Source organism: Podarcis gaigeae (assembly GCF_964106915.1).
Source record: "Podarcis gaigeae genome assembly, chromosome: 4".
Taxonomy (NCBI): Eukaryota; Metazoa; Chordata; class Lepidosauria; order Squamata; family Lacertidae; genus Podarcis; species Podarcis gaigeae.
In genome coordinates, this window is record NC_139677.1 from 54,283,270 (window position 1) to 54,341,898 (window position 58,629).

Genomic DNA, 58,629 nt, shown 5'->3' on the forward strand with positions numbered 1-58,629 from the left:
TGCAATCCTATGGATGGGTAATCAAAAGTAATCTCAATTGTCTTCCATGGAGCTTCCTCCTTGGTAAATCTATGTAGGGTTGCAGCCTATAATTAAGTACTTTGGTAATGATAATAAAGGTAAAAGGTAGGTAGAGGACCGCTGGATGGTTAAGTCCAGTCAAATAAAGCTGCTCAATGGACTTGTTTTGAGGTTAAAATAGATATAGATTAACTACTATCCCAAACCTTTAAAAAAAAAAAGCCCTGGGACAATCAGGATATTTTGATTCATCTATGTGTTTAGTCCTATACAGTCATGAGCTGTAGGAAAACAGAAAGGGGAGTAGGCAGAGATAAGATCGCTCTGTGCCCCTTGCCTTTGCCCTATCTGAAGGCAACTACCTGAAGCAGGGAGCCTTTTGTATAGTCAGAGCTTCCTGTGTGTTGTAGAACCACAGTTCTAAAATGTGTTGGGAGCCTCCACAGATACAGAAGGCTTCCTCTTCAAATAGCTGCCTACTATGTGTTGGAAAGTGATGATGGGATGGAGCTATTGCGCTCATTCCTTACTCCCTGTGTTTACATTTCCCTATTGCTAACAGCTGCATGGGGCTCTGGTAATCAATGACTGTAAATATTTATTATTAGGATCATTGCATTTGGTAGGCAAAAGGTAATATTCACCATGTAATGTATGACTGTAAATATACATTGTTTGATTTAAGGAGCGTTGCCTTTCTGTACCAGAAAGGTTATTTCTCCAGAAGGGGAGCTAAATTATCTGGGTTTTGTTTCTAATCAAATCAATTTATTCCAAGTAGCTGTGAACATTAACAGTAGGTTAATCACCGATTAACCAGTAGGTTAATTGCAGAATCTCACAGAAGTGCAGCTGATCGCTCCTGCCCTATTTCAGCACAGCAGGCAGACAATCTGAATGGAGTATTAACTACCTGCTGTGCTTGGCTGGCCTCTTTTTCTTAAAATAAATAACCCTATGAAAAAGTCATTAACAGAATATTTGGGCTTGCTGTAGAAAGAAAATTAAAAGTATCAAAGTAACGTCAAAATTTTAACAGCCTTCCTTATTGCAGAGGACCAGGCATCCCACAGCTGTTCATATTGCCTGATGTGCTTTAGCCAACTATAATTGCAGCCCAACATTTCCTCCTTAAAAGTGTTCCTTGCCCAGGAGCCGAGCCAAGTACATTTTGGACAAGCCTAGGGTGTTAAAAATATGAATGTGCTCTTATTGGAGCAAACCTGCATGTTTCATATTAAATGTGCTCATTGAGAAAATAATCCTGCAGAGTTTGTCAAGATGATAATTACTTTGGCAAAAAAAGAGAAGGCCACCTTGCCTGGCCTTCATCAAAAATGGACTCCATTTACCAGAGTTTAATGGAGAGGCCTTGCTTGAAATGGACTGTGATGCATAAACGTTGCTGGTTCCTATTTTTAATATTTATGGTTCAACTGCCTGGCAAATTATCTGGTTCCCTCAAGGGGCCCCCTTTGCACAGGGCCTACTTCAGTCTACAAAGGAATAATGGTTCCACTCCTCTGTGCCTGCCATTGTAGGAGGCCTGAAAGATCAGGTTTGATTTCTATTTTTATTTCACAGTTGTGGTTTTTTTAGACGTAGGGACCTCCAAATATGTACAGAATCATAGAACTGTATTGTTGGAAAGGACTCTGAGGGTCATCTGGTCCAATTCCCTGCAATGTAGGAAATTCAGCTAAAACATCCAAGACAGACAGCTATCCAGTCTCTGCTTAAAAGCCTCCAAGGAAGGAGAACCCCCAACCTCCTAAGGGATGTTCTTTCCAAAACACTTCAGAAAAATTTTGTTGGAAGGGATGGGGGGGGAGTGGGGTTTATTGATTTGTTTGTTTTGTTCTTATTATGTACTTTGTGTTTTTATCATGTATTTTGATGTTGTGAAGAGATCTGTGGACAAAACGTATACAAATTTAATACAAATAATAATAATACAGTGGTACCTCGGGTTACAGACGCTTCAGGTTACATACACTTCAGGTTACAGACTCCGCTAACTCAGAAGTAGTACCTCAGGTTAAGAACAGTTTCAGGCTAAGAACAGACCTCCAGAACGAATTAAGTTCTTAACCCAAGGTACCACTGTAATAATATAGCATTACCAAAATGTGGATCATGGATTGATCACCATAACCACCTCCTTCTCTAAGCTTAAGTATAGCAGATCTGTTCACACGCTAAAGGCAAAGAGGGACTGCAGAATATAGTTGGTTCTTAGATGTAGACATCTGAGGAAAAAGATATCATGTGAATTAGCAATACACATGTTACACTGACATGTGTGAAATCCATCAAAGGGGAAAATGCCTTTGAGTATAACATGCAATGGCTCAAGTCACATGTATTCCCAAATTTCCCTGGCCATGCCTACATAAAATAAACCATTGCTTCATTGTTTTCTGAAAGTTTCCAACACGCATTTGGTTTGCCAGCAACCTTGTGGAAGACAACCCTAAAGTAAAAGCCCAGCCTTTCAGGTACTGAGGAAACAAACACTATAAATCTAACTACGGCGCAATTGTGTATAAAAAACTTTTTTAAGCACAGTGAGACAAAGCAATTGTGAAATGTTTGAACAACTGTGAATTGGACATTTCTGACTTTAAGGCCTCTTTTAAGAAGTAAAACAGTGCAAAGATAAAAAAAATAAAATGTCCATTTTGCTGGCTCACTTGAAATGGCAGACATGTATATATATAAAGTCACCCCCAAAGTAGCATGTAGTCATAGACTTGCATTAGATAAGCTTTCTAGTTTGGTGCACCTAGGATGCAACTTAGAACTACAGTAGTTGGTGGCAACCTTCAGCTCCCATACAAACTGCATAAAACCGTATTCCTGTTAAACAGTGACACCCAGTGGCCAGATGCTATTTACACACCCACTTTTCTCTGCATTCTGCAAACATGTTGTCTGCTTTTGATTAAGGAATGCCATAAGTTATTTTTTAAATGCACATTGTACAAAGAGACCTGCTTGTACATTTTATTGTACGTGGACAAACTGAAATAGCTAATGCCATAATGGGGAAAAATTCATAACAGCAGCTTTGTCCATCTGTTGTGGTTCAGTAAAGTCAAAGGAAAAGGAAGAGAGCATTGGCAGATTGGCCTGCAGCTGAACCAGCCCTGACTTGAGGGGGACTGATGTTACCTTTTGCAATGTTATACTGATCTATTAAGTACTCCATATTCTAGCCGTTTGCATGCTTTAGGACAGGAATGTGCAAGCCTGGAACTAAAGGAAATAAATGATGTCAAGATAAAGAAATCAGCAAGGCACAATGTTCTCTTGGGAACGGTAAATTAATAAATAAATTCTGTTTCTATACAACATTGGGTTTTTAATTGTAAGCTTCATGTTTTATTTAATGCTTACTATAAGATCATTTGAGAACTAACCATTCAGCTTTACAGTACCTTTTACATGTGGGTGCAGTAACCCATCAGTAGAGCAGCTGCCGAAGACAGGAGTGCCACATTAATTGCCCTGCCTGTTCATTGCAATTGGGGTGAGAACATATTAACATAATAGTTTATTATTTATATGTCACCCATCTGACCGGGTTCCCCCAGCCACTCTGGGCGGCTTCCAGAAAGGGCAACTCCCCCCCCCCATTTGATTTGAGTTTATTATTGAGATATATTACCCAGTCACCCAAAAGTCTCAGAGCAGTTTACATAAAATAAATATACAAATGAAACTACAGTAAGACATAGTAATAGTAGGAAACCAATATGGTACAATGGGTGGGAAGAACAAACTGCACCAGGGCCAGTGCTGGTCTTTGCAGGGAACTGAATGAAGGAGCTTTGGATCTGATTAAAGGTAAAGGGACCCCTGACCATTAGGTCCAGTCGTGACCGACTCTGGGGTTGCGGCGCTCATCTCGCTTTATTGGCCGACGGAGCCAGCATACGACTTCCGGGTCATGTGGCCAGCATGACTAAGCCGCTTCTGGCAAACCAGAGCAGCGCATGGAAACACCGTTCACCTTCCCGCCGGAGCGGTCCCTATTTATCTACTTGCACGTTGACGTGCTTTTGAACTGCTAGGTTGGCAGGAGCAGGGACCGAGCAACGGGAGCTCACCCCGTCGCAGGGATCTGAACAGCCGACCTTCTGATCGGCAAGCCCTAGGCTCTGTGGACACGCCACCCGCGTCCCTTGGATCTGATAGATCCATGCATATCCTGAACAGGCCCAGGTTTCACCTGTATAATTGGTGAAACCCCACTGGCAGAACAGGCATGGTAGTTGAGATGTCCACAGGTGTAGCAGGGAGTCCTTCATCCCCATGCGCTCCCTCCTCACAAGTGGCTTGCATGCCACATCCTAGGACTCTCCAGGTAGCAACAGGATCACACTAAGTTAAATATTTTTTTAAAAAATGTCTTAATCACCACAGGACCATATATTTGAGACCTTGTTCACCTTCCCATTTTGCACTATCGTATCCCACTCACATGCCAACCATATCCTTCACTCATATGGGACAATTAGGGCACTCCCTGTTAATATAATCGATAGAGAGGACACTGAATACTGCCCCATTAGTAATTTTCAAACTCCCTAGGTATTATCTGTTGGACAGCTATGGTCAGTATATTTAAGCAAAAAGGAGAGGGACTCATAAATCCGTACCTTATTCTCAAGCTTTGAACTACAAGAAATCATTATTCCATATTGATATTAGAGTTTACTATCTGTGCCATAAGTGTATATATGTTAACTAGATATATGATTTTAATTGCATTCCTGCATGTTTTCATTAAGCCTAACTTGATTGATTCTGGATGTACTCTAAATAATCTCTCTTCATCATGTTCTCAGTTTACCTCATGCATTTAATACTGTAAATGAAAACTTAATATTACAGCCAATCAAGCGTAGTGGAAGTTGTTGGAAACTGAATATATGTAGCAGCAACAGCAGCTGCATAAGAGACTCTTTGTATGTCATGGGTCATCATACATCCATGTAGTTTTATTTTATGCCTCTTGAGATTGTAGTGGAATGGGGGGGGGGGGGGAGTTGTGATGCCTTGTAGAAAGGAACTGCCATATCACAATATCTGCCACTGAGATTCAACTGCAGTGTACCTTGGAAGTCAAATGGAATCCATTCTGGAGTCCATTCCAAAATATTCTGAAACCAAGGTACAGCTTCCAATTGACTGCAGGAAGCTCCTGCAGCCAATCAGAAGCCATGCCGGATGTTCGGGTTCCAAAGAACGTTTGAAAACCGGAACAATCGCTTCCGGGTTTGCAGCGTTTGGGAGGCAAAATGTTCAACTCGCAAGGCGTTCGACTTTCGAGGTATGACTGTACATGTAGCTTGAGTGAACCTTAGTGTTCATGTGAAACAGGACTCAGGCTGAAGCCATATACAGATCTACATGAAAACAAGTTGTTTTAAGCTTGCATGATTTCCTTTCACATAAACATGTACAGCATTTCACCACAGCAGTTTTAGAATTTGCTCAGTTTGCAAGAACAAAAATAGTCTATCACCCTTACTTTTAAAGTTAGTCTAACCATCTACTTCAGACTGCTGCAGACGCCGTTTGCATCTATTGCAAACATTTCCATTAAGATACTTAAATGAAACTAAATAAGTCCTGTCCCCCCATGTATGATTTCTCACTCTGACTAGGAATGAATGAAACCAAATTCCAGAGAAAACACGGACAGGAAAGTTAATATGAATGTTCAACTTTTTATTCCAATCACTGCATCATATTGCTATTCTTAGCAAGCATAAAAGCACTCCAAATGACAAAAACCTTTCACGTATTTTTATTATTGGAACCTCTTTCAAGTTTTTTTAAGGACTCTTAAGTAGAAAGGAAGTGTAACCATCTGTAATGTTTGCATGACATATTAAAACCCCATAAGACTTTTAAATTAACTTTGCCTGTGTTTTATGTAGAGAAAAGTAGCCGTTTTGTTTTCAAACCAGTTTATATAACTGCCCATTGAAGACTTGCCTTAAAACTCTGACACCTTGTCATCTGCACATAGCTTAAAAAGCTTGGATTTTCTAATTTTGCATTTAATTGGTACAGGAAGATAATGTAACATGAATGAAGGAATGGATGGATGAAGGCAGAATGCATTAGTTTCACAACATTCTGAGGGACTGCATGGAGCAAGTTAGTTTGTGAAGCAGACACCCTTTATTTCAAGCAGCCTTTGTCTGCCAGATACAGACTCCCAGGACAACTTAGTGCGTAAAGGACTACTGAAATAATACACATTTGCAACCAGGTGAGATTTCCACACCCGCAGGCTCTAAAGAGCCTACTGCACAGTCAACTTTTTGCTTAGAATGCTTGGCGTCCATTTCACATGATGTGGCTTTTGCAAGTATTCTTTGGACAACTCTTGCATTCTGCAGGCAAGGCATTCATTGAAGTTCAGCACATTAGTAGTGGCTTTACATTTTATTTTCATTTTCAGTTAATTCAGAGTTGGAAGTTTCATCAGATTTAAGACGCTTAGGAGGTGGTGGATTTTGCAAGGGGTCTTCAGGTGGTGATGGCCTCTCTGAAATAATTAAGAAAATCATTATTTTTAGGTTTCAGGTTTTCAGAATGTTAAAACTACTGGGACAAGACAGTGGGTAAGATTCAACATAGTGTATGTTTGGTGCCCACTTGTACTATGCTGCTTCTCCTTCCTATCCGGAGTGTTTGGGGGGCACTTGGTGCAGGTTTGGGGGGGGTGAAGCGGGGAGAAGAGAAACATGAAGTCCCATTGTGCACATGGATTTCTGCTGCGCAAGCAGGCAAACATTGCTCTTTCACAGTAATATCACACATTCCCCCCAATTTATGAAAATGGGAGGGGTACATTTACCGTGCCGCCCATGCCAACCCCCAGTGCAATCATGAATTGTGGAGGCAAATACAGTTAGAGCATCACTCATTTGACACTTTTTGAAAAGCTATCAGCAGTAAGATATTTTACCATGTTGAACCGTTTCCGTGGAAGCAGCTGTAGAGATGGGATCGGAAGGCGATGAGTCTTGAGTGTCTGCATTTAGAGGGATTAAGGCAACTCTCCTAAAAGCAATTAAATATTTAAAAACTGAGAATGCTTGACATCTTGACACTTTTACACACATGCAGTTTTCTCCAGACTCCCACTTTCCTAATGCTATGTCTCTGTCTTTCTCTGGCTCCTTCCAACCCTCCCTTCCCTTGACTCCATGGCTAGAACTCCATCCTGTTAGTCTACACTTAAATCTGCTTACCCATCTCTGCATTTCTTCCTTTGATGTTTCCCTGTGTCTGTTTAAGAGTGTAAGACTCCTGGGATAGGGACTTCTCATACCTGTCCTTTATAAAGCACCATGTACCTAGATGGTACTACAAGTATAATGAAGTCTGGGCAGAAGCTTCATTGAGGATCTGCAATGCTTCCAGGCACTACATCTGCCAGAATTTCCTTTGTAAGGCTGTTTCATACCTACCAGAAGAGGCTGGTTGCATTACGCTCACCTTGGTGTCTTGCTCCATGCTTGTAAAGTATTAAGGGTAACCCTCCTGGGTTGGTTTGCTTTTGAGCTTGATGGCTGCATAGGTTTCTTCTCTTCCAAAGAGGGCACTGGGGCTTTTCTAACAGCAATAGGTGTTGAGGGCAAGTCTTTGCTGTTTATCGGAGTCTTGCATTGCATAGCTGGGCTGCTTGGATCCATGGTCTTATTAGGAGGAGTGCCATCCACTGGTTTTGGAACTGGGGAGATAACACTGGAAGACTGGCCCTTTTTCGTTTTTTTCTCAGCTGTGCTGGGGGTTCCGGCACTTATAGCTGGCTTCTCTTTCAGTGGTATTCCAAGCTCATCTTCTTCAAAAGTCACAAAAGAACAATATCCATCCGTAGAAGAAATAGCAAGAAAGGATCCATCACTAGACCTGGTGTTTGTTTATGGAATTAAAAAGAAGTTTAAGTACCTCAGTTGCATTTCAGTAAATGTGAACATAAAGCATGTTTGGAGTGTAAATGACTTACATTTGACTTTGTGGAAATAACTTCTTCAGAGGCCCTGCTCTGGCTGCCCCCACCAACATGGAATGGGCAGCTAACAGAGCCTTTTGGGAAGTGGTACCCCTGTTATGGAACAGCTTTACAGTGGGTTTGCTCAGCACCCTCTTTGAGGCCTTTTCAGGGACAGATGAAGACTTTCAAATTGAGAACCACTGTCCTAAGTCTTATGGTCCACTCCTTAGTTTTGACACCTGCATTTTAATTGTTTTTTGTTTTCAGTTGTTTTATTTTTATCTTGAATATTTTGCATGGTATTTTAAATGCTGTATTTGTTTTATGAACTGCCTAGAGAACTTATGTTATGCATTAGCCATATAAATCTGGCATATAAAAGAAAAACAAATATGTGAATATAAATGGATTGTGTGAGCTGCAGCCAGAGTTCGCTGATCTCAGCCATAGCAATTTTGGTTATGGCAACGAGACATTTTGGAGCTTCGGGTAATCACAGAGGTTATTGTCGCCAAGGCCCATGCCATAAATGACAAATCCCCAAATGCTACAAGCAGTCTGAAGTCCTGGGTTTGTATGAAAGGAAACAATTACCTATACGGAAAGGAATCAATTTCCTGTTGTTAAAGTTTAGATGGGCCATGCTACTGCTGAACAAAGGAACGGTTTTTGGAACAGTGCTGAAAGTTATTTTAGTGACCAGGCCCAGAATGATGAGAAATAGAAGGCTTGCAGTAACATTTAAAATCAAGTTCACCATAGTTCCATAACGACATAACTTACTATACACAGGAAAGTTCAGATGTGTGAAAAAGTAATATTTTCTGTTTTACAGTAACATTCTGCCTTACTAAAGTTAAATCAATGCTCTGACAAGAATTCATATTTGTTGCTCCTCTGGAAGAAAAATATTTACAAGGTGCTTGGTGGTGCTGAGAATGGAAGCTAAGATTAAAGAATCTTTACTATGTGGTCTTGGTCAGTATATCAAAAATATTCAAGTCAGTTGTGACAAGCAATCACAAGGGTCCTACATACTCTGAAGGAAGGCAGAAGGCCAGGGACTGCAGGCCAGGAAGCACATATGCCATCAACTCCCAGTTGGCATTAATGGACTCTTCAGTCTTCATTTTTTGTGTGTTTTAGTTTTTAAATTGTATATTGCCTTGGGAGTCTTGGCAGAAAGGCATCATATAAATCCAATAAACAAACAAATTACCTACCACGAAATGTCACTAATAGTATGGTAATGTATATTAGATACATAACCAAAAGGAAAGGATTGCTCTGTGTCATAGAAGAGCACAGAATCTTCTGAAGCAACAGCAAAAACCATCCGGTAGGGTAGATTTATCAGACCAGACTTCTTGGAAGCTTCTTCTGAAATGTGAAGAGAGTTTCAAAATAAATACCATTTGCCATTTCAGACCTTCAGCCTTCCACCATATCCTCCCCTGCAATTCAGGATAATGAAAGACATGGGTAGGCAAACTAAGGCCCGGGGGCCGGATCCAGCCCAATCGCCTTCTAAATCCAGCCCGCAGACAGTCTGGGAATCAGTGTGTTTTTACATGAGTAGAATGTGTCCTTTTATTTAAAATGCATCTCTAGGTTATTTGTGGGGCATAGGAATTAGTTCATACTCCCTATATAGTCCAGCCCCCCACAAGGTCTGAGGGACAGTGGACTGGCTCCCTCCTGAAAAAGTTTGCTGACCCCCTGATGAAAGACATCAAGGACCTCTCTCTTGAATTCTACTGTAGAAATGGAAAATAAGAATGTTGCTTTTTAACAATGCGTTCCGCACATATGTAAGAATATGTACAACACATTCACAAATGACTGCTACACAGCACTGATAAAATACACATTTAAAGGATGCATGCAGTTAATGTTCCTTGCACTTTCAGAATGGAGTACATGGGTTGGGAGAAAAGCTCTGGCCCCTAGCTGCTCTTATGCATACTTTTGGAAAAGTAATTGTTCAACATTTTCCCTCTCATTTTATGACAGTTGCTAGAAGTGAATAACTTTTCTAACTCTTAAGGTTTTATTTGCAACCAAGGCACTGTTAAGAAAACATTATGTTGCAGTGATATGGACAAGGTGCAAAGGTTCTATCCTCGTGCAATTCAGTTTGAGGAACCTGAAGAAGAAGAGGAGGAGTTTGGATTTGATATCCCGCCTTTCACTCCCTTTAAGGAGTCTCAAAGCGGCTAACATTTTCCTTTCCCTTCCTCCCCCACAACAAACACTCTCTGAGGTGAGTGGGGCTGAGAGACTTCAAAGAAGCATGACTGGCCCAAGGTCACCCAGCAGCTGCATGTGGAGGAGCGGAGACGCGAACCCGGTTCCCCAGATTATGAGACTACCGCTCTTAACCACTACACCACCTGGTATCTTTTATTAGGGCATTCACCTGTTAACAAATACTAAAATGTTATTATCCTGTACAAAAATATTCTAACAGCATGTAAAAAAGAAATTGAATCCTTACAAGAATAAGCAAACAGCATTTGTGATGCAATGCAACCCCAAATAACCATTAGAAAGCTAAGATGTTGAACAGCATACAGCATACCCTTTAATACAGCCAGATTTAATATACTTCAAAATATCTACAATATATTCTCGAAAGGATTTACAATACCTTTGTTAAGTGAAGACCTGAGCTCAAAGTAGATTGGGCAGCAACGAACGGCTAAGGTTGCCTTTCCGGGACAAGGTAAATGAGCTATAGGCCTAATAAGAAGCAGTAGAGGATTTTTTTTTTAGGAAATGGCATTTGCCATATGAATTTAAAATATGAATGAATATACATCCAGTAAGACCTTACCTTTTCAGATTTTTTCTGGAAAAAACGTAAGTAGTGTTTGTTACATTTTCTCCTGATTCCACACAGCCTGCTGAGAAAGTTAAAGTAGTGCCATCATGTTAGTTTTGCACATAAGCCTTAAGGCTATTACTTAACTAAAAAATCCACAAACACTAACATAAACCAAACTTTAGGTTCTCTCCTATTGTTACTAAGCTTTCCAACAACTCACAGTGTGACTTCAACCTACAGGAATGCAGTTAGGGGCTGAGTATTAATACCAAATGTGTGTTGCATATCATCAACTTGTAATCAATTTGCATTTTTTCTTTGGCTGCAAACGTACATGGTCTCTCTCCCCAAGTTTCTAGGGAGTAAGTACAGTGTACATTTTGCACTATTCATCTTCTGCTTACAGCCCACATTTCTGATGCAAAATCAGTAACAGGACAGTACATACTTGCACACAGACTTGTATGCAAACAGTATTAAATATATGGGATATGTTAGTTAAATGTGGGTCACTAATGAGGCTGATTTCAGAGTGTTATTTGTATTGGCATCATAAAGGGGGTACCGACTAATTTTGGACATGGTACTCTCATCACAATACTGCAAAGTTAGGAATGCCTCAAGTCAAATGAAACTGTCATCTTATAGAGGGCAATCTTGCAAAAATATTTGAAAAATACAAGCAGCTTGTTTCGAAATGTTAGAAATGGTGCATAAGGTGGAAAAAGGAATGCAAACGATGAAAGCTGCAGTGAGACTTGCTTCTGAACAAATAGTCACTTTCATTTTATACTAGATTTCTGTAAACATTAAACTCAAGTGTTTCATAACAAAAGCATAATAAATACAAACACACCACTAGATTGTTATCTATAGCATCGTCCTATCAAAGATAACTGATATCAGCTTCATAACAGATACATAATAAAAAGCAGCTCAATATCAAAATAGCTCTATTATCTTTTCCTATTGGTAAGACACATCATTTAGGACAGGCACCCCCAAACTTGGCCCTCCAGCTGTTTTTGGACCACAACTCTCGTCATTTAGGATTTGGGAGGAAGAAATGGCAGAACGAGCCATTTGCTCAGTCTCAGGTTTTGAACTGACAAAAGTTCTCTCTTCAAAACAGCACCAAACACGCTTAGCATCAGGCTGCAAGTGCAGTAATGTACAGTGTAATTCTGTCTATGTCTACTTGGAAGTAAGTCCCATTAAGTTTAACTGGGCTTACTCCAAGGTAAGTGGGCATAGAATCACAGTGTTAATTTGGTGATCGACTCTGTGAGGGAATGAATGCAAGCAACGTGGATGCAGATATATTTTGCTAGAAAAGCTTTAATGAGAAACACTACTGAGATTTGATCTCCTTGGCTCACTTAAAATAAAAAAGACTAGCTTTTTGCACCAACAATTTAATTTAAAGATTTTTGGTTTTACATGTACAACGGAAATACCAAAAAAAAAAAAAAAAAAAAAACCCCAAAACCCAATGTCAAAAGGGTAATTATATTGGTTTTCCCAACATGATTCAAATGGGATAGGATTTCCAGTCTGGCAAGCGGTAAATGAAGACTTAAACAGTAGGGGAATGTGGCACTGGTACAAACATATGACAGATTGTAATATGGATACATGAAGAAAGAAGGGAAAACATGCAGCTGCACATACTGAATTGCTTTTCTTTTAGTTCATTCCTAGTGTTTTCAAGGCAGAAATATTTTATTGGGTTGAAAAGCCTGCCACCATTTTTGGTTTATTATTTTTATAGGGGGTATTTGATTTAAATCCATTTATTTCAATTGATCTATTCCAAGTGTGACTAATGCTAGCCATCATCTTTATTTATTATTATTATTATTTTATTTATACCGTGATGGAAATATTACAAAATTCCTGGAGGAGAGAGAAGGCATGTGTTTGGTAATAAATTCTAATACACACGAGTGGTTTTTCACCAAATGCTGAAAACACCACACGCCATTCTTTGCTGCAGGGCTGGATGAAGGAAACGAAATATCTCACTTACCAGGAACAAGGAGCAGAGAGCCGTCAGGGGTAAAAGTGAGCCTCCGAAAGAATGACTTCATGCTGTCATCATGAAACATTCGATAGCTTTTTACCTGAAAAATTAGACAACAATTAAACTTTGCGCCTCTGAAATTGAATTGCTTCCAAGGCGCGTTTCCCATTTTTCTCAATGGAATTTGCCGATAGCCCTTTGATCCTTGGTTTTTGGATGATTTGGAAGTCAAACAGTTTTCCAGAACAGATTATGTTCGAAAGCCAAGGTTCCACTGTACATCCATTCAGTTCTTACAGATGTATCCAACAGTCACACTGAACCACTTCACAGAGTTCAAGGGATTGTGATTCTAGAAATACTCCCATGTGCCTTGGAACTATAATGGTGAAATGAAGTCCAATTTATTTGCATAGCCATAGAAAACTAACTAGGCCTTACTTTTACGTAATCCTGGATTCATTTATTAGTAAGCGTTGCTTCACACATTACAGTTTTCCAACATGAGGCTATCCTTGTGTAGAAAGCGGTTTACCACAATGTGACAAGTGTTGGTGCAAAAGGCTTTTCATGGTACAAGTATAGTGGTACCTCGGGTTACATACACTTCGGGTTACAGACGCTTCAGGTTACAGACTCCGCTAACCCAGAAATAGTGCTTCAGGTTAAGAACTTTGCTTCAGGATGAGAACAGAAATCGTGCTCCGGCGGCACGGCAGCAGCAGGAGGCCCCATTAGCTAAAGTGGTGCTTCAGGTTAAGAACAGTTTCAGGTTAAGAACGGACCTCCGGAACAAATTAAGTACTTAACCCGAGGTACCACTGTATATTGATATTCTCTCTCTCTTTAGGTTTGAAGCAACCCTGAATGAAAGATGTACCATAGATTTTCTTTCATTAAAAAATACCTGTCCTGCACCTTCTTTTGAGTAATTCTTTGGGGTGGGGAGGAATGAGGGAGCAATAGTTGGATGGATCAGAATAAGAAAGGAAGTGCAACAGAAATAGTTCATATTTGTAGCATGCAAAGAGGAATAGGATCAATGTTTGCCTTCTCACTTCCTCTCCCTTTCCAGTTTGCAGGGGGGGAGAAGGTTGAAGAAAACAGAATGAAGCACAGACAGACAGAATTTACCGTGTTGCTCTGGTATTTGTATTTCCAGTGATAAGATAATGTTTATACCAATAACTTCTTTACAGGTTGTAAACCACTTTGAGGTTTTCTGCAATCAAGTGGCATATAAATTTTAGGAAGTAATAAAATAAAAATAAATAATTTCTTTAGACGAGTAACCAGAGAGAAGATTCCCTCAACCCACCAAGAATTATGTTTTGAAACATCAGTTGTTTAAAAAAACAAAAAATTCTGACCTCTCCTTCAGATCCTCTGCCCGACGGCATTTTGGTAACGTTAAATGCCACTCTCTTAGTCTGCGTATTATATACTCTCAAAACCCTGAAAAAAAGGAAAGCTGTTAATTACAAACAAAACACCCACCCTCTTTTATGTTCTGTATGATTATTATACATATATATATGTTAAAGGGTAGCAAGAAGAAGACACTATAGCACTGGTCTTATTCTGAACAATGGAAACAAGGCGATCCTACAGGACTAAGGGAAATAGGCATTTTAAAGCAACCAAATTCATTCCATTCAGGAAAGCTAGCATTTAAATAATGAACATTATTTAAACATTATAGGAAACAAAATATAAAAAGTAAAAGACATCAATGGAAATTTCTCTTCCCCAGCATTAATGACTTACCTATCACAACTAAGAGTTGCAATATACTGTCCTGCAGGGTCCCAGGCTACTCCTTGAACGTAACTTTTGTGTTCATTAAAAATAGAAACCTTTTGCCCTGGAAGTAATATTAACAGTGAATTGCTTTTTAAATGAGATGTCATATGATAACTAATGCAGAAATAATTTGGATCAATCATTCTCTTTGGTGTGGCTTGTATACAATGCTAAACCATTGTTTTACATGGATGAGCTTCCATGAGCCCAAATGAAGTAGAAACTCAAAATTATGGCTACCCAGTGGCGTAGCGTGGGGGGTGCAGGGGGGGCCGGCCGCACCGGGCACAACATCGGGGGGGGGGTGCTCGCACTCGCAGCTCTCTGCCCCTACCCGGCTCCACGGGTTAGGGGGCGCAAATTACTTGCCTTGCCCCGGGTGCTGACAACCCACGCTACGCCACTGTGGCTACCTCTAAAATATTGTTTGCTTGGAAAACTGACACGCACACAAATCAGAATAGACACTGATCTTATTTTAAAGGACTTTTAATAGGCCGTATTCCTTCCTCATAACAAGGCATTCACTACAAATCTGTTTGAACCCCACAGTTTTACAATAATAGCATTATTTTCTATCCAGTAGACAACTACCGTAGTCATTATTTATCAACATGCTTAATCTTTATTGTGCTTATCCTAAAAGCCAACCTTCAAGTAGACAACCCTAAAGTAATGTGAGACCATAGACCTGTTTAAGGCCACACAGAGAATACAATAGTGCTGGATTAGCTTAATAATGAATCAAACCATTCTTTTCATACCAAACAGGAATGTTAACAGCAGTTTGCCAAGATTTTCAGAGCATATTTCCCAGGTAAAGGTAAAGGGTCCAGTCGTGAATGACTCTGGGGTTGCAGCGCTCATCTCACTTTACTGGCCGAGGGAGCCGGCGTACAGCTTCTGGGTCATGTGGCCAGCATGACTAAGCTGCTTCTGGTGAACCAGAGCAGCGCATGGAAACGCCGTTTACCTTCCCGCCAGAGCGGTACCTATTTATCTACTTGCACTTTGATGTGCTTTTGAACTGCTAGGTTGGCAGGAGCAGGGACTGAGCAACGGAAGCTCACCCCGTTGCAGGGATCCGAACTGCCAACCTTCTGATCAGCAAGCCCTAGGCTCTGTAGTTTAGACCACAGCGCCACCCGCATCCCAGGTACAGCAGTCCTAAGGTCTAAAACTCTGGGAAAAACTCGAGAAGAATGGAAGAAAGGATAGGTTTACATAAAAACAAACTCATAGCAATTACCTTTACTGACATCCCACATTATAGCTGTGTTGTCAACTGATGCAGATGCCATGAAGTTTCCATCAGGGGTCCAGCAAATATCATACACATCTTCCAAATGACCTCTGGAATTAAGCACATACACAGAGGGCAACAAAGTTATGGGCAACATACGCTCACTTTTTATTTACCCCCATATTGCATGGAGGGTGACATAAAATGATGTATGTCCCATTTCCCATATTCTCCCAGCATTGCGCTTCGCAGCACCAAACTGTTCGGGAGGGTCCATCGACCCTCAGTGTGTGAGAGACAGAGACTACAGAGAGAGGAGCAGAAGGGCAAGCAAAAGTGAAGAAACAGACACAGAAACTGCTAATCTTAATACATCTCTATCATCTATCTATCTATCATCTATCTATCTATCTATCTATCTATCTATCTATCATCTATCTATCTATCTATCTATCTATCTATCTATTTATATCTATCTATCTATCTATCTATCTATCTATCTATCTATCTATCTATCATCTCTTTCATTCATTCATTTTCCATAAACTTACCAAACAGTTATGAATTATAAACACAGAAAAGAAAAACTATATAAGATACAAATATGCTGACTCCATGTATTTTTTTACTTTTGGGTTACTTCTTGGAATCTAGAAAGTCCTGAAGATAAACCACAAAGCTATAACTCCTAAAAATTAAAGGTTGCAGCTATAATAAACTATTTTTTTTAAAATGATGTGTGATATCGCCAGCAGCTGCTATTAAAACTGAATAGATCACTCAGTGAAACTTAACCAAAAGCAACAAATCTTACCTTAAAGTTTTAATTACTGTCCAGTTCTCCTTGTTTAGTTGGTTATCATCATCACCATCCTGAAATACTGTTGGCTCTTGCTCTTTGTTATCATTCAACTTCCACAACAAAATCGCAGCATCTGTGAAAATTAATCTCAATGAGAACGTTTTTCACAACTTCATTCTCCCCATCATTTTATCACGACAGTGCAGTATTATATAGTACACACTAGTAGCCGTGATTAGGCTGCAAACCTGGGAGTAAGCTCCAATGAACACAACAGGGGTTACTTCTGAGTAGATATGCTTGGATTTCACTGGACAATATACAAAACATTTGCTTTTGTGTTCATTAATTATCTAATTAATTATCAGGTCTTCACCCTACCTGTCCTCCCAAAGAAGCCTAAGGTGGCAAGCATCAAAGTGGTAGAACAAGGTTATTTAATTTTTAAAAATGTATTCAAAACATTTTAAAACATCTGAAAATGTACAAAAGCATAAGGACATTTTTACCCCAAGCAGCAGAGCTAAAAAAAAATTATAGCCAAATATTTTTGTGCTTCTGGACAAGGTGTTTGGTCTAAGATTGGGTAAACTGCCATTTCACACGAGTGAGTCAACTTATTATTGTTTTTGTTGTTTTTTTTCATTTCAGTGAAATAGTTTTGAGGATTTCAGTGTAATAATCACTGTGTTTCACCTGCTCAGTCTTCAAAACATTTTACATCATAGATGATTATATTTTTGGAAAAACTATGCACAACATTGTCAGAGAGGTTATAAATAATGTGGACAGCCTAAAATCTGATGAAAGTCATTTAAAAACTGAGCAAGATTTTTTTCGAGCTATACTGGAACAGATCAAAAACATGCAAGAATGTTTAAGAGGAGGTTGTGAATATTACTTTAGTTTATTGGTGCGTGTAGTGTTGTATTGTTGAACGAGGACCTGAGAGAGCAGGGTTCAAACCCCCTTGAGTCAGTCATCGTATCTTAGCCTGACCTACTTCACAGGGTGGTTGTGAGGATAAAATAGGGAGAGAACTATGAACACCAGCTTGAGCTCCTTGGAGGAAAGGTGAGATACAAATGTAATAAGACTTTTAAAAATTTCAACAATGTAAAGGATATAATTTGTATTACTGTAATATCCATTCTGTCTATATGATTCAGTACATTTGTTCTGTTAATGAAAACAGTATTTTTTTTCTTTTTCTTTTTAAAAAATGTCTAAGGTTCAGATATCCACTTATCCATCTAATTTTGTGATAAGAGGTTAACTAAGATACTATTGTATGTGGTCCTTTGTAACGGAATATATAGTATTAAATTAGATACATTATATTATTACAAATTACAAAATAATCCTTTAAATGGGAAGAGTTCAGCATTGATTTAATACATACCATCTCCACCAGATGCTAGAATCTCACCATTGGGAGCAAAACGCACAACATTCACAGCTTTGGTATGGCGAGCTAAATTGGACAAGAATTCCACAATTGCCTTCCCATCTGGTCCTTTTTCTACTTTCCATATCTAGTTATAAAATATTAAAGTCAGAGACAGTAAACAAGCATATCCCAAAACCTCATGAAATTTCATGTGCATGAATTTCACTGATTTTGGGAGACATACAAACTCATCATAAAAGAACATAAATGTCAAGATAACTAAAAAGATACTAACTTTTGACAACTCATTTTATAATACAAACAGTCCTCTTTCAAACCCAAACCTCATATATAATGTCCATTGACACATATATAGTGATCTCATATAATTTAGCTACAATTATTTTCATACCTGTAAAATTAAACACAACATACTACAAATAAGCTTTATAATATTTATTTTTTATTCATTCATTCATTCATTTTCCATACCACCCTTCATCCAAAGATCACAGGACAGTTTACAATATAAAAACACAAAAATACATACCATAATAACAAACAAAAACAATATTCTCTCTCTCCTCCCCCATTTCAAAGGCCATAGATTGTTTAATTAGCCAATTTAGTTACTCAAAAAGCTTTGTCGGACAGCACAATAAGGATGCAATGGAGGCCGCAAAGTGTGGCTTCCTTGCCGCCTTCATGGCTACTACTTAGGCTCATTGATGAGCCCTCACCATCTCCTCTCCCTCAATTAAAACAAACAACAACAAAACTCCCACACAAATTTAAAAAAAATTAAAACAGTTAAAACAATTGTAGCATTAGCCCTGTCTCTGCATTGTAGCCAGGAGATGTAGATCAAGATTTGTTTACAGAAATAAGGAGTTACTCTTGCTGTCTGCCCCCTACAAACATAAATGTTTCTCTCTTGTTACATTTGTACAAATATAGCAGATTTAGCAGTATCCCATAGATTAATGCTTGCGACTCACACGAACAGCAGTGTCCACTCCAGCAGAAGCCAATCTATTGATTTTTCCATCAGTGCCATGTTGAAAGTCTAAGCTGTACACTGGTTCTTTATTGTGCCATGCAATTTCACAAGTGAATACTTTCATCCTTTTTAAAGTAAACACAGACATTTTGACTTTCACAGCAATGAAACTCAAAAGTGATGCACTGTTCCATGTGATAATGAACTGAGCAGTTTTCACAGGCATCGGAATACAATTTTTCAGTAGTAATATATTATCTTATTTTATATTGTTTAATTCAGTTGTAAGTTATTGTAGCACGTTGCACAAGATGCATTTTTAAAAATACAGTGATTATAGACATGGATTGTCACTCCTGTTCTTTCCTTCCCATATGTATATATACTATTAAGGCAGTTGCTCTCCCCAGGGAGGCTCACCTGGTGCCTGTTACATACCTTTAGGTGCTGGGCAAAATCATTCCTCTTCGCCCAGGCCTTTGGCTAACTGAACAAACATTGGCCTTTTAAACTGGAAGTGGGGTGGGTGGCATTGTTTTTTCTTGTTCCTCTGCTTGTTATGTATCCCTATGTTTTTATATTGTAAACTGCCCTCTGATGCCCTTTGGTATAGAAATTTAAATAATAATAATAATAGCTGGAAAAGTAAAGAAAATATAGTGGGACAAAGAAAATAACTACTTCCCATGGAGCTTCACTGATGAGCAGCAAAACAAGGTATTTGTTTCCAAAGGCATAAAGTTTGTATGTGTTTGTTAAGGAGAGCACTCCTTACTGCTCATGGGTTAAGCATCCAAGCTCTTTCTGTGAGAGTGGAGATTAATAATAATAATAATAATGCCAACACTTTCCCGGTGATGTACTTCAAAGCACATCACAAACATCATCTGACCTCAATACATTGTAATCCTGGAAAGCAGGCAAGTGCATGTCTCATAGACAGTTGCTGCGGGCGGCAGGGCTCGTTGATGACCCGCAGCCTTGCTAGAACAGCCCTCACCTTCTCATGGCTGGGCTGATTTCAGCCCATTCTCTCCACACTAGCACTTCCTGGACCACATAACTCAATGGCATCCACCTCCCCCTGCAGTGTAGGCACCCTCCCCTGACCCATAACGCCAGGTGACGTTGCATCACCTGCGCAGACACCTTGACATGCACGCCCGTGTTTATGATATACCGCAGGGAAGGCGGGGAGCATCACTCAAGGGACCTGGAGGACCCTAGTTATCGCCCTACACGCCAAACGCCTTTGCTTCCGTAGAAACTCGCGGCGGGGGGAGGAAGGCAGAAGGAGAGAGGGGCCCCGCTGCCCGTTTCCGTACAGCTTCCACCCAAGAGTCTCCCCTCCCCCTCCTTCGCCTGGCTCTTTCCCCACGTACCTGCAAGAAGGACCGGGAGAGCCAGCCAGGAATGCGCGGGAAGAAAGATCGCCAGAAACTCAAACCCCGGTTCTCGGTTCCCGCGCTCGCGCCTGCGCAGTCGAGGCTCCCGAGGTTCTGGAAGGAGGAGCCGGGGGAAAAAAGGCGCCACCTCTGAGGAAAGCGCCGCCCCCGCTTCTCCCTTACTGCTCCTTTCCTTGCTTGCTCCCCGCCCGTTGTTTCTTGTTCCCTTTTGGCAGGGGCTTTGCAGGATTGCAAGAGGCGCTTTGCTCTCATTTAAAGTGCTCATTTAAATTTAAAGTCTAATTTAAGGTGTGCATGCACAGGAAAGCTCATACCAATAACAAACTTAGTTGGTCTCCAAGGTGCTGCTGGAAGGAATTTTTAAATTTTGTTTCTACTACGGCAGACCAACACGGCTACCTACCTGTAACTTAAAGTGCTGCTGTGATCGGCAAAAGGGTTCCTTTGAGCGACAGTCGCTCTCTAAAAAGATATGGTGAAACATAGGTCGCAAGGCGAGTTAACTATGCGCTGCGTCTCCATGTCAGCTTAAGACAACTAGAAGAGATCCTAAAAATCTTTACATCTTTCAAAGCTTAAGTCTGGCGAAAGTTGCAATGCTTTTAGACGGGGCAATTGGAATAATATCTATTATTTATTATTGATGTAACCCCCCAATATGTATTTTCCATAGTTTTTACCTCTTGTCTTCAGTTCGTTTTATTTTTATTGCTATGGCTAGTGCCTGAGGCAAATAAAGATTTTTCTGATTGTCTGGCAATGGGCGTGGTCAAGGGGAGAGGGAGTTGCAGATGCCCCCCCAATCAATAAAAATCAACAAGAATACATAGCTAAGGTTCTGCCCCCCATAACAAAAGGCCTGCCACCCCCCCAAAAAAAATCCTGGCTAAGCCCATGAGTCTGGCCACCAACATTTCAAGGATCTCACAATGCTTATCCCTACCTACTATTAGCCCAAGCACATATATCTGAATAGAATGCCATAGTTCAGACTTTGGTCACACAATAGGGAGTTTTATTGGGCTGCTCCACATCTCGAGTGCCACTTCCAGATGGCCTGTTCTTTGTGCGTGCATCCCAATTTGTTTGCAGGTAGATCGAGACATAAGCTATATACAGAAAACTTATTCTGATTTAATTACAAGTAGATGGAAGCTGTACGTTGGCTCCCTCAGCCAATAAAGCGAGATGAGCGCCGCAACCCCAAAGTCGGTCGCGACTGGACCTGATGGTCAGGGGTCCCTTTACCTTTAGATAAGTCAAAACTGATGTTATGCCACCTCTCACTGCATCTCCCTGTCACTATATTTCGTGCTAGGGGTGCCAACTTGAATAAAATATTGGGGGAGGGGAAGAAACCCCACCCCACATAACCAGCCACAAGATGACCCTCACACACACTATTTGAATGATAATGGACGAAGGAATTGAGGGGATGCTCATCAAATTTGCAGATGACAGCAAACTGGGAGGGTAGCTAATGCCACTGAAGACAGAATCAGGATTCAAAATGATGACAGATTGGAGAAATGGGCCGAAACCAACAAAATGAATTTCAGCAGGGACAAATGTAAGGTTCTGCACTTAGGAAGGAAGAACCAGCTGCACAAATATAAGATGGGGGACACCTGCCTTACTAGCAGCACATGTGAAAAGGATCCAGGTGTCTTAGTGGGCCACAAGCATGAGTGAACAGTGGATGCAGCAGCATAAAAAGCTAATACTATTCTAGGCTGCATCAACAGAAGTACAGTATAGTGTCCAGATCAAGGGAAGTTATAGTACCACACTGTTCTTCCTTGGTCAAACTGCACCTGGAGTACTGTGTCCAATTCTGGGTACCCCAATGTAAGAAGCATGCTAACAAGCTGGAATGTGTGCAGATGAGAGCAACCAAGATGATCATGGGTCTGGAAACCAAGCCTTGTGAGGAACGGTTGAAGGAGCTGCATATAATTAACCCGGAGGACACCAAGAGGTGGTTTGTGAGATGGGCGTGCATAGAGCACCACTGAGAAGATAGATTTGCAGTTCCAGAACTGAGCTAACAAGTCATTTGGTGCAAAAATCCACTTCTGATTCTCCCCTCCAAATATTTTTGTTTCCTTGACCAGCCTAATTGAGCTTTTTCATTAATATATGGAAAAGCTTGCTGATCAACTGTAAATCACCCAGAGATGTACCAGTAAATCTCATTCTATCATCTAGCAGCCCTGATGTAATGGATGGGGAGGCATAGGAAGTTAACTTGTAATGACAGCTCATTATTTCTCTCTGGTGGGGCAGTTTTCAACTTTTCAAGAACTGTAACCCTTCCCCACCCCAACTTAATAGAGTTTACAGTGAGAAAGATAAGAGACTTCTCCATCTGTCCAAAGCCCGCTGTTAGACTTGCCTCTATTGTAGTCTAAGCAATAGCCAACTCCCATTCCCCAAACTAAGATCACCCTCAACAATAGATCAGTTGGTAGAGCATGAGACTCCTAATCTCAGGGTTGTGGGTTTGAGCCCCATTTTTGGGCAGATTCCAGAATTGCAGGGGGTTTAAAATCAAAGGAACTGAGAGTCCTAAAAACCTCTCTTAGGAATCAAAGAAAAGGATATAATGCGTAAGTATAGTTTTCACACACACACTTTTAAATCAGATGCATATACCAGAAAGGAATTGGATGTGAATTTGTCATCAGTCCAAACACCCAGGTATCCACATGTAGTTCGGCTGGAAGGCTAAAATTAATGTGAATTGAACTGCTCCACATGCCTAAGAGAACAGGAGTTCCTCAGGACTAGCCCTACAAACTATAGACAGAATGCTGTTGAAATATCAATTGAGTTTCATCATAAGTTCTTGACAAGGTGCGAGGGTCTGCTATCCCATGAGGTGAAGCCACAAGTCCTGACAGTTAAATACAAATTACTGGATTGCACCTCAAGTTAACTTGCTGGATTATGGAGATAAGTATTTAGTTTGCTAAGCTGAGAAACAAGTACACAATTTTAAGTACTTATGTGGGAGTAAGGCCCAATGAATTTAGTAGGGCTTACCAATGAGTAGGCATGATTAGGACTGTGCTGTAAATGCTCATAATTAGAAAGAAACAAAAAAGGCAGTTTTTTTTAATAGGGAACCATTTGCCCAGATACAGAATTCTTCTTGTCAGTCAGAACACCATGATGTGCCCCCCCCCATTTAGTCCAAAATATACATCTTTTGATTAACTTCATGGAAATAAAAAAATTATTTACATTTATTCACTTTTCTTCAAAGTATTAATGTACAGTATAAATTTAAATAATATTCTCCATAGAGTCACATTTTTTTCAACCCAGACTGTACAATACATCAGAGAATAATGAAAAACAAATACATAATTAAAGAAAAAAGTATGTAAAAATTGCTCCTTAGAACTATGTGGCCATATTTTGAAAAACTGTTATCTTTTAATTAAACAAAACAATATAATTTGAAAGAATTTGTTTGCAATACCCTTAACTAGCATATACACTATAAGGTTGAAATATCAATAACCACTCATTGGAAAAATGTTGCTTTCAAGAAAATGAAAAAGGTACATAATATCTATAGTAATTTTTGACAACTTTATCAAAATTAAGAACGTGAGTTGATATTTGTTTTAGAAACATACTGTGACATAACATTTGTTTTACAATACTTTTAATCAGCTTATAATACATAATCATGTATCAAAGTTTAGAAATACTCACAGGCCTCTATAAAATACTAGTAATTTGGGGGGAAATGCTACTTGCCAGTAGCTTACCTTCTGGGGCTAATAGCTGTTGCAGGGGAAGGGTGATTTTTGTCACAAACCACAGTATGGAAGGAAAATGTCACCCCCACCCCCACCCCGGAAGCTGCAGTTCCAATAAAAAGCAGCCCCTTTGAGGCAGAGGCCTAAAAGGAAACCAGACCAGTTTTCATGTGTAGTATGGAACTAAAATGAACAGTCTTTACAGGCTGGAAACGTGACAATAAGGTATGTTGAGATTGCAGGGGGAACAAAATTAAGTAGTGCTTTCACGCAATTGCTCCAGAACTTGCCCTAGAATTTCATCAACTATGCCAATGTCAGGATTGATTTGCTGCACATTAAGTTCAGGCATTATTGTTCCTAGTAACTGTCCCACGTTAACTCGCAGGGATCGCAGCTTCACGCTAAGAAAGAGAAGATTGAGAACATCAGTTAAAATTACAGGTATGGTGAAGATAAGTTCAGCACTTTAAATCAGGGGTCAGCAAACTTTTTCAGCAGGGGGCCGGTCCATTGTCCCTCAAACCTTGGGGGGGGGGGCGGACTGTATTTTTTTTGGGGGGGGGAATGAACAAATTCCTATGCCCCACAAATAACCCAGAGATGCATTTTAAATAAAGGGACACATTCTACTCATGTAAAAACACGCTGATTCCTGGACCGTCCATGGGCTGGATTTAGAAGGCGACTGGGCCGGATCCGGCCTCCAGGCCTTAGTTTGCCTACCCATGCTTTAAATCATCATTTGCTTAACTGTTCATTCATTCCTTTCCCATTTCTATCACTATTTTATAGTCTGTTACAAATTTGACATACATTGTTTTAAAGAATACATTAAATGACACTTTAAACCAATTAAATTGAAATGTTACATAGAATAGAGATGTTATATTGTAGCTCACCTTGTCTATTAATTTTATTTATTTAACATAGAAAATGTCTGAAAATAAGTTTCACCAGAAATAGTAAACAGTATTTATGTAAAACTGTTTTTGGTATTGTATAGATCATTTTCCTACATACTTGCTACAGCTACAAACAACAATAAAAGGTTCATATGATTGCACCAGCAATCACATGCTACACTAGGACATTCATTCATTCAAAAGTAGGATTAATATCATGCTTCACCATCAAAACCTTTAAGTGGTTTATGTGGCATGTAGTATTTGGGTGCAATGAATTCGGTTGTTTAGATCAGTGGTTTGGATGGTGTAGCACGATACAGTGGTACCTTGTTTTGCAACCGTTTTGGATTACAACCATTTTGGATTACAACCACGTCAAACCCTGAAGTGTGTGTCCCTTTTTTTGGATTACAACCCATTTTGGGGGGATTACAACCCATTTGTTTTGGATGCCCCATTGGCGAAAGCGCGCCTTGGGTTACAACCTGTTTTGGTTTACAACTGGACCTCCAGAACGGATTATGGCTGTAAACCAAGGCATCACTGTATAAACAGCATTATGGAGATGCCTGAGTTTCCTTAGAACAGGGATAGCCAATGCACATCCCTGCCCCAAATGTTCTCATCATCTTTGACCACTGGCTATGGTGGCCATGGCTGATGGGAGTCCAACAACATCTGGATGGCACCACGAGGGCTAGTCCTGTCTAAGAAGATTGCCATCAGTTCCTCAAAGAGAAGAAAAGTAAAAGAGCTTCCTCACAATTATCTTATTCCTCAGCATTGCACAGCAACATGAGAATGTTGGGTGTGTTCTAGGTTGCAGTCTTCACTGACATGGCAAGGTGGGTGACGAGACCCAAAACCTGGTAAATGCCCTGCTTGAACTGAGTGTATGCTTCATGCTTAGGAATTCTCTGCAATATGGATTCTTGGTAGACATTCATGTGCAAAGGTTTCCTGAAGGTAGGTTTGAAAATAGATGAAAGTGTAAGTTTAGAGCCTTTCCATGCTTTTTCATGCACAAATCGGGCTTCTTAGTAGGAATATATACCTTTCTCCATTAGTTTTTAACTCTGCAAGTTCTGCTTTCAGCTGCTCACATTGAAAGCCCAGCTGAGTTTTTTCCATTTCCAGTAGTTCAATCTGAAAGTAAATCAAAGCTTTATATACCTGCATTTTTGAAAATGAAAAACAAAAGTGAAATACTTGTTACAGTATACAGTAGTACCTTGGTTCCTGAATGGCTTGGCTGCCGAACAAATCTGCTCCCGAATGCCGCAAACCCAGAAGTGAGTGTTCCGGTTTGTAAATGTTTTCCGGAAGCCTGATACGTCTGATTTACTTACAATATTTTGGTTTGCACAAATCTGAACTAAACACTATTTTTCTATAGTAGGTCTTCTCTTTCCACCAAATCTGGCTACCTCAAGTCAAGGATGTTCTCACTGGCTAATTTCTCAGTTCCAAATAACTTTTTTTTATTTAAGTCTCACTGATTTCAAAGGCCCTTGAATTCTGTAGGAAATGCATGCTCTGAAAGACCCTTTTATATACATTCCATTAAAATTAAGTTAAGGTAATGGATTTAAGGTTAAGTGTGAGACTGAAACCCAAAACAAGTAAATGTAAATATCAACCCAGCCTTTCTATGTACTGAATTATGAAACTTACCTCATTTTTATATTGGTCTCTTTCAACGCTGCAATTGTCCAGCTGTCTGAAAACATCACCCAGTTGCACAGCCATGTCATCTGCTTCACTTTTATTCTCAATGTTTTTACATTTACTACATTCAGATTTTAAGTTCTGCAGAGTATCACACTGTTGTTTCAGTGTTCTCATGTCTTTCAATGCCTGTTCATACAGAATGAATATCTCTTCTTTACTTTTTTCTTTAACTTTTTTGAGTTCTGCATCTGATATTATACTTTTTGTTTCTGTGGACTGAGGACATATTCCCTTTTGCACATGCTTGCCATTTGTATCCATTAGTTTTTGCTTTAACAGTGTTAATTCTTTAACCAATGTATCACATTGCTGTTGATATTTTTCTTTTTCACTGTTGGATGAAAGCAGTTGAAGGCTTAATTCATTTATCTTAATGTCTGCATTCACAATATCAGCCTCCGAAACACGAAGATGTTCTGTAAGTGTTATTTCATGTTCTGATCTGGACAGCTGATTATCTGCATTGCCCTCAGCTTCTTCCTTTTTTACTACAAGTTCCTCTGTTTCAGTTTGTGTTGCTGCAGTTCCTTTTGAACCATTTGTTTCTGAACAAGCATCTCTGTTCATAGAAATTTCTCCCTCAATATTACTGAAATCAACATCAGCCCCACCTTCAACTTTTACTATTGTGATGTCACATTCCAGAGTGTCAGGTTTTGGAGTACTGTTCTCTTCCAAAATGATAACATCATCATCATCTTGCTTCTTTTTCTCAAATGCTTGGCTAGTCACTTTTGTGATCTTAAAAGGTAGTGGTTCATCAGCATTAGAAAGTTTTCGTTTAAGGCTAAAGAAACAAAAGCAAAGTAACAGAAATCATATTACCAGTTTTTTCCCTTAAAGGCTAAGCTCCAGAAAATGTTAATTTCAAAAACCAGCACAAGCAAATGGGGAAAGTAGGTGAAAATATTCTTGCATTTTATTTACTGACCTATTTTCAGGATCAGAATGAGGAGAAGATACTGACGTGCTGTTTGATTTGTTTTGAGGTCTCGTAAGTGACACGTTTGAAGCTTCTGCATGAAACATTGGAATAGTTTCACTCAATAATGGAGGTGCACTGGACAAGGCAGCCGTTGTTTGTAAATACATTTCGTTATAAATCTGTAGAAACGGCATTATGTCATTACAATTAGAGAAGAAAACATTCACTTCCACCACTGCGACTTTTTCCTTGAACTCTCTGTAGTCACCACAAAATGACAACATATATGGCTGGATGGGCTGCAGGAAAAGCCTTGGCAGCTCAGTTACAGGTTTTAGCCATATCGCTCTACCTCGAAATTTGACTACCGAGTAAATTAGATTGAATGAGAATATGTAAACAGTCATCAAATATACTTACGCACAGAAACAGGAAGATTCAGGACACATAAAAGGAAGTGCAGTGGTACCTCGGGTTACATACGCTTCAGGTTACATACGCTTCAGGTTACAGACTCCACTAACCCAGAAATAGTACCTCGGGTTAAGTACTTTGCTTCAGGATGAGAACAGAAATCATGCTCTGGCGGCGCGGCAGCAGGAGGCCCCATTAGCTAAAGTGGCGCTTCAGGTTAAGAACAGTTTCAGGTTAGGAATGGACCTCTGGAAAGAATTAAGTACTTAACCCGAGGTACCACTGTACTTTTTTTTTACACGCAGCACATAGTTAAACTACAAAGCTCTCTCCCACAGAAGGCAGTGCTGGCCACCAATCTAGATGGCATTGACCACAATCAATCATCTTCCACTGCTGTAACCTCTTTCCATGGTTCAAGTGTTACGATTATTCAGCATCCTCAGAGTGGAGAAGATATGGAGATTGATGACAGCTGCATTTGTATCCAGCAGTGGAGCCAGGAAATAGTGAATTGCCTCCTCAACTATTACACTACTCTTTCTGCAGTTGGTAAAGCGGCAAGTGCCAACTGTCAATCCATGGTACACTGATCATAATCCTGCCTTCACCCCTAGGAAAGTTTATATCCTTGGCTAAATTCTGACCTGGAGAAAATGTATATTCAAGACACACAAAAATGGAGGAAGAAGCGAAAGTATCCTTTGCTGCTTTTCATGCAAAAAATGAACCTGGTACAGTATAGGAAAACTTGCAAGTAATTTAGCATTGCTTCCACAAACAACGAAGTAAACATGTCAAGATAATCAGTCACATACCTGCTGGCTAAGCTCCATCCTTTTCTTTAATTTCTCCCTGTCTCTGCATTGAGAAGAAAAAGTATCATGGTTTATGCTCAGTATATATATGCTTTCTGATATTAAGTTGTTGTTTTACATGACCTTTTGCATCAATAACTTATGTTATAGCCCTCCAGTATTGAAATGGGTTAGTGTGTTTGGCTGCTGGTGGTTTGAGCCCATCAAGGGACAGCTGTGGGCAGCATTCCTGCATTGTAGGGGGCTGGACTAGATGACCCTCAAGGTCCCTTCCAACTCCACAATTCTATGATTCTATGTAGCTCACTGTAACTTCTAATGGTGAGAGCAAACAACCATTAGTGAAAAGGACAAAGTTCACTTTGGTATTGCCAAATGAAGGTATGTTTTGGATTAGTGAATTCTTTTGTGGATTTCTTGACTTAAACAAATAACAAAAACGTATTCAAAACATAATGGGTTTGCTAGAAGGAAGCATATTACCCATTTAAAACTCTACAGAATAAACTTCCTAGTGCCTGTCTTCAAAACTGTTTGATGGAACACATAAAAAAGCCAACATTTCAACTTCCTGTTTTTATTTAATGCTCACCTTTTCTTAAACTTTTTCTCATATGGAATTAATAAATCATCATCTTCAGGTTCTTCATCCACATTGCAATTTCTAATTTTAAGAAAGGAATATATATATTTTTAATCCAGCTAGCAAATGCAATCTGAGAAAAAACGAATTGCCGAATTTCTCCCTATTTTACCTGAACTGAGGATCAGGGTTGTATGAACAATACCACTTCTCTGGCAATTTATCCATTCCATCTGGAAGCTTCCTCCATTTTAGACATGAATCACACTGAACCCAGGTTTGATCAGGGCGATTCCTGTAACGGAGTGTAAGTGGCATTAAAACTAAGCAAATATAATTTAAACCAAGCACAGATTATGACTGAGTTTTATGTTTTTAGAAAAACTTACTGGGAATCTTCAACCATCTCTTCTTGAGGATAATCCAGTTTCTTTGCTTGCATCTCATTCCAGTAATCATTTAGCTTCTCACCAAGCGCTTGCATTGTACGCCTAATAAGCAAGAAATACAAAGTTGTGCCTCAACAAAACACATTCTGCATAATATGAAACATACATTGACAGTTGCTACAGAAAGCAAGTACTACTGGGAAAGAACAATGAGCAGAAATATCACTTACGCATTTAAGGAAAACATACTAGAAATGTGCTAACGCATAATCTATTTATTCCATCCAAATCTTGAACTCCTAACAAGTTACAGTAGGATTCTGCATTTGGTTCAGATTCCAGGCATGTCTACTAATGGTAGAGATAAGGGGAAAGCAGTGAATTGCTTATTTTAAAAATGCTTTTAAATTCCCCCCTTTAGGATATATTTGTGTAAATAATGCTAAAAACAAGAAATGAAGCCAAAGGGTGAGTTATAGGCAAGCTGTGTGATACAATGAGACGGCTCTAGTGCTCCTAACTGCAGAGTGAATGCTACAGAGACAGTGTGCCTGAACAGCACCCTACTATTTCTCTACCCAGGGAGGTAGGGTAGGTAAAGTGGTAATGACACCACTGTTGGGAGAGCAGCTCTGTATGTATGAGCAGAAGGGACTTCCACAAGCCTTAGGGCTCATGTGCTTGACTCACATAGCCAGGAGAACTTAAGTGACAGCAGAGCTTAGTTTGACCATTAACTTGTCATTACATATGGACCTGAAACTCTGGTGGTGATCGTTGCTGCTGTTGTTATTATTATTACTTATTGTATGAAAACCTTCCCATAAGGCAGGCTTCCTTAAACTCGGCCCTCCAGATGTTCTTGGCCTACAACTCCCATGATCCTTAGCTAGCAGGACCAGTGGTCAGGGATGATGGGAATTGTAGTCTCAAAACATCTGGAGGGCCGAGTTTGAGGAAGCCTGCCATAAGGTATCTCAAAGTGATTCCCAATACAGATTGGAAACAAACTCTGGTTTATTGGTTAGTTTAACAAGCCAGCTCATGGCTTGTTTAGAAATGTACTGCTAAGCCATGGTCTAGTGCAGACTGGGAATTTAGCTATGGCCACCCACTGGGATGAGTTTAGAGCTATTCATGGAATATAAGGCGACCAATTGCTACTAGCCGCAATGGTGGTGGTTCTATCCCTAGTATCTCAAAGGAAGTAAGCATCTCAATACCAGTTTCCTTGGAATCACAAGTGCTATTTAGCTGTTTGGCTACTGTGAAAAGAGGATCCTGGAATACGTTCTTACCTGTATTCATTAGTATAATCAAAATCTTGTTTGTTATGGGTTGGCTTTAGGAAGTTGCATTCGATAATCCCAACTACACCTACTCCCATGTTGTTTGCCTGCAAAGGGGTGGTGGTGGGGTGGGGGAAGCATATAGACAAGGAAGATATACCAACGTTTTCACCAAGAACACAAATTTCCAGTATTTTAAACAAAGATTTATACAAGCATACAAGTTCCATCACAAAAGATGCCAGAACAGGGATTATTCCAAGTTCAATTGCTTGGATAAAGAACTTCTTGAAAATGAAGTTTATTGTTTTAACTTCTAAGCAAGCCTCTGCTACCCCCTTTAGAATTTCTACTTAAAAGTAAGTGGGAGGTTGAGAAACGACTTAGAATTTGGAGCTAGGTACTGTATTGGGGTAGATTGGCTTCAGAATGCTCAGACTTATTAGTCAAAGTTGGGAATGGCAACATTCAACATCAAACAGTTAATCAGAACACAGTGGATACATATACAGTTCTGTCAGTTTAAGCATCACAGTGCTTTCAGTGACAGTAGTTATTTTTGGGGGGGGGGCTGTTATTAGGTTGTTCTTGTTTTCACTTTGATTATGTATTTTGCATTTTTATATTGTAATTGTATCCTGTGACCTGCGGGTATAGGGCAGTATATCAATTCAATAAATAATAACAACAACAGTTACTTGCAGAGGGGGGGGGGGATGGCTAGAAAGAAAAATGTGCAGTAAAGAAGGATGAAATGTTAACACTTGACTGCACAAAGAATTCTCAGCCTTGTGTTTTAGATGTCAAAAACAACCCTTGGCTGCCCGCAGAATGTAAGACTTTACTAAATGAGCTGCTGTGATGTCATTGAATGTTTACAACTTGCTTCTCAGAGAATGACAAGGATTTTCAAAAATTTGCAGAAAACCGTTTTGATTAAAAGACAGATTTTTGTTGGTGTAGAAACCATTTTTTATAATGTTTTAAATATTGGGGGGGGGGGGTTTCTCCCATATATATTTTTTTAAAATAGTAATTTAAAGAATAGCTATCTTAAAATTAATCTGACTATAAGCATGTTAAACCTACATGTTAAACCTACATGCAGGTGTAAACAGAACTCCTGAAACAATGGCTCTATGTCGAACACACTGAGTTAAAAGACTGCCCCTTTTTGCCGTTTGCAAAAGATTGGGGGCAGTTAGCTACTTTGTGTTTCTTGGATGGGGGTGAGACTGGGGCAAGGCAAGAATTAGGCAGTACAAAGAAAGGAGCAGAAGTGAAACAGAACATGGAGTAGAGTAATCACTCTGTTTAGTCATAAATTTAAATATTTTAATGTATAGATTGAGCCGATCAATTTCTATACATCCGTGTTTATTAAATACGTTAACATACCAATGGATAATTTAAAATGCTCATTTAAATGGCAGTGCCTTAAATTCAGTCCACCGCGCTTTGAAAATATACAAAAATGGAACTTTACATCAACAAGACTAACTATAACAAGTTTCAATTAAAGTGTGGAAAGATGAACTATTGCTATATGAACTTCTCACCTTTTGCTGGTAGCCTACTCTTTCATAAGCCTTGATTAGTCTGTTTCTGTGGTACATCATCATTCCATAGTGGTCTTTATTTCGACAGTTGAATCCAAAAGTAATTCTTACAGTTTTGGGCTTATTTGTGTAAGTTAGGGAAAATATCAAAATATGGTTCTCTTCATACTGAATGTTCATTCTAAACAGAGCTGTCTAAAAAGATAGGCCGCAAGAATGTGAAAGAGTATTAACCATTAATACAAGCTACAGTACAACATATAATAATCATTTTGTATATAGTAAAATAAATATATTGTATTTGAAAATAGATAGGTTTTTCTCTGGGGAAAAAAACTCCATGATTACACCGGAGAAAACTCAGAACTTTCAAATTAAACTACAAATTAAAGGAAAGTTAGTTAGTTAAAACCTTTAATAAAGGGAATTATAATTTGTGAAGAAATATCTTAACAACTTTTTTTCCTGTTTTAAGAACAGTAGCAATTTCTGATATTGTATTGATTATCTTACTTACTAAATGGATCCAAAGCCAGCGAGTTTAGCCAAATGGAGTAAAACGAAATTTAGGAATAAAAAACTATGCTTGCATAACACTGCTCCAATCCTAAAGTTGGTGACAAACCTAAGACCAATTTATTTCATTTAAAACTTAATATTCTATCCTATGGATCAGTTGCTTGTATTCTTCAATACAGTTCTGGAACAACTGAGCTTATGCATATGCATATGAACTGTAAAAAGGGATGATTATAATTTTGTTCACTGACTAGCAAACTTTAACATTCTAACCAGTGACCATAACCATTTTTTTAAAAAAAGAACTGCAACTATTTAGCAACTGCTTTCCTTTGCTGGCTGCCACTAACATAGGACTCTTGGTCACGCAAATTCCACCAGTCCCACTACTTTTGTTGATGGACTCGCCTCTAGCCTTTCCAGTTCTGTGCCCCATTCTGTAGGTTAGATTGGAAATTATCGTTGCTGGTTTTTACGATATATCACCTCAGGACAACTGTATAGAAGGCACTATTAGAGCTACCGGTAAGTGGTAATCCTTTGCTTTTTGAATAATCCTCCCCCAAATTCATGTTACTATGCTGTATACCATAGCCACTGCCAAAGCAACGAGAGTGAGGAGGTGATACACTACTATTGGGTCTTTCTAAAGAAGAGAGATATGCATGTACAAAAAACCTTGGATTTTTTTCACCTATGAAGCAATAGCAGGCAAGCCTAAATGGGAATGTTTCTGCAACATATCACAAATTACAGCAAAGCTTCTTGCTTAAAATCATGCTTAAAATCTGAGCTGATAGTGGAACCAAGTGGGGAGAGAAGGGAAGAGAAGAGTCAAAGGTTTCACGTGTACTAGGCCAGCCGTTCTTGGTCAGTCTGCAGCAGCCCACAGTAATAAAGGATACAGCCAGAAACTTCGGCCTGTAAACATCTCGCTCTATGTGAGCAAGGCTTTTGGAGACTAGTTGCGTTTGTACTTTCTGTCCTCTTATAATTATTTGCATCCTTGGTTTTAAATATAAGATACTGCAGTAAGCCTGAAAAGGAAAGGAAAGTACATGGTTAATTTTTCGTACATTTTGCAATTTAAAAGAAAACAAGTAACAAGTTTTCAGCATACAGCTTGTAAAATATGTAAATTGGAGTTCTATCCAAATTTTGCAAATTTAAGTCAAATGATATTAAGTAAGCAATCAGAACTCACATGGCACTTTCAACATGTGTCCAGATTATACATGTTAAGCACTGGATTCTGCATGTGTGGTACAGAACAGCGAGACACTGGCAGATACAGTGATTAGTAAGGTGTCTGCTGAATGTTAAAGAGAAAATTATTCAGTCCCCCTTCTGCAAAACCACCAGCATCAGAGAGAGTCCATCACCGTATATTTGTAGACTATTTCAGCCAGGAAGAATGCCCATTTGCACAGTGCAATTTCATTTCATCATCTTTGGCTAGAAGTCTTATAACTTAATGAAATGGAATAAATGAATGATGGGAAGTTTTGCTTCTGCACATGACTTTGGCAAACCGTTCTAAGCTGAAGCATTCCTTCTTCACCCACCCTAGAATGTTCAGTTCACATTGAGTTCATGAAACATCGTACCCTGACCTGTTCTTAATGCATGGTTGACCACATCTACGGAATGTGATAGTTATGTTCTTTTAAGTCTTGCTATATCAATCACGAGTAATAGTTTAATAAGGAGGTTTTCATGCCTGTCCAATTCTGTGTTCCCTTTCCCAACCTTTAATCTATTGATGATTAATGCTTATATGCAACCTTTGCATTGCATTTGTGTTAACCAATCAGCAATAAGCACATATGTAGCAAGGCTGTAATATTCAATAAAAGGGACTCCGCAAGACATGCTCGGGAGATGCCTCCCATATGACACTTGTCATTCGTCTGTCGTTTATTTCAACCCAACATCTGGTGACCCCGACGTGAACCCCCCGACCCCGAACTTTTAAGATAAGCATATTTTAACAGTGATTTTTTTTTTTTTTTAGGGTCCAATGCGAAAAGAACAGCTGTGATGATTCTGTATATAATACCACGTACAGACATAGTGGAGAATAACATTACAACCAATAGGAAAAAAATGAATAGTAAGCATTACCCGTAATGAATAATCACTTTCAGGAACAATCTGATCTTGTCTCTCTTGTTTTTTATACCCTCTTCTCCCTGTTACTTCATCTAAATCAGCAGGAATCCTAATATCGTATTTATCTGTATCGAAATCAAATTCTGTTTGTTCGTTTTTCTCTCTGTGGAAGGACATTTAAAGAAACTTGAATTTAAACAATACTATATATAAATACAGCAATAGCAGCCCTCAGTAATCAGCACCATTTAAAGTATTATTAAACATTTCTCTGAAGTTGTAGCTTAACATTTCTGGAGGGTACATCATTATCTCTCCCTGATTTGGGGTATGCTGCTACATTTTAACTACCAGTACGTACTTCTAACTAGACAGGGAAATTCAACCATAGCATCTGGACTCTGTTAGCAATGCTATAGCCATCTTAAAAACATAAAATACGTTTCTGTATTTTTGTATTTCTGAAGCCAACTGACGATTCCCAGGTAAGATCCTCCCTCTATTGTGTGGGCAGGTAGTCCCTCCCCCTACCTGGCCTGATCACCTTGGCAGCACTTCCCCAGACGGGATTGGGCAACTGATTGAGGTAGGCGGAGACCTCCAGGTATCCTACCTGGGGGGAGACAAAGCCAAGCCTGTGCTAATGGTGCCGCATAGGGTCCAGGGGCTGCCCACGACCACGCAAATGACGCCCCCCATTTAATGTGGGGAGCGGTCATTTTGACTCTACAGAGTTTCCTGACGAAAGCAGATCAGGCTAGTCAACTTAGCAGAGAGCCCCATTTGTTATTTTATATGCTTATTTTATGCCTCTCATAAACAACTGAGAACTCTGTCTATTGGGTGTTGATAGAATATTAATTATCCTGAAATCAAATTGGAACTAAATCTCTGTTAACTTAAGTCTTTGTCCTCTGAAAGGTATGGCCAAAACAGTCAACTGACTTGACAGCAAGGAGAAATAGCATAATGGACAAAACCTTTTAGCGCTGTATACTTGCATATGCCAAGAATGCTATGGGAGAAACCTGGGTGTTTGTCCTTTAACCATTTGCATTCTGGGATATTCAGTTGCCAGCAATGAAATGGGAGACTATTTAGCATCTTCCAACTATTCCAACTACGTATATAAGGTTGGTAAAGCATGCTACCCTTTATCCTTGGCTTCTATTCTGTAGGAATATGGCCAGTTTTTCTTTCACTAAATAGTGTTGAATTTCACTTTGCGAATATTATTTCATTCATTCTGCTTTTTCCTCCTCCATTGTATTGTTGAAATTTTTAATTGTTAAAAATAAAATATTGAATTTGCCTTATGCTTTATATTGCTTGAGGGACACGTCTCATACTCTGATATCTTAGGAAACAGGGGAAATGCAAAGCCTACTGTTCCTTAGATTTCAGCATTGTTAGATACTCCTTGAAAAGTGGCAATAGCTGGAAATGATCCTAAACGATTTCCCCTTTATCATGGGAAGAATACATAGCTCTCTGGTCCCATGGTGAATGAAAATATGGAAAGGAAAGCTTTAATTTCTGCTGGTGAAAACAGCATGCACGGTAGAGAAGTTGTGCACATTTATCACTAGAGAGACCCATTTCCCTATTCACAATATACCTGCAATTTGGGAGAAATATAATGTAAAAAGTGGCCCTTTCATGGTCTGCAATTATAAAATTTGTTTCAAGGGAATGTATTTTAGATGTCTGAAGCAAAGTTAATTTCCATGTTCACTTTACTACGCTAAAAGCAAATGGTGAAACTTCCCCCAAGACTCAGAGGGACCTGTGTCAAGTGATTCTTGGGAAACATTTTTCATGGGAGTTCATCCCAGATTGCTTGATTCATCCATGATTAACATTAGAATTTGAAGTAAGGTAGATGGGGTGAAGTAAATATAATGAGTCCTAAAAGAAATATAAACAATAAAGCAGTAACATATAATGCTTTGTTTACCAATTTTGTGCAACTATATCAAATTAGCACACATCAATGCTGCATTACCAGCTCAACTATTAACAATGGATTTTCTCTCACCTTCGAAGGTTCCAAATAATTATTCTTGTTCCTTTTTTCCCTATAATAGCATCAAGCTCTGCAAGCAGCTCCTCTTCAGTAGGAAACAGAGAATGTTCCAGGATAGCCTTCAAGCTGGCTGCTGATTTCTCACGTTTCATTAATTCCCGTATATTATATTAAGGAGTTGGCATATTTAAGAACTGTTAAACCTTGCTCAGATAGCTTATAGCCTTTTCCATCTAAATCTCTCCTGAATGAATAAACTGATGAGCATTTATTGTGCGGCTGCCACTTAAAAGTCCACCCCATAACTATTTTACTGTTTCAACCAAATTAACAGCTGGTCATCTTAAGTCTGTGACCACACGGCAACTTTAACATTACCATGTTCCTGAAGTAGTCTGGAAATCTTGGCTCACCACCAGACCCTCCAGAGGTCCCTAGCTCTACAAGAGACTATATACAACCTCAATGAAATATTTAAAACTGTGATCCTATGGTAATTGGTTATGTGTAATTATGTTGTTACAAACCATAATGCATATAATTAAATGGAACACATCTATTGTCAGCTTAGTCTTTTAACCTGCCTTTCATACTGCATGCTCCTATTTAATATCCAAATCAGGAAAACTGTAGAATACAGTCATACCTCGGGCTACAAAGCTGCAGGTTGTGCGTTTTCGGGTTACTGACCGTGCCGAACCCAGAATTACTCGAACAGGTTACTTCTGGGTTTCGGTGCTTGCACATGTGCAGAAGTGCAAAATAACATCACACGCATGTGCAGAATCGAATCACACTAGTATGCAGACACGGCGCTTCAGGCTGTGAACGCTGTGGGTTGCGAACGTGCCTCCCGGACAAATCACGTTCACAACCCAAGGTATGACTGTACTTTTCTAGTTCCAGCCTAGGAAAAAACTCTCATTTTCTGCTGCTGCCGTTTACTTCCTTTCAACCTTACAATTTTATGTCATAAATTTATATGCTGCCCTTCAATGTAGTTTCCCCCTGGCAGCTTACAATAAAAAATACTAAAGAGACCTGCAACAAAATGTTGCAGCGAGGAGTGCCCTGTTGATTTTACAGCCAGCTATGCTCTCCTTAGCATACTCCATTCCATTCCATCTCCCACAACAGCCACTGAGCAGCCGGTGGAAACTGAGCATGCTAAATCATCATTGGCCTCTCTCTTTTTGGAGGGGTGGGACACTTTTTTCTATAGTGGTATCTAGGTTCTCGATCTTAAACTGTTCCAAGATTCCTTTTGACTCCCAAAACCATTCAAAAACCAAGATGTGGCTTCCAATTGAGTGCAGAAGCAGCGTCGGATGTTCGGCTTCTGAAAAACGTTCACAAACCAAAACACTTACTTCTGGGTTTGTGGCATTTGGGAGCCAATTTGTTTGGCAACTAAGCTGTTCAGGAACCATGGTTTGACTGCACTTCTGAGTTCTGTTTTATTATATATAAGCATGTGTCTTTAGAAGAGGCTGCAGTGATTGTTGGACTGTGATAGGTGTAAATCACCTGACATCATTATGGTGGGTGATCAGGTCCACCTGTCAAAGCTGGCGTGCAGTGAGTGGTGGTGGATTAGGATAAGGTCAGATCCAGTTTGCCACCTGTGATATATACGTTTAGAGGTAGAACAATAAAATCATAGAGCAAAAAATAAAGCCTAGTAACATAAAACTAGTTAACATTAATCTCTTCAAGAGTTAAAAGTCTGAGAATAGAAATAGCTATTCATCTAGCACCGAGGAGACATTAGCATAGACCCCAAGCCAAGCTTCTGTGGTAAGAGACTTAAATTCTATTGGAATACAGTACTGGTATACAACTACTGCCCAGTACAGTGGTGCCCCGCAAGACGAACGCCTCGCAAGACGAAAAACCCGCAAGACGAAAGGGTTTTCCGTTTTTTGAGGCACTTCGCAAGACGAATTTCCCTATGGGCTTGCTTCGCAAGAAGAAAGCCCATAGGGAAATCTCTAGGAACCTCTTTTAAATGCTGGCGGTGGGGAGCAAAACCTTTTCCCCCCCTCCGGCCTTCAGAAGAGGTCCAGGAAGGCCGTCGGGGGCCGAAAGGCTTTGCTCCCCACCGCCAGCATTTTAAAAGCAGTCCGGGAGAGCAGGGAAGCGCTTCCCGCTATCCTGGACGGCTTTTGAAGGCAGGCGGGGGGAGCAAAGAGGTCCAGGACCTCTTCTGAAGGCGGGCGGGGGGCAAAAGTCTTTGCTCCCCCGTGCCTGCCTTCCCGGGAGAGCGGAAAGTCTTTGCTCCCCTCCGCCTGCCTTCAAAAGCTGTCCGCTCTCCCGGGAAGGCAGGCACGGGGGAGCAAAGACTTTTGCCCACCGCCAGCCTTCAGAAGAGGTCCTGGACAAAGGTCTTTGTCCCCCCTGCCTGCCTTCCCGGGGGCTTTTAAGAGCGGACGGCTTTTGAAGGCAGGCGGAGGGGAGCAAAGACTTTCGCCCCCCGCCAGCCTTCAGAAGAGGTCCAGGACCTCTTCTGAAGGCTGGCGGGGGGCAAAAGTCTTTGTCCCCCCCTGCCTGCCTTCCCGGGGGCTTTTAAATCGCCCCGGGACAGCGGAGAAGTCCTCCGCTGTCCCGGGGCGATTTTTAAATGCTGGCGGGCGGCAGCGAACCGTTCGCTGCCGCCCGCCAGCATTTTAAAATGCTGTCCCGGGGTTTTTTAAAATGCTGGGGGTGGGAAGAAAAGCCCTTGTCCCCCCCCCTCAGCCTTCAGAAGAGGTCGGGGGACAGACTGTCCCGGACCTGGTCTGAAGGCGGTTTCCATAGGAACACATTAATTGATTTTTAATGCATTCCTATGGGAAACCGTGCTTCGCAAGACGAAAAACTCGCAAGACGAAAAAACTTGCGGAACGAATTAATTTCGTCTTGCGAGGCACCACTGTATATAAGAAGTAATGCTGGAATAAGAGATCATCTTGAAAAACAGATATCCCAGATACAATCTATCACTTGGGCTTCAAAATCATCGAAAGGATATGTTTCTTGTTGAATGTTATAATGGGAACAACTACATGTTCTGCCTTCGTAACTTCCAAGAAGGTTTGTGACAACATGCCCACGCTCATGATTTCTCCATTCTTGGTGAAAACAATTGCATCTTTCCCAAGGCGCATCGATCCTGATTTAAATCCATTTCCATACAATCCAACTGGAACACGGCCGTTCAATGCAACTTTGTCGCTGAAGCCAAAGCTGAAACACATGAGTTTGAAAAGATGGAAGAGGAGGAAGTGCTTATCATAGTGCCATGCTGCTTATGAGATTTGATTTAAATCAGCGGTTTCAACTACCCAAATCTGTAGTGGAGTTAAAATAAACCAGCTGCTGTTCCTAAACAGTATTCTTCTTTCAGCTTCAAACATAATGTAACACTTTATTCCTGGCTAATTCATATTTTGAGAAATACATTGTGATAATCATGATGCAGAAAAAAATGGTATCTGCTAGTGCACGTTACTTGTGATGTAGACAATCTACCAGATTGTATTGGGTGTTAGGGGTGGGGTGGGGGACACACTGTGCTCTTTCTAGGGTAGTTTGCTCACCTTTGGGTTCCCACCCTGCTTTTGGCTCTCACCTGTGGTTCCTACAAGCTGTCAGCATGTGAAAGCGACCACACCGTGGTAACAGCTTTGACTTGCCAGTTAAACCAGGTGATGGTAGCCGATGGGTCTCAAACCCTTGCTGAGTTATAGCTCCAGCAGATTGAGGAAACAGACCAACACAGATAGTCAGCAGCACATATACATGGCATTTCTACTTACCCAAAGAGCACCCTGGATAAAGGCCACTGCATTTGCACCTGTCTCATTGTAAAATACACTTTAGACCATACAGAAGCGCTGGTATTAGTTTTTCATGGGCACATAATCATATAATTGTGAATCATTTATGTTGTCTAAACTGAAGTACAGTTAATATTTCTCCACAACAATAAATTTGGTGTCCTAAAAATGCAACTTTCTTACATTATACTTTTACGAGCATGCAATCAAAAGCCAGAGACTGCACACACCACTAAAACTTTACCCACCTCAACATCTTATGCAACTTGTCTGCATTCATACCATTTCCATTGTCCATAAATGTTAAGCATGTGTTCTCATTTATAACAGTTTTGTCAATCCACATCTGTTTTGCATTCACATCAGGATCGTAGGCATTATCTGAGAATAAAGAGTGGTGCAAAAATTAAGAACAAGAGTAATCTTCAATAATAAAAACAGAACCACCCTGCTGGATCAGACCAGAGGTCTTATCTAGTCCAGCACCTCATTTCTCACAGTGGTCAACCAAATGCCTAGGGGGAAGTCCACAGGCAGGACAATATTATTTATTTCTGTCTTTTATTATTATTTATTGAATTTATATACCACCCTATACCTGGAGGTCTCAGGGCGGTTCACAGAATAAAATCAAAATATAAAACCACAAAATAAAACAACAATAATGCCCTCACAATAATGCCCCCCCGGCAAAAAACCCCCCACATTTTTAAAAGGCACAGGATGTCAATCAAATCAACCAAAGGCCTGGTTAAAAAAGAATGCTTTTGCCTGGTGCCTAAAGGTGTATAATGAAGGCGCCAAGCGAACTTCCCTGGGGAGAGCATTCCACAGACGAGGAGACACTGCAGAGAAGGCCCGTTCTCACGTTGCCACCCTCCGGACCTCTCAAGGGGGAGGCACACGAAGAAGGGCCTCAGAAGACGATCTCAGCGTCTGGATAGATTCATATGGAAAGAGGCAGTCCAACCTGGTCTCTGAATTCTGCACTAGCTGTAGTTTCTGAAGCATCTTCAGAGGCAGCCCTCCTACGCATTGCAGTAATGTAAGTAACCTTGAGGTTACCAGAGCATAGACAACAGTAGTTAGGCTATCCCTGTCCAGATAGGGGCGTAGCTGGACCACCAGCCAAAGCTTTTTATTAGGGTCTTACAGCACAACCTACTCAGAAGTAATCCCCATTGAGTTTTATGGAGTTTGCTCCCAGGTAAGTGGTAATGGATAGCAGCTTTAGTTTGTTAAAGATGTAACAACCAGTTAGAAAAAACTGCTCCCGTGTAATACATAAAACAAGTATGGCTTAGCATGCAAAAATACAATGTTGTTCACATACCTATAAGTTCAGCTGCAGCACTGAAAGGCCAGGTGTGACTGGTAGAGTTTGTGTGCAAAAATTTTGGACATAGCTGAAACAACAGAAAGTGTACACATTAAAATCAAAATAATTAAACTTCTAGGTACATACATCTGCAATGTACAGTGGTGCCTCGCAAGACGAAATTAATCTGTTCCGCAAGTCTTTTCGTCCTGCGAGTTTTTCGTCTTGCGAAGCACGGTTTCCCATAGGAATGCATTAAAAATCAATTAATGCATTCCTATGGAAACCGCCTTCAGACCAGGTCCGGGGACAGTCTGTCCCCCGACCTCTTCCGAAGGCGGGCGGGGGGCAAAAGTCTTTGTCGCCCCTGCCTGCCTTCAAAAGCCATCTGGAGGCTTTTAAATCGCCCCGGGACTGTCCCGGGGCGATTTAAAAGCCTCCGGACGGCTTTTGAAGGCAGGCGGGGGGGGAGCAGGACCTCTTCTGAAGGCGGGCGGGGGGCAAACGTCTTTGCTCCCCCCGCCTGCCTTCAAAAGCCATCCGGGATAGCAGGAAGCACTTCCCTGCTATCCCGGACTGCTTTTAAAATGCTGGTGGTGGGGAGCAAAGCCTTTCGGCCCCCGCCGGCCTTCCTGGACCTCTTCTGAAGGCCGGAGGGGGGAAAAAGGTTTTGCTCCCCACTGCTAGCATTTAAAAGAGGTCCCCGGAGATTTCCCTATGGGCTTTCTTCTTGCGAAGCAAGCCCATAGGGAAATTCGTTTTGCGAAGCGCCTCCAAAACGGAAAACCCTTTCGTCTAGCGGGTTTTTCGTCTTGTGAGGTGTTCGTCTTGCGGGGCACCACTGTACATACAGATGCAGTGTTGCAATGCAAAGCAGTTACGAAGTTTTACTTTAGATAAACCATCACAAATATACACCATCTGCAAAATTCATAAAAAAGCACTGTAAGAACGAAAGAAAACATGGTACACAGAAAGGTGCAATGCCTCATTGACTCAGAAGTATATTGAGTTCCTGACCCAAAAGCTTTACACACCATGGGGCTCAGCTGGGGGTTGGTTTCTATTTACATAATTATAATTCTGAAGGTTTTAACAAATTGAGCACTAAAATCCAAACACGTTTATAAAAAGATAATAAAAAGCAATATCAAAAAAGAATAAAGAGAAAGAAAATATAAAACAGAATGCTTATGATCCTTACAAAACACAATTATATAAAAAGAGGAAAAATAACAAAAAGAATAGAAAAATAGATGAAAAGAACTCCTACTCCCCTATCTGACAATTATCTGAAACAACAATTATTCAAAAGTGAGGAGTCAGCAACCTAAGGCCGATGGGCTGGAAGTGGCCGTTTGGCTGGCCCACGAGCCGCCCCCAAGAAAAACCTCAAATCGAGCATTTTGAGGACGTGGGATCCAGCAGGTGTCAAAAATCAGGCTCCCCCCTCCCGGCAAGCTCTGTTTTTGAGCTCCGAGAGTGAGGGGGTCATAGCTGTGATGCATCGTACAAAACGCTTACTTTGATGATACGAAGCTGCGAGACTGTGAGGCATCAGCGGTCAATTCTTCCAACATTAAAAGCATTCAGTGACTGTATTGTGAATACCTTCTACATTTGGATTAAAATTTGGAGCTACTCTATCCCATTTTTCCATAAATTTTTGATTTGAATTGCCTCTTAGGCTATTTGTCAACTGCGCCATCTCAGCAAATTCTTGTAGCTTATATTGCCAGTCCGTTATTGTCGGGACGACTTCTTCCTTCCACCCCTTTGCCACCAAAGTCCGAGCTGCAGCCACTGCATATAAGAATACCTCTCTAAAGGTATTCAAGATGTCCCTGCCAACAATGCTGAACAGAAATGCCTTGGGTCTTTTTTAAAAGGTAATTCCAAACATTTTTAAAATTCCTCATAAATTAAACCCCATAACACTTTGATCTTCCTACATGTTGACATGTGATACATATTGCCATTACTCTCACCACACCTCCAACAAATATTCGCTAAATTTTTATACATCTTAGATAGTCTTGAGGGGGTCAGTTACCATCTGTGTTGTATCTTTAACATATTTTCTTTGACGTTATAACATGCAGTAAATTTCATATTTGTTCTCCAAAGATCTTCCCATTCGGCCATCATTATTGGAGGTCCAATATCCTGTGCCCATCTTATCATTGTTGCCTTAACCTCCTCCTCCTTGAGCCGACCCCTGTTCAAAGTGTTTAACATGTGCACTCTAAATCAGTCCCCCCCCCCTGCAGGATGTAACTTTTCCCAAATCCCCCCCCCAAGTCCAGCTTTAAATTCTTGGTCATCCAGACAGCCAATATGACTCTTCTAATGTCCTTCTAGTAATCCAAACAGATATTTCTCCAATTTCTATATAAAAGCTCTTACAAAGTTCTTTTAAAGAGTTTCAGCAATCTCAGCCAAGTCACAGTCCAAAATTATTGCCTTCCTTGCGGTTCCTTTTCCTCCCCCTTAGATTCTCCCCGTCTTTCATCATTTTGATTCACTGGGGAAGAAGAGACGTGTTTCTTATTTCCTCTGCCTGATCTGGCATCCCCTCCAAATCGCTTTCCTCATAAGAGACCATAGCTTGAGTTGTATTGCAATTACCTGAACTGCCAACAACACCATCTGTAGGTTGTTCATTTTTCTACGAAGTGAATTTCCCCACCACCTCAACAGAACCTTTCAGCCCTTCCACTGGTGAATGGTTTCTAAATGCACAAGTTCCCACAACCTTTTTTGCAGAGAAGGTGGGACACAGAGAACATTTTCCTTCCTTCTCCAAACTGTACCTTCCTCTCATGGTTTGCTTGGTTCACATGTAATGTGAAGCCAGCCTCTGATTTCTTTCCTACCTGGTCTACAGCAGGAAGGAGCACAGCAGGGAATTTCTAGTAGAAACTGTGTTTATGGAATACAATCTTACTCAGCTATGAGTGATCGCTGAAAAAGAGGAGGAGGAAGAAGCAGCAGCAGCAGCAGCAGCAGCAGCAGCAGCAGCAGCAGCAGCAGAGAATCAAGGGGAAGTTGCATCACTATTCAAGTCAAAGAACTGGTTGCCAGATGTGAAATATATTGACTTTTTCCCAGCTCTCCAGGGCATTTCAGGACATAAACTTTTGCAAAACAATCTAACTTGTTGGGGGATGCCCCTTGGGAGAAACACCAGTGTTAGAAACTTGGATATACCAGCTAGGCATCAAGTAGCTCCTTAAACCAAGATTACAGTCACCAAAACGAAACGTCTAGTTGCAACTGGAACCCCCAAAGGTTTCTGTCTCCTTGGCCTTTGTGTCCTTCTCCCAATGTCCAGTAAAGGTAATAAAGGCTAAGAGTGAAACATCTGGGACAATACTGCTTGCTGACAATAGGTTTTAGAGAACAGGATTTTGATAGGGTGGCTCTCCATCCCTCATTCTCCTCTCTAAGTGGTTTTCTGAGAATATTAGTTGCTGACTAGGAGATCACAACCTCCGCATGAATGACTCCAGAGTGCAAACATGGAAGGAGCAGCAACATGTTCTTACTAAAATCAGTTGAAAATCTACCAAGGATTGTGAAAGAAAATCCAAGACCAGACAAAGATTTACTAAAACAATACATCTCTTATGAGACATTCTATGTGTTCCCCATCAAAAGCAATATTCTGGGAAGGGCATAATATTACTTTGGGGTGGAACTGTTCATCCTCCTCAGCTGTAGCTACATGCATCTGTCTTCCACCTGATGCATCATCACAGTGCAAACACAATAAAAGTGTTCTTGCCACTCCCTTTAGACTGGTTATTTAAGCCAGAAACAAAGGAAGTGAAAGGATATTAGAGTTGCCCCTCAGGCTTACCATATTTTTCGCTCTATAGGACACACCGGACCATAGGAGGGGGAGAACAGGGGGGAAAAATTCTCCCCCTCTCTGCTCAGCGCCCCTTCAGCGAAGCGGCAGGAGAAACAGAGCCCCTTCCATTGCTCCTCCTGCTTTACTGAAGGGGCGCTGCGCAGAGAGGGAAAACTGTGCAGCGCCTCTCCAGCGAAGCAAAGCCTGGAAAGAAAGAGGGATCGGTGTGCACCGACCCCTCCCGCTCTCCAGGCGGCTATCCGCAAGCCTTCTAAGCGCAGCGAGAACTCCCGCTGCTCTCCAAAGGCTTGCGGATAGCTGCCTGGAGCCCACGAAGCACAGCGGCAGTTCGCACTGTGCTCCGGGTGCTTCAGGCTTCAGGATAGCTGCCTGAAACCCCCCCAGAGGGCTTCAGGCTTCTCCTTTTTAGCTGCGGGGCTGGGGCAGGGGAAGCCCGAGCTTCCCCTGACCCCAGCCCCCAGAACAGGTTGGGGAGCGGTGGTCCCTTCTCCCTCCTGGGGAAAAGCCCGCAAGAGCCACTCAAAGCTTGTGTGCGGCTCTTGGGGGCTTTTCCTGCCTGCCTCCCCCCCTGCATTCGCTCCATAGGACGCACAGACTTTCCCCCTTAGTTTTTAAGAGGGAAAAAGAGTATCCCATGGAGCGAAAAATACAGTAATTTGATAGGAAACCCAGCCCCTGCAGGCAGGTTGGGCTTCACAGTGTAGCAGCATGTAGGTCATATTGTGTCAAAGATTGAGTGAGCTTCAAGCAGTCTTTGCTATGCTTCTGTCCAATTTGAACAATAAGCTTGCATCTATAGTCAGCTGTTATTATCTCCCCAAATCACTCTGGGAGAAATTCATTGTAGCTGTAAGGAGATTGTTCTGTCAGTGCAAGCATTTTAGCTTACCAGTGTGCTGCTCTGGGGGTTCCCTGACCTGTTTTGAGCCCATTTCAGGGGCTCAACTGTAGCACCCTGCTTGTGGTTAACACTTAGCTGGAATGAAATATTCAACGCAGCAATAGAGAAATTAAAATAATAATTTGTCAGACAAATAAATGATAGGCACAGTGGTATATGGTTACCAAAGCTCTGCCCCCCTTCCAGCCCTGATGGCCAGCACTTATATTTCCTCAGCCCAGCCCCCTTGCTCCTCATTTGGCTGCCTCTGTCCAATCAGCCTGGTTGAAATTCCTATTGGCTGTTTGCTAGAACCAATCATAAAAATACACCCATTTCCTATTACCTTTTATGGGAGACAAAGAGCTATATTTCCTTCTATCCGTAAATGGCAAACAAGTAGCCATATATCTTACATTTGCCTCGACAAGGCATCTTAATTACCAGATCACCTTTTGCCCCTGCATTCCAAAACAAATGGCTCGTGGTATTAAATTCTATTGAAACAGAGATCTTGGGTTCACATTCTCACACACCATCAATGAAATAAGAATCTAACATAAGAATCTAACATTTTTTTACTTTCTAAATCCTTTGCCTAATTACATTAAGCCAACAAATCTCATACATAACATAGATAGCTTTTTAGAAGAAAAGTCCTTTGCAAAGTAAAAAGAACTCAGTAAAAAAACAGCTTCAAAAGAAGCCTCTTCAGGCTGGGTCCTACCGCACCGGCGATGCGGGGACCCTTAAAAACCACGGCCAGAGGAGGCCGTGGACATGGAGACTCGGCTGGCACCGTTAGCGCTCTCCCGACTCGTGAAGGAGCCTTTTTAAAGGCTACGGATCGGGTGCCGGGGAGAAGCGTGGTGCTTTGAGTTCTCTGCTATCCCTGCCGAGCGCAGCCGCATGCCATCCGGCGGAGAGCGCTGACTTCTTCTATTGAAAATTCAGCTCTAAAGAAGAACCCGTGAGTAATTGGAATATGGACTAAAAAAAAGGGGATAAATTTTTAAAATTCGGAGCGAACGGGGGAGGCGGAAAAAAGGAAGTCAGCCCACCCCTAAATTGTAGAAGAGCCAAAACAAAGGACTGGACAACTAAGATCGAGTGTAACCTTATCTTGCCGAATCAGCAACTTCGCGAGGGAAAATTATAAGATTGAGCTGGAGGAGAAAAGTGGAATTGTTTTTTTAAAAAAAGCAACCCCCCCCCCCCCCCGGAATCCCTGGAGCGATTCGTGAAACTGCCTGGAGAAAAGCGATGGAGGTTTTGACAGCTGTCAAAGAGCTGTCAAAAAGGAAGATTAAAATAGAGATTTTGTTATGAGGACTTTGCCGGTTATATTTGTTATAAATTGAATATAAACTGTTTTAAATATCGGTCAACAAGCTACTTGGTCTGGTGGATGTGATTCTGGAAGGGAACTTTGTTACTGCAATGCACCTAGAGGAGCCGAGGGATATTGCATGTGTTTTTCACAGGAAACTTGAACAGTTGAATGGAACTTTTAATCTCCTGGGAAACTGCAGGAATGGAACATTATTTTGTCTACAGAGGTCTACACACTACAGGAAACAATGGAACTATTTGTTGGAAAATGAAAGGAACATGATGCAATGCTTTGCTCCAGGAATAACAAGCCTCTGCAGAGACACTAGAAACTTTTGGAAAAAGAACATTTCTGTGGGAGAACAGAGAAATAAAAAGGAGGAGAATGATTGACAAGAACAAGGAAATAACAAGAACTGGACAGAACTGGGGGAACATTTGGGATATTCAGGTTTGACAAGCTTATGGATACAAAATTGGAGTTTTTACTCCTGGATATAAAAACCTGGATAGAAGAAATGGGCCCTTTTTTGATAGACTCCTTCTACGATTGGACATCCGTAATCAAAGACTGGCAAAGAACCTGAGGGACATAGTTTAATGTGGGAACTCCAGGAAGATATTAGAAGTGGAGGGATAGGTGAAACGCAAAGGGGGAAGAGGGGAGGGAAAATTGGAATCCAAAGGCTGTAAAATTATTATTCATATTTATCTTATTTCCATCTGTACTATGTTTGAAAGGGGGAAACTCGTGGAAGGGTATAGATCGATCTTAGGGGATGGGAATTTGGATAAATTGGGTTATTGATGGTGAGTGTAATTTGGGGATAAGAACTTGTTGAATTTAATTGCTTATTTGGAAGATTTGGAACACAAGAGGGGGTAGGGAGGGGAAGTCCTAGTTATTGGCAAAAAGTTTATAGATTGGATTTAATTTGTTTTGATTTGTTTTAATTTGGAAAACCTTAATAAAAATTATTATAAAAAAAAAAGAAGCCTCTTCAGTTTACACTCGCCTTTCCCAGCCAGCTGCTTTTCCCATTAGCTCTTCCCAATATTTACTGCCCTTTAACTCTCTCAGTATACCTTAAACCTTAGGAAAATATGGCTAGAGTCTGATGAGAGGCACATGGTATTATTTTCTGTTAAACAATAAATCTTACTATTTACCAACTCTTGATTAGTGTTTTTGCAGCTTGATTGTATTCTGCATTATGTAGGGTCAGTGTAACATTTGCTCCCAGCCTGTAATTCCCTTTTACAACTTTGAGAAACTTGTCTCCTGCTACTGCTATAAATCAGGGGGGGTCCTTGTTCAGGAGAGCAGGAAGATAAACAACTGCCAAAGTACTTAGCCAGCTGGTTTCTGCCTGGCATGAAACATACAAACATTTGCAAATATATCTTTAAGCTCATTTTAAAATACAGGCCTTGATCAGATGCCTCACAACTAGGCACGCAGTAGACTTAAGTCACTCCTGGCTGCTACAGCCAAAGCAATACTCCCACCCACTCATCCACAGATAAAAATTAAACTGAAACACTCTCACCCCTCTCCCTAGCCCAGAGGTCAGCCATGCCAACCCAGGAATTTTATCTCCCTCCACTCAGATGCCTTGACTCAAGGCCAGGGGCAAGTGCATTTTCCAGGGATGAAGTGGCAACTCATCTCTTGCAAGGAGATGAGCAGCAAATGGAAAGCAGGGAGAAAGGACAGAAGTTTTCCTACACTGGAGTCCCAGCTGCTGCACCTCTCCTGCTGTTGCCCAGGGTCCTGAAAAGCTGAAAACCACCCATTCTGGCAAACTAAGAAATTATGCATAAGAGCCAATATCTTTCTAGCTGTTGCCATATTTTCGTGTGTATAGCTGTAACTTAATAAAAATTTACCAGTGATTTTAACTTGCTTAGATCACTGCCTAGTAATTGAAAGGTAGCTCCAGAAACAGATCCCTGCGGAAAGGTGCTGAGGGCATGTTTTAAACTGTCTCACAAAAAAATCCTACAACTGAGGAAAAAATCACATGGTGTCTATGGCACACAGTGTATTTCATCAGTTGAAGCTTATATACCAGTTATGGTCCCTTGCAGACAGAAACAGTGTGGCCATAACTTTGGTACCACTTACATAGCTTTACTTTTGCTTAGAGTTATTCACAGTAGCCTCCAGATAGATATTGAAATGCACTAGATATACAGCTACCTTTGAAAATTCTCCTGAAACTCTAGGACATGGGTAGGCAAACTAAGGCCCGAGGGCCGGATCCAGCCCAATCGCCTTCTAAATCCAGCCCGCAGACGATCCGGGGATCAGCTTGTTTTTACATGAGTAGAATGTGTCATTTTATTTAAAATGCATCTCTGGGTTATTTGTGGGGCCTGCCTGGTGTTTTTACATGAATAGAATGTGTGCTTTTATTTAAAATGAATCTCTGGGTTATTTGTGGGGCATAGGAATTTGTTCATTTCCCACCCCCCAAAAAAATATAGTCCAGCCCCCCACAAGGTCTGAGGGACAGTGGACCGGCCCCCTGCTGAAAAAGTTTGCTGACCCCTGCTCTATGACTTGGTAGTCCAAACTATAGATCAGGCTTCCTCAACCTCGGTCCACCAGATTTTTTGACCTACAACTCCCATGATCCCTAGCTAGTAGGACCAGTGGTCAGGGATGATGGGAATTGTAGTCTCAAAACATCTGGAGGGCCGAGGTTGAGGAAGCCTGCTATAGACAGACTAACTAGGACCTGCCAGCAAGGAACACTAACTACAGACAGACTAACTAGGACCTGCCAGCAAGGAACACCTGCTACTGGGACCAGTTCAGTGTGCTGGTACAAACATATAAGGCCCCAAACAGCTCAGGACCAAGTTATTTGAAAGACCACCTTACCCCTTAAATACCCAGTAGATTGCTGTGGTTTGTGAGAGCGTTTCTCCTGCAAGTTCCAAATATCTCAGAAACCCACTCCACAATAACTCAGTACAGAGATTTTATGTGGCCACCCTTGTTCTGTGAAATAGCATTCCTATCAAGATGCACACAATGTGTCTACCGAGACGAGTTGCTGTGCTCACTAGACCTGGGTATCTTCACCACAGCCAGAGCATACATTATTGCTATTTGTCAGGCAAAAGCAACACTACTCAAATCCTGCCTCTGCTGACTCCTCCCCTCGAATTGCTGGAAAGCGAAAGCTAAAAATTATGGCAGTTTCACCCCTCCCGCGCTTCCTTCCAATACGAGCACCGTATTGTGTGCGCCCCCCTTCTCACGCAGAACCTCGCCCCCACGAGGGCACAAAAGGAGCAGGCAGTATTTACGACGCGCGTGGCGACATTTCAGAGGTGTCAGGAGCCTGCAGCATTGCAAAAAGATCGCTAAATCTAGATAAGAGAGCCAAACTCCTCCGCCTTTAGGGAGATGCACGGGAAAGAGAATTTGCCTCTCCCGCAAGGATGGGATTAGCCCATTAGCCTCTTATTTTATTTTATGTTATTTTGCACAATGTTTTGCACAAGAGGCAACTTGGAAGGGCAGAAAAGGGTTTCCCTAAAGAGAAGCCTCGGAGCCCTTCAGCTCCGCGCTGCTGAGAGAGCAAAAGGGACAGAAACCGGGGGGGGGAGGGGGAGGAGGAGGCTCCCGCAGCCCAGAAAAACCGCACATTTAACTTCCCAGAGAGGATTTGCAACCGGGCGCCCCGAGAGCGCGAAAGGCAAGAACTCGAACATCTCCACCCGCGGCGGGTAAAGCGCCTACGGGACGACGCCCCAAACCTCGCCTCTGCCTCGCAAGCCCCATAAACGCAACCTGTCGCGGCACCCTGCGGAAAAAGCCGCCGCCGCCTCCCCGCCCGCTCTCACCGCACTCAGAGGAATCCCGTTCTCCTTTATGGCCGACGCCATCTTAGCTCCTCCAGTACAAAAGCCGCTGCCGCAAAGAAGCTTCCTTTTTCCCAGGCCCCTCTTCTTCAGCGCAAGTTATTTCCGGGGAGGAGACTGGGCGGAGCTGGAAAAAAATCAATAATTTTCCCTTCGCTTTCCTTTGCGGCTGGCGCTGTTGTTGATTTGGCTCAGCCGACGGGCAAACGTCACGGAGGGCCGGCCGCCGCTTGCATGGCCTTTCGGTTCCGCTGTTTACGTCTTCGGCTTCCCTGCTCTGCACGTGTGTACGCAGAGAGCGGGGAGTTCAAGTTGAAGGCATGATGCAGCGACAGTTTCTCATAGCGGCGGGGGTGGGCTACTTCTCTGGAACGCAGCCTGTGTAAAAGAGAGAGTCAAGACTGGGAGGGTGGGAGGCTAAATAGAAAGTGTCGCCTTCCGTATATATTTAGAGAGATTTACAAGCTTCAAGAGCCCTCGAAGCGATCGATGGAGGCAAACTGTAGGCAGGGCCGGATTTAGGTTTGATGAGACCTTAAGCTACTGAAGGTAATGGAGCCCTTTATATGTCCCGCTGCCCTTTGTCAACAACAAATTGTCGCTGCTTTTTTGTGTCGAATATATACTATATGGTAATTTATGAACCTAATTGGTATCTAAAGCCATTTGCACGTAACAAAATATGTATTTTATCCAAGTAATTGTTGAATTGAAATACAATTAAGAAGTAGTACCGGTATATTAACAGTGAAATAATTATTAATTTCTAACTTAAAATGATTGGAGGCCCATTACTTACATCATAATGAGGAATCTAATCATAAGCCTGCATTTTTTATCACAGCTTCTACATTTTATCAAGGCTTGTATTTAAAAATGAGCTTAAAAAGATTTTCAAATGTTTCATGCCAGGCAGAGAAAACCTTGGCAATGTTTATCCTCCTAAGACAAGGGGGCCCCCTGATTTATAGCAGAAAAAACAATTCTCAAAGTCATTAAAAAAAAAGGAATTACAGACAACTGACCTTGCAGATTGCAAAACACAATTAGGAATGGGCAAATAGTAAAATGATACCATGGGCCTCTCGTTAAACCTTGAGCTGTATTTTCTAAGGCCAAGAGCAGTGAAAAAAAGGCAACTGGCTTGGCTGGAGAAGAAGCTTCTTTCTATTTTATTTTGAGGCTGGAAAGGAGGGTGAAAGGGGGGGTGTAAACTGAAGAGGCTTCTTTTTAAAAGCTGTTTTTTACTGAGTTCCTTCCTTTTTACTTTGAGAAGCTTTATTCTTTTAAGAGGCTACCTATGATAATGTATGAAATATATTAGCTTAAATATTTTGGCTTAAATGTAATTATGCAAAGGATTTAAGAAATGCTAGATTCTTATTTCATAGAGTCATATTGCAATAGGAGACCAGAGGGGCAAATGAGCCCAGCCTCCTGCCAGACAGGAGACGCCATCAAACACTCTTGATATATAGTTGTCAGGCATTTGTTTAAAAGACCCTCAAATGAAGGAGATCTTTCAATGATGATTAACTCAAGATCCTTGAAGATAAAAATGTAAGATTAACCATTTGTTTTAGAAGGCAATAGGGCAAGGAGGGCAAGAGGTGAGCTGGTAATTAAGATTCCATGTAAGATATATTATTACTTATTTGTCATTTATATATAGCTCTTTGTCTCCCTTATAAGGACAGGAGGAAGTGGGTGTATCTTTTGTGATTGGTTCTAGCAAACAGCCAATAGGAATATTCAACCAGGCTGATTGGACAGAGGCAGCCACAGGAGGAGCAAAGGGGGCTGGATTAAGGAAATATAAGTGCTGGCCAGGATGGCAGGAGGCCAGGCCAGAGCTTGGTAACCATATACCACTGAGCCTCTCATTTATTTGTCTGACAAATAAATTATTATTTTAATTTCTCTATTGCTGCGTTGAATATTTCATTCCAGCTAAGCGTTAACCACAAGCAGAAGGTGCTACAATAGGAGCCCACACAACACTCTTGTGTAGGTTTTATTTTATTTGTTTTTTATCTTATATTTTGGAAGTGTACATAAAGTTTTCCCCCCTTTACATTTTTGGGGGGCTACTTCTCTGGAACGTAAGAGAGTGGGGCCCTAAGCTATAGCTTGTTTAGCTTATACGTAAATCCAGCACTGAGTCTGTAGGTGAATCACAGAATTGTAGAGTTGGAAGGGACCAGCAAAGCTAAGATCCACAGCTCTAAAAAACAATTCAAATAAAATAATTATTACCACAGCTAAAATTGGTACCTTTTTAAAATGAACATAAGTAACCAAAATAGGTCTGTGTACAAGCCATACCTTTAAGTACAGTACATACCCCCTGCCAAGAATTCTGGGAATTTTGGTTTAGCCCTCTCGGAGCTACAATTCCCAGCACTCTTTGCAAACTATAAATTTAAGGCAGTTTTATGCCACTTAAAGGGTCATGGAGAATCCTGGGAATTGTAGTTTGTTAAGGTGCAGTTCTTGGCACCCTTAGCAGACTGCAGTTCCCAGAATTCTCCATGACTGTTACAAATGGTATAATGACTGTTACAAATTGTATAATAGTGCTTTATCTCCATTGTGTGGGTGATAGGTAAAGAAATGTTCCTTTCTAATATTCCTAGATTTGAGGGTTGTTTTGAAAAAGATTTTCAAGCCCGAGAGACTGGCAACCTGAATTAATTTCTTTCTATCTAGTCTTTCCTTCAAAAACAAAAACCCCTCTTATGCACATCCCACACTGCTTAAATTACTCAGTCCCTGCTGTTCTTGAAGCAACTGCTGAAGGGAGATGGGAAGGGTTTCTCTCAATATTCTCTGTACCTTGCACCTTGTACCTAAGAAGGAATTTTGCTCTCCATATTATCTGCACATAATGAGTTTCTGCACCAAGCTTACCTCTGCAATTGTGGTCAGGCAGTTAGCAAACAGTGGCTGTTTGCTAACTCTGGCAGGTCAAGAGTCCATTTCCTGCCTTGCCAGCTAGCAAGAAATTGCAGCCATTTGCAAATCTAACCAGCCTGCTAAGAAGGCCGTTTCCTGCCGTGCTTTTCCTGCCTAGTAATGCAAAGATAAGAAAGACGTGTATAAGCAAAAGGGGAAGTGCTTAGCTAGCAGAAAGACACGTATGAGGAATGTTTAGCAAGCAATATAGATGTGCCATATAAGGGAATAAGTTGAACATTTGCCAGCTGATTGGGGAAGTTTGAGGAAGGAATGGGAGGGGGGAAAATGCTCAAAAGGTATAAGAAAGCTTGCTGAAGTGTATTGCTTTGCAGCCAGTTTTTTTTCCAGGAGCTATCCTGCTGGTTGTCTCTGTGCACAGATTGCAATAAACTCTTTTTCTCCAAAGAGGATTTTGCTTTCCTGGTACTTTTGTTCCCTCCAAGGTCCGGGGATGGCGAGGCTGAAGGTTTAGTCTTGATCGTGTCCCAATATTATTATTGTTTGCTTGCTTGCTTGCTTGCTTGCTTGCTTGCTTGCACAGACTACACCTCTGAGCTTTGCATCACCTCCTCTTAGCCCCACCTCTTGAATTAGGAATAACAACCACTAATGTTTGGGGAAATAAAAAAGATTTCAAATTACGGTAATATTTTGCAATTTTTTTGATGTGTAGTGTTTATAGGTTAAAATGTTGACAGTAAATATAGAAAGGGCTAGCGTGGAGCAGGAATATGCTAGTTACTCAACTAGAGAAGTTTATTCACATTACAACTTCTTTTCTTAAAACAACATGTTAACACAAAAAAAACGCTCAGAGAATCTCAGGTGCTGTAGTTTGGCAAGTTGCTGTGGTTTTCTGAAAGCATTTCCTAAATCCCCCAATTTCAGTTCCCAGGTTTCCTTGAATGTATGGACTTAAACCAGTTTCTGATGCGGATAAGCCTTACGGCCTTTGCACAACAAATGAATTCCCCCAAAGATTCCTGGGAACAGTAGTTTACCCCTCCCAGAACTACAGCTTTGAGCACCCTTAAACTACAGTTCCCAGGATTATTATTTTTTGGCCAGGGGAAATGTGCTTTAAATGTACGGTGTGTAAATCAGTGGCTTTATTTCTGAAGACATGTATAAGATTGTACTATCAGCTACAAAAGGAGTTGAAGCACACAACAATGTTTTTCACATGTATTTCTAATCAGCTAAGTGATCCTTAAGTACCCATTATGTGTACTTCCATGTAATGTATGCTCTAACATACAAAGTGGGTACAAGGAATCACTGCTGCCCATAGATGTGGTGTAGTAACCAGCTGAAGATAGCCCAGATTAAGTGTATGCTGCATGTGCATTTAGTGGGTACTTTAAACTGTAGCTCTTCCATGATCCTTAATAGAGGAATGCATGTGAAAATAATAGCGTGCTGCACTTTGTCTGAACAGAGTCCGCCATTATGTATGCATGCAGCAGTTTCCTGCAATTGGGCACTGGACATTTCAGATGTAAATCTGATTTCTTTCTCTGTGTGAGCTCATGTCTTGATACCCTTTTGTGCATACCTTTGCCTCCTAAGATATGGCTAGTAGGATTGTATGGGAGGGTCTTTTCCATTGTGGGTGCCTCCTTCCATCTTAATTCTAGCAACTGTGTCTATTCCTGAAGAATCCCTGTGTACCTAAATGGATCAGGACAGCTTGGGTGTGACACCAGGTGGTTGCTCTGTGGCTCCTCCCACCTCAAGAACACCAGCAACTGCCTGATTCACCTGTTTTGAACATTATGGCATTTCCCCTCTCTCCTAATCTCTAATTCAAAATTTCACTCTTCCTCCTCCTTCCCAATGCTTCCCTTCTCCCGTTCCCACTGGATTTGCTGCTCCCTAATTCCCCTAGTCCTACCTATATCTTATTGTTATTAAACCAAAGAATGTGTAATTGAAATAATTACATATTTTTCTCTTGCTTCCATTTCCCCCTTCCATTTCCCTAGCTATTATAAACTGGGAGTCCCTTGGGGTAGGGGGAACCTAATGATCTAGCGTACCTGTTGTTGCCTTTTTGTAAAGTGCCATGCACATAGACAGCACTTTATTAATATAATTGTGATAGTGTAATGGTGGTGAAAAACGTAATGCACTGAAATGTACAATAGGACTACAGCATTAACAACAACAGCAGGCAGCAGCTGAAAACATGCAGCAAAGTAAGACACTTTGTGACAACACATACCTCAGAAAACAAATCCTCTGCACCTAAAGGGTGATGAATACCAGTTGTTCAATACACACAACACAGAATGAATTCAAACAACCATTTGTGACTGGCATAATCAGGCTCTCTTTGTTACTTTTGCTCTAGTTTGCCTGATCTTTTTGCCAACAAACTTATGCAGACATTAAGGTTCTATCTTATGATATGTTTTAAAGTTTGTATTGTTATTGTATCACTTCTCAGCCTTTGGGCTAAGATCAAGTGTATTTTGATTGTTGTAAACTGCTTTTATATTTTTAATGAAATTGAGATATAAATTAGTCTGTATCTCAGTCGGATTATAAGAACAATGGTTTAGAGAAGATGGAATGAGTAAGTTATATGGTAATTACCTTATTGTAAGATGGAAAGAAATACTACTGTTTGAATAGGGTTGAAAAGAGTTAATCATAAATCTAATTGAGGAAACCTATGAGAAATAAACACTACCTCAAGAGATGAGCAGTGAGTGAAATCTGAAAAGGGTAGAAAATAATTCATATCTATTAATCATACTGCAGAGGCATCTCTTTGGTATCATGATTTCTGTATACAAAACAAGCCTGTGCACCTAGAGAGAAACCAAAAGGAAGAAAGATCAACATGAATTTTGCCTTTAAAGATGTTTGTTAAGATACTGAGACTGAAACTCAGCTCCTTGCACGAGGAGGAAGTTTGCTGTATTTTAATCTTCAAACTGTGCATTACTCATATGTGTTTTATGTCTAACGTAAAATA

At 40.9% G+C, this 58,629-nt stretch overlaps 2 protein-coding genes across 5 annotated transcripts; both read right to left on the bottom strand.

Annotated features, from left to right (window-relative positions):
• Window positions 1-5,739: 5,739 nt before the first annotated feature.
• Window positions 5,740-21,288, bottom strand: CHAF1B (chromatin assembly factor 1 subunit B). Of its 3 annotated transcripts, none has more exons than XM_083735092.1 (14): window positions 21,219-21,288; window positions 19,131-19,257; window positions 18,145-18,277; window positions 16,755-16,875; window positions 15,947-16,050; window positions 14,662-14,758; window positions 14,265-14,349; window positions 12,901-12,994; window positions 10,881-10,950; window positions 10,695-10,786; window positions 9,268-9,424; window positions 7,546-7,959; window positions 7,013-7,107; window positions 5,740-6,589 (listed from the first exon to the last, which is right to left on the bottom strand). In XM_083735092.1, the coding sequence occupies exons 2-14, from the start codon at window positions 19,254-19,256 to the stop codon at window positions 6,480-6,482; spliced, it is 1,698 nt and encodes a 565-aa protein (XP_083591218.1). In that variant the 5' UTR covers window position 19,257; window positions 21,219-21,288; the 3' UTR covers window positions 5,740-6,479. The 3 variants fall into 3 exon arrangements, with proteins under 3 accessions (XP_083591218.1, XP_083591216.1, XP_083591217.1); XM_083735090.1 differs by lacking the exon at window positions 21,219-21,288 and adding an exon at window positions 20,515-20,638; XM_083735091.1 differs by lacking the exon at window positions 21,219-21,288 and adding an exon at window positions 19,571-19,724.
• Window positions 21,289-23,762: 2,474 nt separating this feature from the next.
• On the bottom strand, window positions 23,763-53,039 carry MORC3 (MORC family CW-type zinc finger 3). Of its 2 annotated transcripts, none has more exons than XM_083735083.1 (17): window positions 52,671-53,039; window positions 42,736-42,808; window positions 41,651-41,783; window positions 40,595-40,809; window positions 37,597-37,744; window positions 35,571-35,721; window positions 34,352-34,483; window positions 32,928-33,047; window positions 31,378-31,475; window positions 30,080-30,181; window positions 29,863-29,985; window positions 29,700-29,771; window positions 29,108-29,150; window positions 27,882-28,054; window positions 26,894-27,737; window positions 26,274-26,365; window positions 23,763-24,715 (listed from the first exon to the last, which is right to left on the bottom strand). In XM_083735083.1, exons 1-17 carry the CDS (start codon window positions 52,710-52,712, stop codon window positions 24,565-24,567), a joined length of 2,712 nt encoding a protein of 903 aa, XP_083591209.1. In that variant the 5' UTR covers window positions 52,713-53,039; the 3' UTR covers window positions 23,763-24,564. The 2 variants fall into 2 exon arrangements, with proteins under 2 accessions (XP_083591209.1, XP_083591210.1); XM_083735084.1 differs by having other exon boundaries at window positions 37,597-39,427; window positions 40,494-40,809.
• Between the last annotated feature and the right edge of the window lie 5,590 nt (window positions 53,040-58,629).

What these genes read in the sequence shown, in the direction of transcription:
- CHAF1B (XM_083735092.1), bottom strand. Translation starts at nt 19,256, where the DNA reads ATGAAAGTATTCACTTGTGAAATTGCATGGCACAATAAAGAACCAGTG. An exon ending in AATGTGGGATGTCAGTAAAG is followed by an intron (nt 14,759 to 15,946) that starts GTAATTGCTATG and finishes TATTACTTCCAG; the next exon opens with GGCAAAAGGTTTCTATTTTT. An exon ending in ACTATTAGTGACATTTCGTG is followed by an intron (nt 7,960 to 9,267) that starts GTAGGTAATTTG and finishes AACAAACACCAG; the next exon opens with GTCTAGTGATGGATCCTTTC.
- MORC3 (XM_083735083.1), bottom strand. Translation starts at nt 52,712, where the DNA reads ATGGCGTCGGCCATAAAGGAGAACGGGATTCCTCTGAGTGCG. An exon ending in ATTATTTGGAACCTTCGAAG is followed by an intron (nt 35,722 to 37,596) that starts GTGAGAGAAAAT and finishes GTCCTTCCACAG; the next exon opens with AGAGAAAAACGAACAAACAG. An exon ending in AAAGTGATTATTCATTACGG is followed by an intron (nt 34,484 to 35,570) that starts GTAATGCTTACT and finishes TTTCCTTTTCAG; the next exon opens with GCTTACTGCAGTATCTTATA.